The 60,948-nt window shown below is 40.2% G+C and overlaps 2 protein-coding genes across 2 annotated transcripts; both read left to right on the forward strand.

Annotated features, from left to right (window-relative positions):
- The first annotated feature begins 26,283 nt into the window (after window positions 1-26,283).
- On the forward strand, window positions 26,284-40,537 carry LOC128792872 (phospholipid scramblase family member 5-like). The gene is made up of 8 exons (XM_053951732.1): window positions 26,284-26,365; window positions 28,932-29,083; window positions 33,089-33,131; window positions 34,017-34,237; window positions 35,180-35,341; window positions 35,987-36,148; window positions 37,013-37,095; window positions 38,798-40,537. Exons 1-7 carry the CDS (start codon window positions 26,353-26,355, stop codon window positions 37,049-37,051), a joined length of 792 nt encoding a protein of 263 aa, XP_053807707.1. The 5' UTR covers window positions 26,284-26,352; the 3' UTR covers window positions 37,052-37,095; window positions 38,798-40,537.
- A 9,551-nt stretch (window positions 40,538-50,088) lies between these two features.
- PLSCR1 (phospholipid scramblase 1) lies at window positions 50,089-60,544 on the forward strand. The gene is given in 11 exon segments (XM_053951669.1): window positions 50,089-50,153; window positions 51,441-51,570; window positions 52,214-52,242; window positions 52,998-53,066; window positions 53,759-53,916; window positions 54,952-54,994; window positions 55,916-56,136; window positions 56,935-57,096; window positions 58,127-58,288; window positions 59,484-59,509; window positions 59,511-60,544. Coding segments are annotated over 9 exon segments (882 nt in total). The 5' UTR covers window positions 50,089-50,153; window positions 51,441-51,570; window positions 52,214-52,229; the 3' UTR covers window positions 59,539-60,544.
- Window positions 60,545-60,948: the final 404 nt, after the last annotated feature.

The raw sequence follows: 60,948 nt of genomic DNA on the forward strand, positions 1-60,948 counted from the left end.
AATAAAGATGTGATAATTAGAGGGAGAAAAAGCAGAGCTTTCATTAGGCCACAGATTGCTGGAGATGCATGGGCAAAGTGTCAGACTGAGCTCACTGGGATGACCGTGTCTTGTGAGAGAGCCTGTACCCAGGGCATGGGGACAGTGGCATTTGGGGACAGACAGCCTGTACCCAGGGCATGGGGACAGTGGCATTTGGGGACAGCCTGTGTCCAGGGCATGGGGACAGTGGCATTTGTTTGTGTAACAGGGACATCGTACAGGAAGGAGGAGGAGATGGCCAAGAGTAGAAATGCCCTATTGTCTGGCTTGGTTCATTACATTCTTCTTCTAGTCATCCTCTCTAAGGGTTTAATCTGCTCAAGAATTTTAAAAATAAATAAATGAGCAGTTCTGTCTTTCTAAATATGGGAGTGAATGTGGGAGTGTGGGGAATAATGAAACCACACTGTGTATATATTTTCTAGTTCCTGTGAATTTTGATAATTTCCAGATGGTCACTTCTAAGTGTATTCATCAAATGTGAAGAATGGTTTTATAGTCTGCAGCATATAGTCTAGGACACCCCTAAAACATCTAGAAAATTTGAATCTTTAGGTCTTGTTTTTCTCCCTAACCAGCCACTGATGCCACAAGGAGTAATAATAAAAAAGTTCATATGATAGTGTGCTTTTCATTTTTGTGGATCCTGGAAATATATGCTAAGCCATGTACACCATCTGCTCCACTAAGGTCAAAGTCCCAGCTGTACAAGCTTTAGGAGTAAATGCTGAAGAGCTGATATTTTATATGGGATGAAGTTGGTGTTTTAAATAGCTTCAAGCAAGCCTTTCACAAAGTTCAGCAGTGCAACTGGCACTTGCAAGCATACACCTTCTTTTGAGTTTTTAGCTGAAAAAAATAACAGAGTTCTTTACTGGGTGTCTTAAACAAGGTACAAAACTTTGTGTCTCAGCTGGGATCAGTGAGTGGGGAAGGGAATCATTAGACACAGCAGAAGAAGTGGAGGAAATCAGCAGCAGCATCCTTACCCTAGGATGGTCAAATATCCTAGGATATCCTAGTAGGATAGTCCTGGTTGCTAAGCTGCTTGTGTTATCTTGACTATTTTGAACCTTTAAAGAGAAATATAACAGAGGAAGAGGATTGCAGAGCTTCACACCAGAGTTTGGCCTGCACTTCTACTTAGTTGTTTGCCTTCCTAGAAAATCCCATTCCCTTGTTACACTTGCTTTTACATCCTTATTGATCTAAAATATTTTTTATTTGCTGGGTGAAGTAGTTTTAAATTAAAAAAAAAAATCCAGCCCTGTGCATTCTAGCCATACAATCAATTTATTTAAAATAAAAAAACATATCTGTGGAATATGACTGAGTTGAACCTACAACCACGAGGGATAATCTACTACCTTTGCTGCCTCTCATTTTATTCTTCTCAAATGTTAGTTCTCAAATGCCAGAATTTGAAAGAAAGCTAGAAATTATCATCCGTTTTTTTCATCTCCTTAAGCAGATACTTCTAGATATCATCAAATATTTCAGAGGTTCCATCCATCAGCCTATGCTTAAAGGCAGTGATGAAAATAGGATGAAAATACAAATGTAATATTTAGAAATACTGCTGAAGAAGACAAGAAAAAAGGAGTCCTCCCAAACCACATTTCTTCTGCTCTGCTGTTTAGCAGTTACACCAGTATCACATACCAGGATGTCTCAATCATCAAATCATTGTTATTGGTTATTACCAAATAAAGAATTTTAGACCCATGGCTCAATTAACTTCTTTAAATGCCATCTTATGCACCTCTGATGGAGTGCTATTTGCTTGATACTTGCAAGATCACACAAACCTTTCTGGGAGCTGAGGGTGCCCATGGAAGTGTTGTTTTGTTAGTGCCAGTAGTTTGGAATAAGCCACTTAAGGAGTCCTCTGTGTGTTCTTCTGCAAATCAAATTATCTGCTTGCTAACTGGAAGAGCAATAAGATGTAAAAGACTATTTGTGTGAAGAAAGGAAAGCAAAGAGCAGGGAAGTAGTAACAACTCCAGTTACTTCACTTATATCCCTGGAAGAAAGGGGTGTTTGCCCACAGCACTGACCCAAGTGCAGTGGTAGAGGTCTGTCTTGCTCCTTTCCTTTTTGCTGCAAGTCTCTGCAATAGTGCTCCAAAGCAGCCTTGCTATCAGTTATTCAAGGGCCACTGAGAAGGTCTGCTATAAGGCCTCTCAATTACTGGGAGTTGGTTTTATTTTTCCCTCTGAAAAAGTTGTGTCTTTCTCTGCTTTGGAACCAACACTAGTTGGTTACTGAAGTTGGGTGGGTGAATTAAGGCAGTAGCCACTGAGGATTTTCTGTGGAGTCTGCAGTGCTCTTTCTGGATAGGTTTTTAGTGACTTTGTGATCCCAATTTATCAAAGTGTTTAGATTAGGAAACTACTGTTGTAACCCTTAGTGCTTTTTTGCCAATAGAAGTTTTTAATTTGTGGCATTTTGGCCAAATTTATCTAGAAACTAGACTACATGTCACATGAGTTTTAACTATACATGTGATATCATGAGGAGGCTGCCGCTTTATTGTCTCACTCAGATCAATCTTCATGTGGACAGAATAAATTGCTTTGCTCAATATGAGGAGGACCTCATATTGAGCAATATCCTTCCTGTTAGAATTAAGGGTGATCATGACAAACCTTTTTAGTTTCTGTTTCATGTGAAGGCCGTTCTATTTCAGAATTTTTAAATCCTTTTTAAAATTTCATGCCATAGAGGTAACTTTTTCAAATATCAAGCATTTGTAGGAACGTGGTACAGTTGTGCCAATACTTTTTGGAAAATCTTTGTACCTCTAGGATGGAATTTAATGAGACTTGACAGTGCTCTCCTAAAAGGTCACAACCCAGGTGGTTGTGTCATCCTGCTCAGGAGGAGAACTCAGCATCTTAAATTCTTCTCTTCCTATTCAGGTTGGGCATTAGATTGAGAGGTTTTAATGGCTCCTGTTGTACCCTCTGAGCTGTCAGAAATGGCTGTAACCACACAGGACACTGTACTCCTTGGCCTGATCCAGATTAGGAATAGCTCTGGGCTGCCACAGCCATGGATACAACCAAAGGAGGGGAGGGCTTCCTCCTTCAGCTCATTTGGAAAAGCGTTTGGTCCTTTCCTCCTCACAAGACACAAAGATTATTTCCTACCTGTTCTCGTTTCTTTCACATGGTTATTTTTTAATAGGAGATAATGTATTCACAGAGGAATTTCTACAAAATACTTCTGCCTGTGCTTCTCTCTGTGTGGAATTATGGAGTGAACACCTTGTTTAACTTGTCACTGGAAAATGCCTCAAGGTAGTGTTGTAGGAGCACTTCCATGAAGTGTTGTGGGTGTTATCCTACATTTCCTGGGCACACCTGCACTCCACTAGAATTTATCCCAAGCCATGAATTTGCACCTCTGCACCTCAGTACATATTGTTATCATGGGAGTTCTGTCTGGGCTGTGGATTAATCTTCCTGTGAATTCAGAGAGGCCACACAGAGGCCAGACTGGGCACTGGGCTGGGGGCTCCCTGCCCTCCCTGGGTGGTGCTGGGGGTGAGCACAGCTGAGCAGGGGATAATGCAGCCACTGCCCAGTCTGGAGTGTCTGTCTGGGATGTTTTCAGCAGGTTACCCAAGTTTTTTGGTTTTTCAGAGTAATCTCCCCTTGCCATTACCCCTAATAATGGGTAAGTGGTTCATTTTTGTGGTTGTAATTAACATTGTTTGCCATTCTGTAGAGTTCTCTAGATGTTTTAGAAGTAGGAATAATCTTTCCATTACAAATCATGACTGCAGGTGCTGTGAAGTAGTGGCTCTTTCAGATTATAAGATATCTATTTTGTATGAGAAATGTGTATCTTTGGCAGACTGCTAAATATTACTGCTTAAGTCCATTACAAGGAAGCACAATTTTCTGTAACTTAATTTCCTAAGCCTAATGAACCCAGTAAATTTCCTCTGATGTCTTCCCAAGTTAATATATTAAATCTAATTTATTTGGCAAAAAATTGGACAAATTTCCTCTTAATTCAATTAACCTAGAAGAAAAAAATGTATTGTTATGGAAATCTGGGACTAATAATTCACAGATGCGAAAGTCTTTGGTTTGGTTCCATTCATTTAGTAGCTTACAATTGCTATTTTTGTTTCCTATAATTTAACTCAAAAAAGTCCATTGTACGATGTATGTATTTGAAAAAACTTGATAAATGATAACAAACTAATTTTTTGTCAGTTAATGTTGCAGAAGATTTTTCTGTCCTAAGTGATTATTTGCATACTTATTGAGTGTTATATTTACCAGTTGATTTCCTTGATATGTTACTGATATCTTGTGGGCACTGCTAATGAGTGGATGATACATTTTCATCAGCAACAGCGTATCCCTGGCGATTTTGCTAGAACTCAAAGTGGTACAAAAAGAGTTCTCATTGTTCATGTGTTAATGCTGCAAAAACCAAAGCTCTAAGTCCCCAGAGAAGCCAAAGCAAAGCTGTGGCTGGGAGTGGGTTCAGCAGCACCACACAAACATAAGCTCCCCTATGCTGCTACTTTGATTTTATGTGGACAGGATATGGATAAGAGGGATATAGTTGCATATACTCTGGGAAGATAATTCATACTTTTCATGCCAACAGCTATAGTCCTGCTTTCCTGCCACTTCCTTAATATATGTGAGAGGTCTAATGTAAACAATGGAGCCAAACCTCTGACAAATAAATTACAAGGGCCACTAATGAGTGCAAATCCATGTATGACCTTTAGAGCATTCGTGCAGCTGTCTCCACGCTCTGATGTGGCTTGTGCTGGAAGAAACCTACGGATACCAGGAATTCAAAATGCCTGTGTACCTCAGCATAATAGAGTTGGTTTCTTTCTGTTTGTGTGCCTCGATCAATTTCAGAATTGCTCAGGACAGGATTTGGCTTCAAATCTGTAGGGCAAAGATCTTTAACATTCCTGCATTTAAAGTGACTATTAGTGATATCCAAGATTATTTTACAAATGGTCCAGTTTTCCTGCTATAAATTTTTATCCAGACATTTACATCTTTTCCAGCACAACAGCAATCTTATGAAAAATAGTCAAGAAGCTGTAATACTAAGGTCAACATTTTTAGTATTAAAATCAGTTTACAGTATGTTTGCTTGAAGTGCACATAAATTCAAAGAGGTAAGAAGTATAAACAGAATAGCTGGTTTCTTGGATGCACTCCAATATAATTATAGCTATTCACCCTTGTGACTATTTGTGTGTGTAGCTTAAAGCTATTTGCCTGCCCTAAGGTACGGTAGCAGTATTTTTATACATCTTTGTATCTGATTGAAATGCAAAACTCAGTAAACCTGGAAAGGATGCTAACAAGCTTAAAGAAATGTATGAGTAAAATTAACCAGCAGATTCAATGTGCCTTTTGACATTAGTTAGCAGCACCACCCCATTCTTAGCACAGGTACTTCCCATTCTCTTCAGTTTTGAAACTGAGATATCCCTTAAGGATTTGCCACCAAAATAGTGTATTTCTAATAGGCAATTATGAAAAAAAAATCATCATCAATCACATTTATTGCAAACATCTCATAAAACAGTAAAACATTTATGTGGCTATGGAAGGCAAGTATGCTACCATGTAATATATTAAGATTTGCATATAAAGAACAGCAGGCAGCAAACAAGTCTCTTTCCCTTTCTTATGCCATTTATACAAATGCCTTTGATGCAATGTATCTATTTAATTTCCATCAAAATGTTATTGCTGCAACACCTGAGTGATACTGGCTGTCGTTAGGTCTCAGAAGCACTCCCTGGGATGGGAGTGGGTGATGCTGCTTCCTCCAGGTAGGGTCCATCAGCCGTGTCACACCTTGTCACAACCTATCTGTCACCCAGGAGGCAGGGTTTGCCTCAAGCTGATGTGCACCTGTCACTGACACACACACACACATTTTTAATTTCCCTCCTCCCCAATATCAGTTTTTCACCAAGATCAGTTATGTCAGTATTTAGCTTTCAGACAGATTGCAAGGGTATTGGGACTCCATGTTGTTTCAGTGTGAATAGGAATGAAAAGCAGTTGCTTGGAAAAGAGCACAGCTCTTTTTGTGAGGGACATGGCAACTGCCTGTCGATACCAACATCTGCTAATCTCCATAATCATCTGTACCTTGTTCTTGGCAAACACTCAGAAATAATTTTCTTGAAACTTTTTTTAATAGCTCAGAGTGCATCTACCGTGAGGCTGTAGGATATGAAATGACTAATAAAATGTAGGGTTATTTCCATGTCAGAGGTGGTAACAACTGTCTTTATCTGGGTTTTTCCATGAGCCTCGAGGTAAAATGAAGCAGGCAGCATTGCAGAGAAGAGAGAAATGAATGACAACACATTGTATAAATCTGTGGGATTTTTTGACACTTGACTTTGTACTATCATTTTAAAAAAATCTGCCTTCTATTTACTTGTCAGAACTGGATTTAATTCTTATATGCTGCAAGGAATTCACCATGTTAAGATATTGATATAACAAATTGCCAAATGTTTTAGAGATTGATTCTTGCTGACCAAAATGGGCTTTCAGATTGGAAGTCTTTTTTTCCAGAAAACACCTGCTGAGATAGAAGTCTGACAGCTGCACAAAAGAAATATTCAGTTTGTTTAGTCTGCTTCTATCTAGCAATTGGCAGATGCTATCAAAAAATGTGTTTTAAAAATGAAAATTACCTAAGGATTTGGCAAAGGACCTTGGTTAAAAGGGACTGAGTGGCCACTGTCAGGTGAGTATTACCAGACTGATTGGTTGTTACTTCTGTCAGTCTTTCTTCAAAATTATGACGGGCCACACAGCAGGGAGCAAACGATCATTAATACTTCATCCCCTGGGACACAATAAACTGCCATTCACTTGCATACAAATAAAATACATAAAGCTTGTCAGACAAGGTGACAGAAAAAGGTGCCTTTTCAAAATTATTTTCTACTACAGTGGGATGTGATCAGCTAAGACACATTTCTGTATTTTGTGGTGTATGATCTTGACAGCAGCACCTTTGAATTCATTCCGGTTTAAAAATATATTTCAGTGGTTTTTCCTGATGCTTATTTTATTTCATTAGAAGAACATAAGATTTTGAGCAGTCCTTAGCTCTGCAGTGGAAACTTAAGAAGAGGTTTTGCAGGAAAATACTCCTCTGGAGCCAGTGCTGTTTCTGGCATCTAAGCCCGCAGCAGAACAATCCAGGCTCTCCATGTGTGCTGCTGTGTGCTGGTGCAGGTGAACACCAAGTCCTGGAGAAAGAGATGGCCCCTGCTCAAAGACTCCCAGGCTAAAATACAAGCTGTTCTGAACTTGAATAAGCCATTTTCACAATATTTTTGCAAGCAAAAAATCTAAAAAAAAAAAAAAAAAGCAAACAAACTGTTATGCTGTATTATACTTTTGGTAAGGTCAGAAAGAGGCTGGAATGTGAGGTATTTGCTTAGCCACTGCTTCCAGTAATGCTGTTCTGTTCTGGGAAGCGCACTGAGAAAGATAATTACTGATTTATGAGGAGACTTAACATATTCTGCCTATAGGGGTGTTTTGTTTTGGGTTGGTTTATTTGTTTTTTGACACATCTACCAATGAATTATTAGGTGGTTACTGCACTAAAAGTTTTGTGTAGGCAAGGCACATAGGGTTGCCTAACTAGTCTGTGTGGAGCTTCATAATCTCACTGTATTGACAATGAATTTCTTTGGCTTTTACTGGAAAAACAAATTTTCTGTCATGCTCTTTATGCTTCAACCCCTTTTACTCCTTTAATATTTCCCATGGAAATATATGAGATGTGCTGCATACCACTTTGTGCAAGCTTTTGTTTGGAATATTTCCATTTCAGTGAAACTACACTTTTTTTAGAAAGCAGAAGATATGTTATCAAATATTTTGTCTGCCATGTGAAACCACAGCAGTTTCTACCATAGTAACAGAGCTCATTTAAAGAACTTTAATGCCATACTTCATTGCTTATTTCATTTTCAGGGCAGGTGAAGAAACTTTCCCTTTTCCTATGCCAAAATTGATTCTGAATTACTGTTTTCACAGTTTGGTTGTGCTTGTTTTTTTCCTTCTCCTGGTCTTGATGGCAGGGAGAGAGCTGACTAATGAATGCTGTCTCATGACTGAGATAAAGAAATACTGGAAGTTTCACATGAAAGCTTGGTAGATCTGCCTGTGTTCTTTCCTTGGGTTTCTGTCCCCTCTATGTTCCAGTGTCACTGTTGGTATTGTAATGTCACCTCCTTTGAAGATCTGTCAATGACAATGCTATTTAGTACCTGAGAATCAATTGATTGAAAAGTTTTGGAGAGGGATTTGTCAATATTGTGTAAGAAGTAGTTAAATGTTGGTGAATCCACAGCACCACTATCCATGTATACAACTGGGCAAAGAGGAAAGTAAAAATGCTAGCAGGAAATACTTCTTACATCACTCCTGCCACAGCTCTCATTTCTCTTCTTCCTTTGTACACTGAATTACCCTGATTCTAAACAACCACTACACAATTTGAGAATGGAGCAACAAAATTAGATAGCACCCTGGAAAAAAATATGAGGAGGAGACTGAAGCAATGTTATTTTCCCCTTTTATTCATTTGCAGTAAAGCAATTGTGGGTTATGTTTTTTGATCATTGAAGACATTGAAAAACACCTGCTGATTTCCAGCCTAAACAGAAGAGTAAATAGTATCTTTAATAAATAAATTTTCTTTTGGCAGGAGTTTAATGTAAAGATGGACTTTTTAATAGATTTTCAAAATAGACCTTTTATATTAAATTCTATATTAAGGAAATATTCCACAGAGCAAACCTGGAGACTGAGAGCAGACTGGTTAAGGTAATGACTGTCTTGAATTCAGTGTAAAATGTCATTAAGTATCATGGTTCACATTGCTTGGGGATTGTGAAGTTCGGTAATGAAATCAGGATGGGATTTTTTTTGGCATAGTAATTTCACTTCACCTGCCTTAAGTCCTCCTATTCCTTCTGCTTTGTGCATGCAGAAGCATGAAAGCTAGGACTGATTAGGTAGCATTGGCATTGCAAAATCCCCAGAAAAATACTACTGTTAATGAGAATTGTATGTATAACCCCCTGCTTACTGCAGTGACAATTCACTCCTATGATTCTGTCAAACATTGCAAAAACCAAATAAACCTGGTAGCCCAATAATAAATAACTGCTTAAGATGCTTTTTTTTTGCTATAAAATGCAATAGCTAAATCCTCAGCTAGATTGAATTCGCCTCTCTCCATTAAGTTCAGTGCTGCTAAACTGATTTACAGTGGTTGAGGAATTTGGTAGTTGTGAGCCAAGCTGCAAAGTGTGCAGAAGTTTTGTCAAATCTGTTTGGGACATGGATGGAAATGAATATGGGGTTTCAAATGTTAAAAAGCAGCACTAGCTAGAAAAACTCACAACAACTCAAATCCCTGCTTGAAAATCCTAAACTACCACTGCATATGTTGCAGTAATTTGCTCAGCCACGCAGTATGCTGTACTCACTGAATGAAGAAAACTTCTCGTGAGAATGTTTGAAATGTCACTGAGGTTCAGTCTGGATCAGGGTGCAGGTGGCTCTACAAAGGCTTTGCTGAGGGGATGTGTTTATACAGTTGCTGCTGACGGATGGTATTGATTGGCCAGGCGACTCATAAAACAAGCGACTTCACTTTCATCTTTGTGCTTTCTGTTCCTTCAGCAGATAGAAAAGTGGTTTTAATTATTCACATCATCCATTTTAATATTTTGTTTTTACTCTTATCTACCCACTCTCTTACAACCAAGTAATATTCTCATCTTCTCATTGTAGAAAACTTGCAAAGGGGGCAAGAGTGGGTAGATAAGAAATTTTTGAGACTTAAACATTGGTATTGCCTCAGTGGTAAGATTAGCAGAAGTCAAAATATGCTGAAATCTCTGTCCAAGATATGCTGAAATCTCCTATGCTGAAATCTCAGCAGCTGAGATTTGGGTATTGGCACAGTGTCTCTGGTGTTCATTCACATAGATATGTGAATCTTAAGGTACAGCACTCACCCCCTGCATCAGTCCTTGCACCCCTGGAATGGGTACCAGGAATGTTCCTCCTGCATGGGCACAGATATGTGCTCTCAACACTGTGGTGTTACAGGCTGCACTGCTTTCCACCAGAGAATATATTTTCCTCCCACGACAAATTTTTCAGCTTTCATATAGCTTGGGAGTTGTGATAAGAGCTTGAGGTCTTTTAATGCTTCTGGGTTTTGCAGTTTGTTCATCCTTGCAACAGAGAGATGTGATCAGTACTGTAATGGGAATTTTGATGATCTTAATTGCAATTGTCCATTTTTAATGTATTAATGACTAATGAGGAGAAAGTGATATCACATGGCTATGTGCGAATCAGAAGACAATGCCTGAGTTGACTAAACTAGAAGGAAAATTCTTGGTTTTTGGGAACAAACTATTCTTTGGCTGATTTGCAGTTGCCAGCTTTAGTTAACGTGGGCTATTTTCTAGATGCATGCTGTCATCAGGACCTGTATGTTCTACTCATCATCTTCCCAGACAGACTAAGAAGTATTACATGGGCTACCTGCTAATTCTGTCACACCATGGGCTTGAGTCAGGCTTTCTGATGAAAGAGACCTTGAAATTTGAGGTTTTTATACTTTGTGCATGCTTCCCTGGAACTGCTCTTTTGAAAAAATTGCCCTTGGAGCTTTGAGTTTCTCCACAGTTGTATTTTTTAAATGCTCACTTTTTTACAAGCATATGTAAAAATTATGAAAGCTGCAAAGTCTTTGTTGTTTTTTGGCTTCAGAAAACAGCAAAGAAAAATGCCTGAAGTAAAGAAATAAGTTGTGCAAGAGCAAAGAGTTTCTAGGTAGACTGTTTGACAACTCCAAGGAAAAGCAGCAGGTAGAGAAAGACCATTGCTCCTGTCCCTGGAATGGCCTTACACCAAGCTCTAAAACATTAACAGTCTCAGCTACAGTAAATAAAAATACACAGGTGTGTTCTCATTCAGAAGTTGCTTCCTATATATGGCACAACAGTAAAATGAGATGGGAGAATTCCTAAGTCAACTCATGGAAGTGATTGTTCAGACAAAGCTGTAGGGAGCGTGACTTTTCTGCGGTTTTTCCTTTTTTCTTTTTGAGATGCTCCATTTTCCTTCAAGCTAATTTTAACTCTAAACCAGCTGTGATTATTTTCTTTTTAAATCAAGTTGAGCTTTAAGGAGAAGGGGGGGCAGGGAAACAAGAACCAAAAGCTGCAAGGTAGGAGCCCTCCCTCCTGTGCATGGAGTCTGCTGGAAAGCACAATTGCAGAGTCCTATTGAATGTTAGGAAAATCTGCCTCACTCTCTCTCCCATGACAAATATACAAGTAAAAGGATTAGAACCCCCAAAACCAAACAAACCTTCCCACCCTGCAAACTGCCCCCCCCCCAAAAAAAAGAACAGCTTTGCAAAACTTTATTGTATGCCTCCTTCATATTTAGCAGCCAACCCTGCATGTACAGTACTGATTTAGGGTACTGTTTATTCTTTTTATGCTTCTTTGGTTCCCTGTCACCTCAGACTGTCTGTCAGAAGTAATTGTGAGTGGGAGAAAAAAAGTTGAGCTGCTAACAGTGGATACATATTCCCCACCCCCAGTAAAATAACCCAGGAACCCATGTAAATGAGGCACAGGGTTTGTAATGAGTTGGGCTGATGGTGACAATGTGTTCAAGTGTATCTCCCAGACTTCATTAACTTAATGTAATGTACAGTGGCAAGAATGATACCTATGATCATTCCAATTAAAATTAAAGTTTTGTGCTTTTCTATGATGCAAGTTAGTGCTGTGAAAACATGAAACACACATCATAAATGCCACCCAGCTGCAAAAGTGACAGAGTCTGCCAGCTTTTCCTAGTGGCAGCCAGAATAATAGGAATGGCTTCAACTGGCTTTTGTTATTGCTGGAAGCTCTGGCAGCTCACCAAGCATGCTAAGACCAAGGCAGTCAGACTGTGATAGCCTTGCTCAACAAGTGATTAAAATACACTAGGGAAAATGTGGTAAAATATACTCTTAAATGGAAATGAAAAGAAAGTAAATATCACCGTAAGTATATGGTATGTGGATACCACTAAGAGAAGGCTGTAACAAGTGAGGATAGCACACCATCCTGCTCAAAAGAAGTATAGGATTAAAGCTTTGTTCTGTTTGAGCTCACTGCTTATTAATAAAGAGTGGATGGTAACTGAGGAGATGAAGAGACTGTATTGTGAGATACCACAGAGCACGGCATGTGTGATGTTCCTTCTGAAGCCATAATAACCATTTGATTTCTGACCCTGAGGTGAATTTTGTGTACTCATATGCATGAAGGAGGTGAAAGGATATGCACTGAGATGTGCCCTTCTTTCCAAACTGTGTTTTTAGAAGTGATATAATTGAGGCATAAATAAAATAACAAAGAAGGCTTTTGTAGACATGTATTATTATTTCAAACTACCAACAGTTGTCTTTGCACTTGCTGGTATTTTAGAGTCCTGAATTTTAAATGGCACAGCTCTCTTTTACCATCTCACGTAAAAAACACTTAATAGGGAATACATCATAAGGGAAAATTCCAGAAACCAGGTCTGTATAGCCAACAGTCCTATGAACTTTGAGTTCCTTGCTCATCTCCTCTTTGTCCCATGATGTCTCTGAAAATAAAGAATACAGCCCTAAAACTGGCACTAGGTGAGTCCATATCCTTTCCCCAAAATTAAAACTGGTGCCTAGGGCATGGTAGTTGCTTGAAGTGTCTGCCATGATATGTGATGCCAAGAGCCCCTGCTGCCCCTGCTGCTTTCCATTCAGAGGAATGGGAAACCTAAGGATAAATCTCCACCTGCAGCTGCCATAGGCTCTCTGTAATTAGGCAAGTGTTCTACAAATATTGTAAAATCAGATGGCCCCATCTCCCTTTCTGTCTCTGGACAGTGCTTCTGTAGGTGTCAGGAGCACTGAGCAACCTTGTTCAGTGAACCCTTGTTCAAGCACTGTGTGCAGCACAAGCAGCACTTTCCCAGTGCTCCTGGAGCTGGCACTCTTCCTGCACTAGAGCCTGTCTTCAGCTGTCTGTTCAGTGCTGCATTGTGAGCTACCCAAACCCATGGTGATTGCTGTCAGTACACACCCACACCTTCCTTCTATGAGAGATTTCAGGCACTGTTTGCTGTTAGACAGATGCAGCTGGCTTTGTTCTCTTCAGCAGAAGTTTTTTTGGCAGCATTTAGTGGCTGAGATGTGATGTGAGACCAAGAAGTATCAGTGCATCCTTTCTGCATCTGAGGATCTCTGCTGAAAGGAATGGGAGAGAAACTGGATGGCATGATGGAGTGCCAACTCTTTCAAAATTAAGCACAGAGTGCAGTTCTGGAAAACTACCTTAGAATCAAATTGTTAGTTTGTTCCTAGAAGTGGTTCAGAAAAATGCATTTCACCACAAAATGTTCCTGCCTTTCTCATTATAATATCCTTCTTCTCTGGATCACAATCTATAATAATCAGTGAATTTATGAATACTAAAAACTTGAATTTTTCTGAAGATTCTTAATAATAGTGGCTGATATTTCATTTTTTTTTCTTGCAAAACCCAAGTCTCAGTGCCATTTTACAATCTAATATTTTAGGTTTTGTCCATTACTCCTGACTTTTGTTTTGGCAAGCCTTTATTTGAACAAAGAACTGGGCAGATCTCTTGATACAAGAGGGTATCAAATCTCACCCTGAGAGGTTGGTATTTATTCTGAAGTGGTCTAAATATTGTTTGCTAAAACAATCTACAAATTCTGCCGCTTTTTTTTCTATATTTCTTAATAAAGGGACAAGATGAGGATCTGTTCTTCAATTAACCTTTTCCTGTCAGACTAAAGTTTAAAATAAATTTAGATTCAACACAAAGCCTGCTAATTAATACCTGCCTTTTTAACCTAAATTTGGGCTAAATCCCAGTGATTTCTATGCTTTAAAGGCTTCCCTCTTGCTGCCTGAAGGATAATTTCTGTAAGCAAAAATTATGAGCCAGTTTTGAATTTACCTTTATTTCTGCTGTTTACAGGATCCTCAAACCTACTTACTGCAGCAAGCATGCAAAGGTTATAAATTGTGCTTTGGGAGCACCTGTAGCCATGAGAACTTTACCCTCCCTCTGTGGACACCTGGCACTGGCTGTGCGAGCTGAACTGGGGCACAGGCTGGGAAAGGTTTGTGGCAGGCACTGTTTAGAGACCTGTTTGTGCAACCTGTAGTTGCATTTCCTCTCAGGTAAACAATGGGGGAATACTTTAATGCTGCGCAGAGCCCAGGAGTGTTAAATCACCTTTTTCATCTCTTTTAGGAAGTTAGTCCCTTACTTTCTTTGTACATTCACCCAGTAACAGATTTATGACACTTTACAGATTAACCTGCACATTTCAGAGCATGTAAATGGATCTAAATGAAGTCACAGATAAAAACATACATATCCCCATGCTTTGAATGTCCTAAAAAGGACTTATGAAACAGCAGACTATGTAGAACATATTTTTCTGCATTTATTTCTTACATTGGTGTAAAGACAGGGATTTTGAGAGCGGGATGAATATGACAATAGCAGAACATAATTTTAAATTGATAAATGAGAAGAACCAACCATGGTAACATAATGCCCCCTATGGTTTGTAAGGCAGTATGTACAACAGCTTTAAGGACAATGCTTTCCTACATACCTTCTCTTAGTAGAATCAGATTTATATGTTATGCTCCTGAGCTAGAGAGGAAAAAATACCTGGTTGGATTTTATTAATAAATAGGTCAGATACCTTTGATTTAGATGCTTTAAATCTCCTCCTCCGTTTTGGAGATTGAAAGCACTTGGGATCAGGAGTGTTTTTGAGCGATGTAGAAGCAGCTGAGCTCCTGCCCTCGCCCAGCAGCCAGCTCAGGGTGGGGAATCGCCCCGGGGAGAGGCGGGCCCGGAGGGGAGCGCTCTGTAATGGAGGGAGCGGCCGCTGGATGGCAACATCCTCCCGCACATGGACCGGGACAGTGCCGGCACCGGGGACAGTGCCGGGCACCGGGGACACGCACGGCCCGCCCCGGCACGGCTCCGGGACTTGTGCGCTAAGGCTCTCCTCCGCCGTGTGCGGGGGATGCGGACGGAATGTCCGCTGGGGAATTCCCTTGCTGCAGGGTTTCCTTTGGCCTCCTGGCCGTCCTTCAGGAAGCCCTTTGCAGCAGCGCCGGGCACAACAGGTTTGCAGAGTGGGGATCACCCAGCAGTCAGTTATGCAGGAGATAATGTCTAAGTAGTGACAGGACACTTTGGTGATCAATTAGTGCTCGTTTTTTACCCTGCTACCCTATGTCCCATTTAAAGGCAAACCTTTCCTCTTGTGCCATCGGTGCCTTGATGGTCTCATGGTGCCAGTGAGGGCAGGAGCAGCGCCCCAGACCAGGAGCCGAGCAGACCTGCCCGTGGGGTGAGCGCAGTGCCCGGCCGGGCTGCCCTGTCCTGGAGGGTGGTGAAGTGATCCAAGACCAAAAACTGGATTAAATGAATTATGCCCACCTTTGAGCTGTGGATTGGGAAAAAACCCAAGGCTGGTTCTCTTTCAGTTCCCACAGATCTCACAAATTCACTTTTAAGCCTTCCCAGTGCAAAAAGAAACGGCTGATCCTTGTATGGTGGAGAACTCGGGGCAGACCCACAGGTGCCTATCAGTGCACGTGTAAAGTGAGGAAAAATTCCTGAGCGTTGTTGCAGGTCTCCAAGGAGTCCTGGAGCAAATGTGTTCTAGTGAAGCATTTGAGCAAGTTGGCTTTGTGTCATGTGATGGAGGAGACGTCTCCCAGGCCCAGTGTTTGAAAATTGTGTCTTGGATAATTTTGTGTTTTAAGACTTAATAACCTTGATTACACATTTATATTTCAGCAGTTACTGAAAAAGTCATGGTTATCATATATTTATGTCTTTGCAACCAGGAGGCTGGGAGACACAAAGTGGGAGTCACTCACTGGCAATAACTGTTGCACGTTGTCAGAACATAATGAAAATTGCTTTGATCTTCTGCTTTTAAGATGGACACCTGCTAGTAAACTGTAGGCAGACTGATTAAACAGTAAGTACAATTAGAACTCTGAAAAACCCCAGACATTTCGTTTTGCTGTCAGTTTATGATAATATGATGATGATGATAATAATAATATATAATTATATAATATAGTAATTATTAGGATAACAATCCTCTTGCTACCTTCCAGGTGCTGCCAAGTCCATACCTGGAGCAGGGAATGCCTCTTCCTCACTCCTTCTGCATTTATATGTTGGACTGGGACTGAAAATACATTTCACAGCTAAAACTGGCATGGCTAAGGTTGTACAAATGCTTATTTGTTATTTCAGCTACTGGTCCATGGGCATATATACAGTTAAAGTTTAAAATCCATGAAAAGACATATTCACAGGGTTTGTGAAAAATCAGACAGTTTTCCTTCCCTTAATGACAGGGATCTCAAATGAGTTGTGTTGTCAATGGGAGAGCAAGAGGTTATATAGTTTTCCATAATCTATAAAGCTTCTTCAGAATCATGTCATTAGCTTTCCTGTGGTAGAGCACAGCAGAGCTAATAATGCAATTATGGTTCATGTAGTTAAACTATGCTACTGATATTTTTTTTTCCCAGGAGGCCTTCATTTCTGGCAATTCTAATCATCTTCATTGTACAGCTGTATGGATTCCATGTTTCACTCTGAGGGAAATAAAATCGCAAATAAATACCATCCTTCCTAATGTCTCTGTAAATGCCAGATTTACTAACCATTAACCAAATGTTGGGGTCCATAAAATGTAATGTATAGTTCTGTATATATATATATATATAGTTCTGTATATATATATATATATAGTTCTGTATATATATATATATATATATATATATATATATATATATATATGCCACATTCATATACTAGTCACCAGAACAAACTACTGTGCTGGAATAAACAAGAGTAGAATTTCTTCCAGTATTTCATTATTCTCATTTCTTGCTGCTATATTTAATACATTTTCTGGTTCTGACATGCTAAGTCTCTCCTTGGCTTTCTACTGTATTCAAACTGTAAGTATCAGAGTAAAATAGATAATTACTACATAAAAATGGTGTGTGTGTGTTTAGCAGGAGGGGGATTCTTCTTTTAATTTCCCATTCTTTTGAACAAATCTGAAACTTGGAGTTCTGTATCTGGTTCTGTATTTCCTGATACTCAGGAAGTATGAGAGCTGGCAAGCACAGGCTAATGAAGATGTTATTTAGTCTATTATTAAGCATTAATTTAGTACTCCTATTGATGAAAAAATTACTTTAAAAAAATCTATCTGTGCCAGTCCCCACTACAGCAAAAATATCAATCCTGAGGTATTGAAACCCAAATTAAAAAACATAAAATATGAAATAAAGATATTCCCTGCTTCTGTGGTCTCAGTCTTCCATGATTCAGATCCTTCTGAGAGGATAAAATTTTAGAGCAATGAATCTCTGAAAGCACTGCCCTGTTTTCTTGTGTAGAGGGGAAAGTTTCTCTAAACTTCTGTATTTTTCTGAGTAGACTACCAAACACATTACAAAGCCTTTCAAAAAAAATGCATAAGAAAGTGATGATAAGGCATGTTAATAATTCTGCTGACAATCATCCTTCTTTAACATGCCTGGGACATAAACAGTAGGAAATAAACACAGGCAATAATTGCTATTAGGTGCTTGAAGAAAAAACAAAGATATGAGTGGGACATGCTAATTAGGCTTCCTCGATGGACCACATGGAGATGAAAAGGAGATGAAAATAAAAATAAAGCAAACAAAGCTGAAGTATTTAGACAGCCTTGCAAGGAGTTGTTGTCTATGACAATGAACTGTCCACGGTTGTAAAGTCCTTAGAGACAATATCTGAGACAGGATCTGTCATTTTCCTGCCTACATCAGAGGCAGGGTAGCACCAGGGTGTCACTTTGTGATCTCGTGGGATATACAACAGAACTGATCAATCCTAAGGGAGCTGAGATGGGGAGACAGCGGGACCAATTTCCTACCAGAGCATCTTGTTATGGGAGTAGAGCAGCTCCTGCCATTCCCCTCCCTGTAAGTGCTGAGGAGAAGAACTGTGCAGCCATGGCAGATGTGTTAGAGAAGTTCACATGGCTTTTCCATTACAGCACATACTTTTAAGTTGTTCACCCATTTCTACAAATTCTATTCTTACTAATTGCCTTTCTGTTACACAGTAACTGTCTTGGCTTCTGTACTTCTGTAAAACATTGAAAATATTCAACCTGGGAGTTTGAAAGCAAAACGCTGTCAAGACATACTAATTATAAAAATTGTGCACACACAACCTCCTAGTGTTCACTTTTGCTCTCATTTGTTTTACAGATGGTGCTAGGTCAAAGAAGCAGCCTGTCTTTGCAGGACAAGCAGATTTGAAGTTCTGAGCATCTACATTTTCATGTATGCACAAGTTTTCTCCTTAGCTTTTTTTGCTTACCTAATCACGTTGGTGATTTGCTAACATTTTCCTCTTCTCTTTTACTTCGTATAACAGGCAATCTGCAAAGTGATTTGCAGGAATCAGAAGTACAAATTTGTTGCTTTCGGGATCAAGAACAAATGGAAAAAATTGTTGTGATTTTGGTTGGTTTTTTATTATTTTGCCAGTAATTGACTTGTGATACAGGAAGAGAGGAATATAAAACAAACCTGGGAAAAAAGAATCAGGTTTCCAGATCTGCTTTAAGCAGACTAATGCATGAACATATCTATAAAAATGAGTGATTGGACCAGTAGTAAAGTGGCTACTTGGTGCCCACTGAATGGTCCAGGCAAACTGAGGCACAAAACACTTACTTGTGTGGCTTGGTGTCCCAGATAAGTTCCTAGGATTCTATTTGACCCAGTTGGGATGCTAACAGATAACTGTTACTGTATGATGTTTCTGGAAAATCCACAGTAGATAAGGATTGTAATGAGTTCTGTATGTTTCCCCTATTGGTTATCAATAGGAAATAATATGAAAAATGAAATTACCTGGAATCCTGCAAGGATTACTTAGTGGGCCACTACCACCCCTTCAGTAGGTAGAATGTCTTAAATGCAGTAAATGCAAAACCAAAATATTTTCAAATTAAAAAAAAAACACTAATAATTGTGCTGTACTATTGGGTAGAATTTCAACACATTGATACTAAATGTAGAAAACAAATTGGATTGAGATTCTTAATTCCTTTTGTTATTTTTAGGGGATGAAAAGCTTTACCAGAACGAAGCTCATCTAAAACTTATTATTCTTTCAGTATGCTAATTAATAGAGCAGGATCATGAATTTGTTAATTAAAATAAGATACCTCAGGGAAACTGAAATTAATTTTGCTGTCCTAATAGAGTTACCATTATGTCATTAAATCTTATGGATGTCTTATCTACTTCTCTTTTTTTCCTTCCCTCAAAAAGTAAAAAATTAGTTTTATTTAGTTTGAATTTAGAATCAGAATATTGAATGATGGTTTTCTGAAAATACGGAGAAGATCAATGAATAATCTTGTAATAGCTTGGATTTCTAAAAATCTTAGAATGTGGCCTGCATGTGAGTGTCAGGAGTGATCCCCTCATGCTCTAAATGAGCACAGAACTGTTCACCTTTGGATCACCGGGTCTGAGCTGCTCTGTGTAAGCTGTGAACAGTCACTCCAGCAGCCTGCTAGAGTCACATTGGCTTATATTTTCCAGAGATGGAACTAGAAAACTGAACCATTGGGCATTGTAATGTAATTGTAATGACTGCTAAAAATCTGTATTGCACCTTAAATGGAATGTCTTTGATGGAGGGAAGGTGGGATCTGACAGCAGATCCTGTGGTGGGCAGGGTGTGTCCATGCTGGTGATTTAGTTCACAGAGAGTGTTTTAGGGGAGTCTCCTGGTCATCCTCACTTGCTGTGCTCGAGGGTAGTTTTGGTTCAGTCCTGGGGTGTGCAGATTGATTCCTGCTGCTGGGACCAAATTGTGCTCCAGGAGCACACCAAAAGCTGCCAGTGGAGTTTGACTGCAGAGCCACCCGAGAGCCAAAGCCCAGAGCTCCTGAGCACGGGGGGTCCTGGGTGTCTCCTCTTTGTGCAGGTTTGCTGCTGCTGTGCTGTGCTCTTGGGTGGAGCTTGGGCTGGCCAGACCTCACCTGGACCTGCCTTGGCAGGAGCTCAGGCTGCTGACCTGACAGTGGGTGCCAACCTCCATTTCAAAGCTTTTTACTTTTTTTACAGAAGGAAAAGCACCTGACATATCCTCAGTGGTTTCTGATACTCTGGCTTTTCAGTACTCTTGCTTCCAATTTAGATGTTTCAGAGAAGAGAAAGGGAAAAGGATGGGTAAGTGTGAGAGAAGCATTAGTTTTTCTTCTACAGCAGAGCACAATTCTTCTAATCTTGCTTGATGAATTTTCAAGGCCAGCAAAAAATTCTCCATCATCACCAAGACTGTTAATTGCAATTTGTATCCAAGACTTCTGTCATTCAATGTACCAGAAGACAGAAATAATGTTACTAACATACCAGTGTATATTGAGCACTTTATCCCATTTTATCATAGGCTTAAATGTGTAAAATTTAATTAGAGACAAGCACTAAATCTAATTGTTAGGGACTGCTGAGCAATTGCACTTTGGTTAGTCCTGTGAAAGCTTCTGACTCCCCAGGAAGAATGTCTACTGTTTGCTTTCAGCCTGTGAAGTGTTCAGAGGCACTGGCTGCATGTAAGGACAGGCAAGATTCTGTCACTCTCAGTTTGTGTTTAATCAGCAGACAGAATTTGAGATGTTTTGCGAATTTCAGCTGAATGTGGCAGCTGATTTCAGGCAAAAGTAAAAATAATAGCAGATGAAATCAATTTCAGCTTCTCAAAATAGATTAATGATAATTCACTAAAGTAAGCAGAAAAGTATCCTGAAATATCTTTGTTTCCAATGTACAGTCAAATCAAGTAAACTGTGGACCTCTAGTGTGCTCTTGGCACAGAGAAAGTTATTCTTTCTCACACTCAAACCCAATTAATATTAAAGGATATTTATCTGGAGCAGAATAGATCTTCAGGATAGATTCACTTTCAGGACAGATGTAAAAGATTCCCTCAGAGTGTCCATTATTTAAAACAAAATCACTTAGAAGTGAGAGACTAGTTTGGAAATTTCTTCATGACCAGTGGTGAATTTTGGTACGGGTTTTGGTGCAAGACATATTCAGGTCTTTTATGCTGCTCCTTCCTGGCCTTATTTTTTGCTTAAATCATGTTCTGCTTACATAAGTCTTGATGGCCACACTTCCTCTGCTTTTTATTCTAAAACCTGCTTAATGTGATTAAAATTGAAACACTTGGTCTGGGGATGAATTCAGTTTTTTGGACTAATTGCTTTGTGCAGCTGTTTCAGAACTGGTAGGAAACCAGGACATGCATGAGCTTAGTGACAGTGCCCAGAGCCCCTTGAAGGCTGTATTTTCACAAGAACAAGATTTTAGAGATTATTAAAAAAACTTTAAAACTCAGTGCAACAGAAAATATTTCCAAAAAAAAAAAAAAGAACCAAAAAAAACAAAACCAAACCTGACAAAACCAAAAACCAAACACACCTGTTCCCCTAACACCCCTCAAAGAGACAAACCCCATGCCAAAGCCTTCTCCTGTGTCAAGATTTGGTATGGAAGCTGCTTTATGAATTTCCGGTGGATTGTTGTATTTTGCTGACATCTATATTTCGTTTCTGATCCATATCAATACTTCCTGGGGTAGCATTAAAACCTCTGATACATATTCAGTACCATGTGCCATCTCTAACCACAAAAGCTCGAAAGGTTTCTTCCCTTACACAACTTTGAGATTGCTATTTTGATCCCATTTCTTCCAGCGGAGTTGAATGCAAAATAAAGATCAGGTTGCTGGAAAGCTGCTATTTTAACGATTGCGTTTTGCTGTTAATTGGTGCACGACAGGCACCTTGTGTAGCAGCTCCCTGGCAGTGCTGCCTCAGGAGGCGGCTCCGCAGCGGCACCGGGACCTGCCTGCGGAATTCCAGCGTGATTGCAGACGGCCGTGCAGGGGAGGAGCTCCTGGAGGCACCCGCTGAAGCAAGACGCCTCACAAACAAAAGTTCAAGGTGAGAACCCTACTAGGTGCTGGCTAATTTAAGAAATTGTTTGGGTTTTATTTTTCCTCTCCAGTGCAGAAAGCAATACTGGGTGAAATAATGTAACTTGGGGCTTGTAATTGCGCAGGGTCACAGTCCAATAGTTATGATCACTCTCAGCATTTCTCCCTGTGCTAAAGGGAAGAAAGAAGGCTATAATATTTCCTATTTTAAAAAATGGCAATAACAATGAATTTTAATGCTGGTCACAATTGATATTTCGAGGAGGGGAAATCTAGAATGCAAACAGTGATTGGTGATGGCCCCTCGCAGCATCAGGGAAGCTCAGCTCTGCCTGCTGATGCTCAGGTGCATTTCTTGATGCCTGTGTGCTGCTCTTAGCCTGCTGCTGCATGGCACAGGGCGAACCTGGCTGCCAGGGGCTCGGGAAGGGCAGCTGGGGAGGGGCTGAGCTCTCTTGCCTGAGCTTATGGAGATTGTGGGGACAAGGGGAGAGGCAGTTTTTCTTACCTGGAGGAGTCCGTAGTGGTACAGTGGGGAAAGGGGAGTGCCATCTTCTCCTGCTGGGTACAAGGACAAATACCTCACACCAGGTTCACAGAGCAGTTTTCTGAACAGCAGGGAGCAGGATGAGAAATCAAACAGCTTTTCCTAATACTTTGAAATTTGTTACTGTCTCCTGTTTTTCTTTTGTGAAGGTGTTTTTTGTGAAACCATTGCCATAGTTCTCCTGTGGTGCCTGTAGAAAATGTAAAAGTGATTAGGTTCCAGAGAAATGGCACCTATGCTAAGCCATGTGACATTTTTGCTCTCTTGATCCATCTGGATGACTATTGCTGCATGCTTTCTGGAGGAAAATCTGTGTTCTGTTTCTGTGCTGAGGACAAGGATGTCTTAGTCCATGGATACGTTTCCTACACACTGCAGTAATTTATGCAATAACCATTAACTGCAGTGGTGCTTGTACCTCAGCTCTGCAGGGATGGATCTCTGGGCCTTTGTGGATGTGGTAGTTATAGAAAAGATGCAATTTTTCTTTAAGAAAAAAAGGAAGGTCTTAGATACTCCTTCAGCCAAACACTGCTTGCCCTGATCTGGATAGGCTCATTGATTTTGATGGATCCATGCTAACTTGTGCCTTCTAAGGATTTGCCCATCAATTTTTACCAGCTTTACAGCATGGGATGGAGCAAGAATATTTTAGAGGTAGCAGGAACATATATATGTAGACTCAATTTCTTCTTTTTTTTTTTTTTTTAATTTTTTTCTAATAGCTGTGAATATGTTTCAGATGCCGAGCATATTCATGCAGAGGGAGGCAGTGTACTCTGTTTTAGGGCTGAGACTCTGACTGGTAGAGTCAATGTAGGCAGTGATACCACTCTCCTGGGCCTTCTTCAAGGGGCAGAGGCAGCCAGTTCGGTGTCTTGGTGAAATTCTCCTTTGAGTGCTGCTGCTCTGGTTCCTGAAGGCCCTAAAATATGGTTAGAAGTAGCAGTACACAATTCCTTACATGTTTGTCCTCATTTCTTGAGTGTTTCTCCTGTGCGTATCTAAAGGACACCAAAAAATGGCTGTCTTTGTGCCTGAATAAATATGATTAAGTCTTATGTGCCTGATGTCTTAGTGAGAATGCTTTTAAGCATGGCAGCAACCTATTTGGACCAATATATGAGTATTTATTAAAAAAAAAACCAAAACAACACACCAGAAATTCAGATTAAAGAAATTATAAAATATGTGGTTTTACTTGTAAGGACTTATACCAGTGCAAGACTATTGTTTGCAAATCCTTCAGAAATCTACTGATATAATCTACTAAAATTATTGCTTTGGAATAAAACAATAGGAATGAGGTAAAAGGGGACATTGTAAAAGATGTAAAAATTTGTGGAAAAAAAACCCCACAAAATGTACTTAAAGCCAAGTTGTATTTCTTTTTGTTACCTATTTACTGCAATTTTGCAAATAATATCAGAAAAATTAGTTCTTTGAGGCAGAACTATTTCAGAGAAATGTTTATTTCATGAGTGGCAGGAAAATGAAACCTGTCTCCTGCAGGGAGGGGAGCCTGTCCGTGCTGCCAGGGCAGCTCTTGGGCAGAGCCTGTGCAGGGCAGCAGCAGCAGCTACCAGAGCAGCACAGGCTGTGCCTGAGTCCTCCTCTGGGTCAGCAAATGAATCACTTGGACTTCTCAAAAAACGCTTTTTAAATGTTTGAAAAGTCTTCTTTCAGCATATTTTTTTAGTGTGTTCTGTCTGTTTGAGGCACTTTTCTTAATGTATTGTGATTGTTTTATGCATTGACAGAATTACTGGGGCTTTTTTTCCCTGTAATTTTCTGAGATGTGAAATAAGTCTTTATTAATTTTTTGAGATAAATGAGTGCCATCTCATTTGAATTCTCATCTATAATTTTAAAAGATAGGTTTACTATATTTATCCAGAGCTTTTCCTGTAATTTTTGTTTTTTTAGGCTTTGTGTCTGCTCTCTGGATTAGAGCCTCTGCTCCAAAGAAGCCCATCCTTGACAGGGAGAAAGGAAGCAAAAACTTTTGGTCATTCTTAATTTTTATTTCCAGTTATGTCAGTTATTCCTCCTAATCCAGAAGGATTTGTTTAGTACATATTTTTCAGTCACCAAAATTTTTGTCTCAGTCACTTCTCTGGTTGTTTCCAGGGTGAGCACATCAGGGTCTGTCTCCTGGGCTGGGTCTGGTTCCTGTGCTTGCCACTGCACCCAGGGGGTTCTCAAGTAGGCAGTGATAAACTCCTGGGAAATTTCATGTAGTCAAATCCATAAGTAGATCTGAGGCTCTTGCATTTGCTACTATACTCTATAAAAATCAGCTTCTGTATAATTTAGGTATTTTTGGGATGAGTTTTCTGTATTCTTCCTTCAGAGAATCCTCATCAGCATCTTCCTGAGCTGTAAACTCTGGAATTTAATCTGCTGAACCATACTTCAGACAGATTCAAACCAGTGCAACTTGCTGTAGCAAAGAGGACAGAAAATGGTCCCCAGCACCTCCTTCTGCTCTGCTGGGCTCTGTGCATAGGCTCTGCCTGCAGATCACATCTGCCTGATGATTTCCACAGCAGCTTGGGCACTCAAGGCAGGAATATGAGCTGGTAAGTGAAGGTTACTCTCCCTTCTTCTCCTCATCTTTTCCTCCCAGTGCAATGGGGGTGATTATATATGTCACAATTTTGGACAGTGCTTGTCTAGGGCAAGGCACTGCCAGACTCTTTTAGTTCTTCAAATCCAGTTCAAGCGCCTCACTGGGATCAGCAGAACCCTGCATGGTGTGAGTGGTGGGGGCCATGGTGGTGGGGAATGAATGTACAGGATGACTTTATGGGACTGGGTGTAGGCGTGACATCCCTTGGAGGACATCCTCTGGCTAATGTTACATGGGTGGAATACAGTGAGAAATCCAAGACAGCTTTTCCTGCTTTGTGCATGGAAAATGTTGACTGGGGTCAGCTGTAGGGAAATCATAGAATCATAGAATGACCTGGGCTGGAAGGGACCTTTAAGATGACCTAGTTCCAAACCCCCTGACTTGGACAGGCACAGCTTTCCCTAGACCAGGGGCCTCAGAGCTCCATCCAGCCTGGTTTTAAACACTTTTAGGGATGGGCTATCCACAACTTCATTAGCTCCTCTGTCTTTACTGGATAGCCTGAAGAAGTGGAAACACAAACACTGAACCAAATCCAGAATCTTTGTATTCTCAGAATAAACACAGACGTTATAAAGCAGGATTTGAGGTCTAGCGTGTTCATTTGGGCAGCGGGTACACTGCAGCTCTGTCTCTGCGCGCTGGCTGAACTCTTTTCCCTCTTTCCCCTGCATGGATGGCTGCTGGGTCCGGCAGCCGCTCCCCCCGCGGCCCGGCTCGGGCAGCGCGGCGCTCCGCGCCGGGCGGACAGCGCCGCTCCTCCCGCGCTCTGCCAGCTGATAGCGAGGAGACAGACACCTTCTGAAGTTTTGTGCATGCTGTGCGCCTTTTTTTATTTGCTGCAACAAGAAAAGCCTTTTCTTTTAACCCGGCTTCCTTTGAAGAAGTAGCTCAGGAAGCTTCATGGCCTCTCAAGGTAAGCGCATCTGTAGTCTGTAGTTTTAGATTGTGTTTACAGAAAACTACAGTCTTGTGCTTTTCCAGCAATCAGCAGTCTGATGGAATGAGTGTTTCAGGATAAAACCACATCAGTCAAAGCACAGTTGTTCTGTCTTCCTTTAATTTTTCAGCATCCAGCATCCAAGAGGCTCCTAAGGAGACTAAAATCTATAGTAGGATGTTATTTGAATAAAATACATTATAAAATGTTAGCCTCTGCTAACATCAGAAAATTTAGTGTTGGTATCTTGGTGTTTAAACATGTCGGTACAGAATGCCTGAGAAGGGTGCGGACTGAGCCAAGGGTGCCACTATTTTTGCACACTTCTTACCTATTTCACTTTGAAAATACTACATCAGCAAATGCTTTTCATGTTCAAAACTGGCCAGAGACCTGATAACCCCATATGAAGTATAATAATAACTGAATTTAATCAGATTACTCCTACCTGGGTGTGTCTGTCACGCACTGACTATAGCAGTAGCCATTGAGTACTCAGGGCAATGGGCAAACATGCAGCATTTGATCTAAGCAGCCTTCACAATTCATTTTCTCCAGGTTTTCAAATGCCTAAACTAAGCAGAAGGATACAAATCTCTTTTTCTCCTGAGTGCAACTCCATGGAGGTCATTCTGTTGCCCTGTGCTGAGGCACGTGTTGGCCCAGGGAGTTTCAGCAACGTCTGTCTAGGTTTGCCAAAGTTTTTATCCCTCTTTCTTGCCCTTAAAACACTCAAGACATTCTGCATCAGAGCACTAAAAAGTACACAGGAGAAAGCAGGTTTTACAGCATTATTGTACTCTTGCAATACAGGGTTTTTTGTTTCGAATTTTGTTTAGCTTTAGTCATATAAGAGAAATGTGGTTTTGCATATTTTTGATGTTTATCAGTTAGGAGAAATGGTTGAATAGTAATGGTGTGGAATATGTTTTTTAGTATGAAGAAACTTGACAAATCACCTCTTTCAGGAACATGCAACTCTACAAATTATGTTTGTACAGAATACTCACTGTATCATATGGTAACTTTTAAGGTTCTCCATGCTGCTAATGAAATGGGAATCATACACAGAAATAGACAAAGTGTCAAACTAGCTCAAATTGTCATTAATATTTAATGTATTTACTGTTTATTTTTTGTATAGCTTAAAATTTGACAGGTAGAACTGCAATTTGTTGTCTTTTTTTCCTCTTTATTATTCAAGAATAACACTAACACTGGGCTACTTCATGGCATTTCATGTAACAACAAGAGTTACGGCAGTAACAGAACCCTGTGAGGTAAAATGATGCAGAAGAGCACATAAAATATTTATTACCCAGTTATACATTTTTAAAAGCCAGCAACAAATTCAAAGGGGTTAGTTCTTCCTGTGGTCTCAGACTTTGAAAGAAAGCAGTGGCTGCAAAGACAAATTAAGATCAAAATATGATTGAATGATGAATCTTTCACAGTGAGTTCAAATAAAATGAAAGGATCTCATTTAAACCCACAACAGCAAAAAAGAGATTCAGACTTAAGAGCCAAAATTCCTTCTGGACCTCAAACCCCATTGTGTCTAAGTATTGTCACACATGAGATAAAAATTATCAGTTTGGGGACTGCTTCCCTGCCAAATCACAGGGGCTCAGGTCAATACAAGGATTTGCCATTTAGATGGGGAGAGCTTCAGTTTGCTCCTCCTGGTTCCTGCAGAACCCATATTGCTGAAGGCCAAGGAACAATGTACCTGGAAAAACTAGCAGGAGTTTTTTGGCAATCCAGTGGTTAAGGTGGGAGATGGTGCCTGTGCCTGTGGAGCAGTGTGGATTTACAGGTGCCTGTGGCAGTAAATGCTCTCGTTACCTTCACAGCACTGGCCAAGGTCACCATCACTGTGCCCTGAAGGACTTCTTTGTAATAGCAAACCAGAAAACACAGCATAATGATATCTGATCCATTCATTAAGATAATAATGAATAACACACTATAAGAAGCTGTGTAGACTTTGATATCAGGGTTGTAATGTCCAGCTTGGGGAATCTGAGATCCCTGGAAAGGTTATCTCTAATTAAGAGAAATTATGGGTGCCCCCAGGATGCTGGAAAGCATTTTGCTGGGAGCCAGCCCTCAGCAGCTCAGGGCACACTGGCACACAGGGCAGCTCACAGGGAGCAGAGCTGGGCAACCTGTGCTGAGGGGCTTCTGGCCACCCTGTGTGAGTCCAGGCCAGCTCCAGCCTTGCAACACAGGCTCTGTGCTCACCAGCTGTCAGAGCAGATCAGTTGCCCTCCAAGACCACATTTCCTGATTTAACTTCATCTGCAGTGATTCCTCTTTGCAGTGATTCCCTTTTGCATATCCTAATGCAGCTTTATAATCAGTGCTCAATGTGTGGGACATCAGGAGATTCCTTTTGGGTCCTCACTCCTGCCCTGAAGTACTGATACAGTCACATGCAGAATGATGTTATTGTTCCAGCTTTGATTCAAGAAGCTAGCTGCTCCTTGGTCCTGATGTTTCTTTTTTTTTTTTTTTTTTTTTTTTTTTTTTTTCCCTGCAGAATCTCAGGGACAAACCAAACTAATCTTTAAGGATTACCTCCCTGGCTCTTCTGACATTCCTCAACAGAATACGCCTGTTGAACCAACAAGTCTCTGGAAGCAAACATCACACACTCATAACTTGCCACCTGGTCTGGAGTACCTGAACCAGGTCCTTAATCTTTCTGAATGTTAGAATTGTTATGTTTTCCTTTAATGTTGCTTTGATACCCTGGAGGATGAGGTTGTTTGGGTTTTTCCTCTTGGGGGAAGGGTAAGTTGAAATGGAGAGGCTTTTTTTGTTGTTTGATATTACCATGACATAAGGAACACAGGAAAAAGAAGCTTTTTCTTCATTGCTGCCATTCATTTTATAGAAATTAGATGAGTGTAAGTCTGAGTGGCTACAAACTTGCATTAACTCTGTGTGAGGAAGAAAGTGCTAATGCCTGAGAGAGGAAAATGCTTGAAAATGGAGGCAAAGAAGTAGGTCATAGGTGGGGAAGAAAAATGAATGCTTGAGTCTTCTCCATCCTACTGCTAAACATCATTACTTGCTCTGTGAAATCTCTCAGCTCCTGAAGCTCAGAGCACTGATGGTCTGCAGATCTGCTCCAGAAGTTTCATCTTCTCCTGAACATTTTTACCAGGAGGGTCACTCCCTGCTGCTGCTTTGACACTGACTGAGGTTTGCATTTTACACGTGGCTGGATTGTGCCACTCTTCCATGCTGAGTAAGGTGTCACATGCCCTGCCTGGTATGGGCAGGGACAGGATCAGGCCCCCAGCATAGTCAGATCATTATTCTGATGCATCTTTGCTGTTTGCATTTTGGTGATGCTGGGAAATGTTTACTGCACTCAAGATGTATATTTTAGGCACACATTTCTGCTAGTTTTGTATAGAAGCGTAAATGGAATGTATTTTATATTTGGAGCTGAGTTACCTAGATAGCTAATGAAATGGGGAGACTCTTCAGAAGCAGTCTTTCATTTCAAGATGCCTGAGCACAAAATGATATGTGTTGTCAATTACACAAGCATTTGCTTACAGACCGTGGAAGCTATGTTTTTTAGTCTAAAAGTGATTGTGATAGTCAGCACTTGGCAGGTTACATATTCAGGCTCCTGTATGAACACAAATTACACCTCAGATTTACCCAGACAATGTAGGCAAGCAAATACTATCACTCCATTTTATAGAAGCTTTGCATCTGACATTAAGACAAAAGAGCAGGTCACTCTCAGAGCTACAACTGGAACTGAAGAGCTCATTCATGTTTATTCTTGGCCTGTGCTGCAGCCCTTGCTAACAATTCTCAGTTTTCTCTGCAGTCTGAAAAGTGGGAAGGATGTGTGCAGTGCTGATGGTTGGTATGTTCCCACAGCTCGAGTTTCTGTGCGGTGCAGAACATTCTAGTGCGTGTGCTGAAGCCATACTGGCCGTGTGGCTCATTCAGGGTAGCTGGGAGCATAAAGGAGGTCCCACATGCCTGCAGAATGCATGTGGGATTCACAGCTGCTAGGGTAATGCCTTGGGATTTATCCTCATGGACTAAGAGATTTTCCCATAATTAAATGCTTGAATGAAGATGTTTCTAGCAGAACTTGGAAATTATTTATGCCACTGGGAAGATTTCTTAAAGACTGTGTTTCATTCTGGTGCTGTGTGTGCACTGGGGAAAGGTAGGTCCAAGCTGAAACAGGCACAGAGAGGTGCTACTGGAAGTGCACAGAGAATAGAGAACCTCCTTTAAAACAAGACTCCATCTGTTTTATCTGTAGAATAAAAACAACACTATCAGAGAGGGAACCATACTGAGTGCCTAGGAGAGTAAACAAACTGTGGGAAAGAGAAATATTTAATTTATAGAATTACATTACTGGAAGAAAGATTATATGTGGTTGTGAATAAATACAGAATAACAAATAGAAATTACGTTCTCCAGCAGGACTGGGCAAGATAACTGGCTAGATTTGAGAAAGCTGAATGTTTTTCTCAATAAGACCATGACATGTTTGACTCTGATACAAGAATCCAAATTTAGTCAGTCTCAGAGAGATCCCTACAGTCTTATTCTAAATAGCAACCCAAGGATTGGATGAGAGGAAAGGAAAATGTGTGTCCTGTAGGTAAAGGCCAGCCAGCAACATTTCACTCTGCAGATCCACACCCTGCAGTGAGTTCAGGTGAAAGAATGGTTCTGATCAGCTGTCTGAGGTGCGCCAGAGAAGGGCAGAAAACTGCTGCTGCCTCAGCAAACACATCAGCTTTCTATGGCTATCACTTTTTTATAAATTCCTACAGAAAAAAAGTTACCTAAACCTCATTACTGTCTTCCAGATTACAGCCATAGCTCCAAGAGTAGTTCAGTGTCCATAACAATAATCAAATGAACCTTTTCCCACAGCAGAAATAGACAGGTAAAATCTTGGAGAAGAATTTTCTGAGTACTTCAACTGCATGTTGTGCCACCACTCAGGTTTAACTACTTTTGTAAAAAGCTTCTTTGTTTAGACTTGGTTAGACTGATCAGATGTAAATTTGATGCCCACAGAACTGAATACTAAGAATTAGCTGTGTATAAGGAATTTTAACATATCTGAACTCAAGGGGACCAGGCCTTTGTTAAGCCAAAGGGCTTTGGGTGCTTTCAAATGCAAGTGCAGGATTCTCTCAATCCAGAAGTATCCCAATAAAAATAATCACAATAATTGTCCTGCAGAAACCAGTGAAAGGCAAAGCAAGTGGTACTGCTGTGTTGTCTCAACATTGTTTATACATTGTGCACAGTAAACTAATAAACCAAAATTACTCAAAGCTTTTAACAATTCAGGATCATTAATTTTCTTTTCCCTGTGAAAGTTACATGGGAAAAAGAAATCCATATCAAAATAAATACTAAAATATTAAAATAGCTCTACCATCTTTAACTTTTTTATTCTCTTTCCATCAGCAGAGCCCTTCCCATGAGCTCCAAGAGCTCTCTCATGAGACCCAAACAACAAGCAGCAAAGATTCTTGGGAGAATATTTTTACGTCTAAATATTTTTTATTATTTCAATTACTGGCAAGCACATTTCCGAGATTAATGAAAGGGATAAAAAAGTTCCTCTTTTTACCAGCTTGTCTTTGCAGCCTGAACTAGCTGCAGGAGCTGACTAGAAGTGACAAATGTCTGCAACAGTTTGAATATGTACCAGGCATGATTTATCAATTTTAACATATCCAGGCTCTGGAGAGCTGTGACATGGTGGTCTCGGATGGTCGCTGTGTGCTTTGTGCCTGCAGCTGTGAGTAATGGCAAAACCCCGTGCCAAGCGTTTGCTCATCAGGAATTTACAGAAAAATTACAGAAAAGAGATTGGTAAAGCCTAAAACTGTCACATAAAACTGAAAGGTAGACTGAAATTGAGTCTTGTTGGTTTTATAATGCTAACAAGTGTTCTCCAAGAAAGAATAATTTAGAGGGACGATAAGCACATCAAAGCTAGGTATTGTGGCAAGCAGTTTTTCTCCTGCATAACCAGCTTGTGGGGAAAGACATTTTCAGCCAGCTGAGTGTTTCATTGTTGTTTTGCTCATTCTGGTACCCTGGCATGACCATTTGCCAGATTCAGAGTGCAGGGCTCGTGTTCCTAAGATCAGACCATTAAAGCTGGTGTGTGCCATCGTTGGCATCTCCTGACTGCCTTGCTGGGCTGCTCCAGCAAGGTCCTTTGGGATGTGGCCACTGCACATTTTGAGCTTGAGCCCAGGCTCATTCACTCCTGCACTGCCGCAGTGCCCAGCACCAAACTTGGATTTGGGGTAAGGAGCTTCCCTTCTGACAAAGAGAGCAACAGGAGCAAGAGCGGATTCTGCTTTCTGTTGCTGTTGTCTTCCTTATTCCCCCAGGAAAGATTATTTTTCTCCAAGCATGTGGGTTTTCTCCAAGTGTGTGGAATTACATGGCCAAGCACCTAATGTCACATTCCTCAGCCATAATTTCAGAGAGAAATTATAGAGATGGGTATAATTTGTGATATAATGAGATATCCTTCAGGTACCCAACCTGTGCACCTCTGTAAGGAAAGAAATCTTAATTACAGAGAGATGAGCAATAAAAATAGACACGTGACCACTGACAGCCCCAGACCTATCCAAGACCCACCATCTTCTTTATCTTTTTAAGCAGCTGGACCAGATAATTATTCATCAGCAAGTGGAGCTTCTGGAAGGTATGGTGCAATCCTTGTCACCCTTTAACAGTGCTGATACATGGGTGTCTCCAAAAGGCATCCAAGTCTCGTCCCCAGCTCACCGAAGTCACTGTGAACCCTCCTGCTGCCCTTGTGTCAGGCTGTTATGCTGTGTTAGGGTGGGGAAGGCTCACTTTATTGTTTGCCTGTTCTGCAGCAAACCACTGAGGGGTGACTTGTCTCTACAACAGTCCTAAATTCTCTCCCTAAATTCTTTTAGTGTTATTAAAGTTTAACCATCTTTCCATGGAAAAATTTATCTAACAATCATTAACATACTATGAGAAACAAAGCAAATAGAGAAACAAAGGTCAGAAAACATAAGAAGCAAAAGATTTTCTAATTATAAAGTTTCTCAGAATTTCAAAGTAATGAACAAGTATTAAATACTGTAAAATTTTACTACCAATAAAATACTATAGAATGTATTTGTCCCATTGAAAATGGTTTTGACCTGATTCTCAAATAACCTGCTGGGTGAAAGCTTTATCACTGAGGTGGGGTAGTCTCAGGATGTTACTTTTCACAGATGATAAAGCCAGAAAAAGCCCAAACCAAAAACTCAGGATCTAAATTCTCTGTTGTGATGCATACTTTAACGTACAACAAATCAAAGTCTGAATTAATTCCTTCAACATACAGACCTGGCACTATTATTTCCTTACACTTGTATATTTTCTTTGTGTTGCAACTTCAAAACAGTTTTTTAAACAATCTTTGTATAGACTTCTAGAATAAATGCTCATATATATATATATATATATATATATATATATATATATACACACATATACATACATGCACTAACTTTATGCTAAAGTAACAACAAAGATTGTATTAAGTTGGCTTGTTTTGCTTTATTAGCCATACTTGGCACAGAGACCTCCAGCAAATACGAGATAAAAAACCCCTTGGGACAAAGAGTTTACTTTGCGGTGGAAGAGAACGGCTGCTTTGACCGCAAGCTGTGCTCGCCCATCAGGGCGTTCACCATCAGGATTGCGGATAACGCGGGCCGCGAGGTGATCCGAGTCATCAGACCCCTGAGGTGCAACAGCTGCTGCTTCCCCTGCTTCCTGCAGCAGGTGAGGGACCCCCAAACCCCTTTGTCCCAGCATCTCGCTGTGCAGCTCCTCCAGGGTGGCAGGGAGGAATTCAGGAATTCACAGCCCCCCCAGCCCAGGAACTGCAGGCAGCCCTTTGGGTAGATACAACTGTTGATAAACGAGTTCTGTTCCCGGTGTGCTTCCTCCTTTCCATGGCACCTGGCTTTGCTGACATCCCACACGAAGCTTTGGTGGCTGCTGATGTCTCTCCAATCAGGTGACACTCCAAAACACTACTTGCACTGATACAGGCAGAGATCACCCACTGAACTCCAGGAGGGTGAGGGATGGAAACTCTGTGAAGGCCACTGGGGTCTGCGGGTGGGACTTGGAAGCAGATCCCTGAGGAGGCTGAGCCTTCACTCCATGGATCTGCCTCTTCAGGGCCATGTATCTCTGGGAAACGGCAGAACATGGAAGGAAGCTGCTTGGAGTGAAAAACGTGGATCCCGTAGAGCATCAGATCTTTCCTCCTTATTTTTTGACTTTCCTTTATTCAGACTTCTTTCTTGTGTTATGAAAACATTTTACAGGTTAGCTGATCCACTTACCTTCTTAGCACTTATGCTTGTGAGGATTTTTAAAGAAAAGGTTCTTTGTTAGTACAGCTACTTAAAATAAGCTTGTAGGATACTCCCTGAATACAACTAATTTTTTCTCCAGTTCATAGCTTTTATAAAGCCTTTTATTGTTTGTAAGATGTTGGTTTCTGGTGCAGCTTTTGAGTTTCATATTGTCCACTATATTTAACAACACCATTAGATAGTTCTACAATATCCAGTTCCATGTTTGGTAAAATGATATGTTACTATATTCAGTGGATAAATATCTTGTCATTATATAAACAATACACTCTCATGGAAAAATATATTAATATAAAATCAACTAAAATATTTTTTGTTGTTTTCTTTTGTTTGCTAGCTAGAAGTTCAGTCTCCACCAGGTACAGTAGCTGGGTACGTTGTACAGAACTGGGACCCTTTTCTGCCAAAGTTTACTATACAGAATGAAAGTAAAGAAGATGTGCTAAAAATAATTGGCCCATATGCAACCTGTGGCTGTTTTGAAGATGTTGACTTTGAGGTATGTTTTGTACAAGTGTTAACGATTTAAAAGTTTTACTACTTTGAATAAATTTCTGAGGTGAGAGGGAGAATGGGAGGTACTTGAAGAAACCCTAAAGAGAGTTTTCTGATGTGAAAAAAGTGCTTTGACTTAGTCAAGAATCATAAAGGAATTTTTGGGCTTATCAACTTATCAACTCATTAGCCAAATTAGAAGACTCCAGTGGGTATTGTCTGAAAATTCAATATGCTGTAAGAAACATGCAGCTAGATGGCTGCATAGTTGAGAACATGCCTGTCCCCTGAGGGGACAGTGGTGCACAGCAGTGGGGCTAGGAGAATATAAAAAACATGAGAGAGGAAAAAAAACCACAACTTTGTGAAAGAAAGGCAAAACTGGAATAAACTTTCAAGATTGCTTTCTCCCACTTTTTGTCCGCTCTAAAGATGCTGATGTTTCCAAACTTGAGACCCTTTCTTGCATGTCACTTGTAAAGGGAAGCTTGACACTAATAGAACATTGCAGCAATAAGAATAAAAGGAGAACCTGACAACTATAGCATACTCAGCATGTCAGGACACAGTCATTAATTCTGTGGAGATGTCATCAGTGTGCAGTTGATTTGTTTACATTTATGTCTGTTCCTGTTTTTCCTTTGTGCAGGTAAAAGCTCTCAATGAGATGACAACGATCGGCAAAATTTCCAAGTATTGGTCTGGATTTGTCAACAATGTCTTCACCAACACTGCCAACTTTGGGATCCAGGTCCCTATAGATCTCGACGTGAGGATCAAGGCAGTCATGATTGGTGCTTGTTTCCTCATTGTAAGTGTGCAAGGTGGAAAGGCAGGCCGGGGCCAAAGGGGCCCTTGCTGTCAGCTGAGAGCTGCAAAAGTGCAAACCTAATACCTAAAAGACAAATTAACTAATACATTTTAATTTTTATATCTGTTTTTTTAAAAAAAAAAAAGTTCCTAAATTTTTATTTGTTAAACTGGTTAAATAGCATTCCACATGCAGTTCAATATTTTGTATGGCAGAATCAAATCTTAACATACATGTCAAACCTGCCAAACTCCTCCAAACCCCTTATTGTGTTTGAACAAGTGTATGGACCAAAAAAAAAAAAAAAGTTATGTTGTTTCTAATGGTAACTTCAAACCAATTCAACAATTCTGTTGAGTGTTGTATGTAAGACCTTCAGGTCATATGAAAATTCCTACAAAAATTCTCTCGTGAATATAACTATAAGAACTATATGAGAAGGAGAATACTCAGTAGTAGGAGTAAAGAGAAGTGAAGATGTATGTTTTCTAGAATTAGAAATTGGTATTTGCTCTGTAGCTGTTTTGCCAACATAACTGTGTTAAAATGAAATGGTTTCAAAATCATCTGTGATACATCAGAGACTATAAACCAAAATTATAATACTATTTAAATTTTTCACTGAAAAGTGTTTGCTTTAAAATTCCAAGAACAATTCAGAAATTTTGCTTTTAGTAGGATAGAAATGACAGTTAAGATTTTTGGATTGTCCCCTCCAAAACTCCTGTTTCTCAGTGGCAGTGATAAAAACTAATTGGCTAATATAAATACTTTATGTAACAAAAGCCTACAAGCAAGACTTTTGATTGTAATTTTTGCATTTTTGTGCCTTCCATATCTAATTCACAGTTTGTTTATTTGTAGGACTTAATGTTCTTTGAAAATTCTTTGGATGGATTATAACAAGATGACAGAAACAATGAAATATGCAGAATGTGTTTCAGTAGGTAAAAAATGAAAATAAATTGATCTTGCTTTGAAGGTTTATACATTTCTAATTCTTTTTCATTTTCTTCCAGAAATCGCTTGAGCTTTGGACATGATTTTGAACTGCAAAAATCCTTGTTCCTTATAGGAAAAGACAGGGAGCTAATGATTATGTTTATTAAAATATGTCTTATGTAAATAATAATTTCCCACTTATATTTTATATGTGCTGTAGCTAAACACATACTTTTCACACAGAGCACTGTTGCTTTGGAACAGTGCTATTCTCTTCTTTCTCTTTTGATGTTCCTGCATGGGAAATCATGAAAGATTAGATGAAGGCTTACAGCATCACTGATGAAAGTCTATGTTTAGAGAAGCCTTTGATGTTTTGCAAGTGCTGGTACCAGTTACTAACCACATGAGGGTGTGTTCTGCGGGTTTTGCTTTTTTATAATTTTAGAAGTAATTTTCTGATTTGTTATTTAATTAATAGTAGCAAACCGATTTGAAAGTAACAAATATAAAGATGTATCCGATGGGAAGTGTTATCTGAAGAAGATGTTATCTGTTTCAGTGAGTTGGAAGAATGGAAGTTATGTTTGCTAGTAAATTAATTTTGTGACAAAGATTGTTTTAATGAGTGGCAGCCAGAAATTAGGCTTCCAGCCCTAGACTTGGGAATGTAAATTCTATTCTAAAAATCTGGTCTTCCACTATTTGCAGTGAAGGCAGGCCATAGATAAAGTTTGAGCAGTGGTCCTCTGCTCAAGAGGCCCACAAATCACTTCCCTTTGTACTAGCCACTGTTAAGGATCCTTGCTGCCATCTACTCAAGGCTTTCCTGAAAAGGTTCATTCCTCTTTGTAATATCTGGTGGCTGATAATTTTTCATTCAGACTTGCCTGAGGCCATCCTAGAACAGAATTATTCTTTTCCTTTGGCAAGCTCACGTATTTTCCATTATGACTGTGCAGAAGGAGCTTTTTGCAGTTCAGCAGTTTCACATGGTTGTTCATTCCTGCAGCCACACCTCATCATACTGCTCCCAAACATTTCCACCAACTTTTGCTAATACAAACTTCCTTTGTAGAAATGACATATATGCAAGACATAAACAGATTTTTTTGCTGTTGTTGCAAATTATTTGCTGTATGAACTTGCTTATGCCTCTGAAAAACTCCCTTCAAGAAGCAAACCAGTACCATAAAATACTGGTGGCAAACCCAATTGCTCTCATAGTCACCAGTCAAGTTTCTAAGGGGAACATTTTACAAATCACTAGAAATGCTGGATTTTTTTTTTTTTTTTTTTTTTTTTTTTTTTTTTTTTTTTTTTTTTTTAGTGTCAACCAGTAATTCAATTCTTGAAAACAACCAACACATCAACGGAAAGAGAGGAGATAATGAATAATTCATAAAAATGAAAAAGAGCTAAATTTATCAGGTGATTACTTCTCAACAAATATTTAGACTAATTTTAAATTAATGTTCATGGATATGAATTCAAACACAGTGAAGTCAGGAAGTTGCAACTAATGTTCCCATAGTGAAATTAACTCAGGAATGCTTATAGATTTAAACAGTATGTTTTAGATTATATACCACACTTAGGTATTTATACAGATTTACATATGTCTTGAAAATAATTGTGGTTAACAAGCTCTGACAATCATCATTATCTGTTAACCATTTCACTTCTGGCTCTTGCTGTGACTCGTAGCAGTGCAATCAGGCTGCACGAGTTGGGAGATCACAGGGAACCACTGCTGCCACCTTTCCCAGGAGGAAGCGTCCTGTGAGCTTCGTGGGCAAGAAGCTCCCTCGTGTGGAAATTCCGGAATTTGCAGAGGAATACAGAATTTGCAGAGGAGCACAGAATTTTCAGAGGAACACAGGATGCTTTTTGCTGTTCTCGCTAATCTCACACTGGTGTCGTTCTGTCAAATGCAGCTCCCGCATGCCTGACTGTAGACTGAGAAAAAGAACCAGATTATTTTTTTCTGTTTAAATCCCTTTGCCATCTTAGACAGAAGTCACTGCTCTTGTAGCCCATAATCTTGGCTCTCGTGCGCTGTTACTGAGCTGTGTGTGTCTGAACACTCGACTGTATTCAGTGCCTTAAGATCAGCAGGATCCCCACCTATATTCCACTTTTCCCCTGCAATTTCCAGTCTTCTTGTGGCCCTCAGCATTTCTCTAAGCAAATGTGTCCAACCTCATTGAAGTCAATACAAAATAAGGTTTTATTTACCCGCAGGGCTGAGTTTGGCTGTGAGTGTCCATGTATATAACTTGTAGGTAAGCAATATGTGCATATAATTTGCAGTTAATTTCAACCAGATGATAACACTGGATTTCTTGCACTTAGTGACTTTGTTGCTGTTTTTTGTGTTAATTCAAAGGTTTTTTGCTGTTAATATGTATGTATATGAGTATGTTTGAATGCCTCTGTTTACACTCAGAGGCAGCTTCTGGGACATACAAGAGCAGGCTCATCCCCTGGATAAAACAAGCAGTGGGGCTGGGATAGCTCTTGGTGCTTACAGCTCCCTCAGCAGCCTGCTTGACCTCTGTGCCACCCTTCCACCAGCATCCTGGTGGAAATTCAGTGCCAATGCCAGTGCTTTTGCAGCTGGGAGGTCACTCAGCTAAACCACAGCTGCCACACAGGGCAGATATCCATCCTCAGCAGAGTTTATGGATTCTGAATGTTATTGCTAAAGAGCTGATGTGCTCTAAGATCTTAATAACCTGCAACTCTAACTATTACTCTTTCTTATTAAAGGCAATGCGTTTCATGTTATGAAAGCTACATATGCTCACTTTTCACAGTTCCTCCATGGGCTAGGAGTGGCTCCCAAAGGAGAATTCAAAATCTCTCAAAGGGTCACAAGGTTTTTCTAAAGCAAATTCATGTCCTGGATATCATCTAGAAAGAAACATGCTTGCTCTAAAGAAACAGACATTTTTGTTAATCCAGCCAAGCAAATATTTCTGATCAGTAGCCAAACTGTAAATCTGTGTAGCTCACACTCCTCGTGTTCAGTAGATGGCAGCAACAGTTCATTATGACAGTATTTAGCTTTTCACACATCATAAGCTGTACCCAGGATGCTGATGGAAGTTCAACATACCTTTAACCTCTAATTAAATTCTACTCTTAACTGAAGGATTTTATTTTCTCTGTCTGATATTAAACCTTTGCCACACAATACTGGATTATCTGTATTGCCTGCAATTTACAGCTGAACTATGGATTATTTTATGAGATCTGGTCAGGGCATGGGCAGAATACAGTGTACCACAAAGTGAGCTCCTCTGGTCAGTACCCAACCTATTTTTTTGCACCTGGAGCATCTCTCCAGCTTCTGCAGGTGGACAGAGGACACTCCCCACCTTCTGCAGAAACAGAAGGTGCCATGTGTAAAGGAGAATGCTGTGTGGTGCTGTACCTAGAAAGGCAGAAGGTTTCTATGGTAAAAGGTCATGTCATGATGGTCTGTCACTGTGTGCTGGGGCAGAGAGGGGAAATCCCCTGTAGTGCCACAAACCCAGGTGGCACCAGCACATGGGGAGGAGCTGGTTTGCCTCTGGGAAGATCAGACACTTCCTGTAAGAAAGTGAAGACACAGAGTTGCTGTAAGTTCTGAGATTCTTTGGTTGCCTGATCATTTGGTGGATGCAGAAGTACTTCTCTTCATAGACTTTGCTGTCTGCATTAAAAAAAAATATTTTTGTGTCAATTTGGTTATTTGTTGGATTAGATAAACCTGGAAATTATCCAAAATGCACCTTTTCTAATAGGGTTGTCTAAGTGAAGCTGTTTGGGAAAAAAAAAACCACCAAAAGAAATGTCCTTCTTCTGACCCTCAGTTGTATTGGTTTCTTTTTTAGAATGGTATGTTCTATGTTAGAATCAAAAATCCTAGTTTAATTCAACTCAAGGTGAGTATTGAAGGAAAAATTACCTGCAAGTCATTTCATCAGGACTCATTAACTTAATGTGCTTTTCCACTTTAAGATACTCACTTGAAGGACTTGTTTTTCTCTGTTCCAGTCATATTAGGTAAGTGCTCTATTTACACTTCTGATGTTTTGTATTAGAAAAACCCATACTCAGCAACAACCAAACCATGAAACATCCTGCAAACTTTTGTTACAGACATTGCTCTGTGAGAAATACCTGTTTCTATCTAGAAATGACCATGGGCATTTTCTCTTTCTGCTCCCTCCCTTGTCCCCCCAGATCATAGAATCACAGAATGGTTTGGATTGGAAGAAACCTTAAAGACCACTTAGTTCCACCTTCCTACCATGGGAAACCTCCCCTTCACTACACCACGTTGCCCAAGGCCCTAAAGGAAATATCACAATGCATGTGTTAAGGTCCAGTATTGCTTCAAAAGTCTTAGTCATCTATGAATTGCTTGGAGAATCTTGGGTGAATTTTGGACAAGGTAATGATTGTATTAGTTTTCTATCTGTGTGTCTTTTCTGGACCCTTGAAAAACTATATTTAGCCATCAGGAATCATTTTAAGCAGCTGTCACAATAATGCCCATTTATAGCAGCAAGAACTGAGAAAAGAAATGCAGCCTGGGATCAGAACAAGGGTTACTACTAGAAATACCTTGTATATTTCACACTTGCCTAGAATTCAAGAGAAAGTTTTGAGCAATTTTTTTTTTTAATATTTCTTCTGCGCTCCCTAAAGAACCCGAAGTGTCAAAATACTGTTTTATTTAAAAAAGAAAAAATCCTATTTACTTTGCAAATCTGGGGGAGATATTTTGGCTATTATGTATAGGATAGTGTGCTGAGTGTATAGGATAGGAGTAAGAAAAGGTTTTAAAAAATAATTTGTTAATAATTAATAATCCAGAGGACTTTCTGTTATAAGTTGGGAGAGTTGGGGTTATTCAATCTGCAGAAGAGAAGGGCCCAGTGAGACCTTATAGCACCTTTTAGTACCTAAAGTTGATACATGAAAGTTGAAGAGGGACTTTTGACAAGACAAGTGACAAGACAAGGAGGGATGGTTTTAAATGGAAAAAGAGTAGGTTTACATTAGATACAAGGAAGAAATTCTTTATTGTGAGGGTGGTAAAGCCCTGTCACAAGTGGCCCAGAGAAGCTGTGGCTGCCCCATCTGTGGAAGTGTCTAAGGCCAAGCTGAATGGCTCTGAGCAGCCTGGGATAGTGGAAGGTGTCCCTGCCCATGGCGGGGGATTGGAACAAGATGAGTCCATTCCAAACCAAATAATTGTAGAATTGTTTATTTAATTTTCTCTTCTATCTCTACTTCCACATAGTTGTCGATTAAGGCTCAGTGTATTTCATCCTCTTTGACATCCCTTGCAAAGTCAGTGCAGTCCCACAGTTTGATCACTTCCCTTTCCTAATTGAGCCTAATAGAAGATCAAAGAGATTTCTTTCCTTTTGCAGATCTGCAAGATGGGTCATTAAATGTCTTTTGTCTACTGTGGATGCTCATACAGTATGCATCATTGTGATACCAAACCAGTACTTGCACTGTTACAAACACAAGGTGTCTGGTGGTTCTGTCCTTGCTGCTGAGGAAGAAGGTTGCATTTTCTGTGCTTTGCTCAATAATGGCAAACAGTGAGGGAAGAGATGACATGGATGTTTCAGGGCAATAAAATAAAGACAAGAGACGCTAAATCTAGGCAGGGCTGTAGAGAGAAGCCCTTGTGCAAACAGGCAGGTGTGTCTTTGGTAAGTACTTTGTTCAATAAGGGCCCAGAAACAGCAATTGATATGCCAAGATCATCTGTGCCAGCAGGTGAGGCACCTATAAAGCACGTGCATGTGATCCACAAAAACTTCTGTAAGGTGACACTGTTTGCTTTTAGCTGCAGTGATTGGAACCGGTGGGACTAGGTGTTCTGTTCAAGATCTGTGTTTTATCAACAAATGTACTCACCCCCTCCAAGTTTATGCTTTGGACTTCCATACAACCTGCTGTTGTCATGAAGAGGTGTGGTTTTATGGCTGGGGCATAAAAAAGATATATGCATGACCCACTCATTTGGAACAGCCCCATAAAATGGTTTATCTCAACTCTTGTGGTCTTTCGCAGTTCTCTCCTGCCAGTACTGTGTTTGAGAGGTTTTAGCTCAGCTATCACCACCCTGGTAAGACCCTTGGCCCTGTCAGATGGGAAGGGTAAATGATTTTGGAGCTTGGGAAGAGGAGAAGTCTGATGGAAACAGGGTAACATGAGCTAAGGAAAGAGTATGGGAACAAAAATTAGCAGGAGGGGAGGAGGACACAAGGACAATAAGATATTTCTAAGAGTAAATTAATGTTTTCAATCAGAAATGAAGTCTAATATGGTCTTTATAAATACATTTTCAGTGGAAAAGAATTATGGATCTTTGCTAAAAATAAGCTTGGTGAAGTCATAATTCTTTACTGCATTGCTGATATGTTCAAGCTAAAATCTTCTTTTACCTTGTACTTCAGGAATATAACTGATAAGAGCTGATTAAGAGAGAAAAAGTGTTTAAGAAAATCTGCAGAGATGCAAAATGCCGCATGCAGCATTGATGTGCTCAGCACCATATGTATTTATTACTACAAATATGTGTTAACTTTCTTGGTGAACTTTTTAATCTAAAACCATTATAATAAACTGAAATAGAAGCCATTCCTGAAGCAGATATATCATTGCAGAGGTATTAAAAAAAATATAAAAAATCTCAGAGTCTTCTCTTTTCCCATGATGTCCCAGAAAGTAAAATTTTTAAATACCTTTGTTCAGTGTCTAATTTATAAAGCAAAAATGTCATCTTAACTGCAGTCATGGTTGATGTAGTAGAGTTTAGAGTTCCAGCACCTCAGTGAAGCATTAAAACCACAGGGTTTTGATGAAAGCCTGATAAAACAAAAGTTAGGGTTTGGATCAGATCATAAGGCCTTCTCTCAGATGAGTCCAGTGCGACTGTAGACAGCTCCAACAGGAAGTATTTTATATTATTTGTTCAGAGACAATAACTAGAAATGGTGTAAAACATTTGTTGTAAAGCCATAGAGAATGCTGATTAATGCTAATATAGATCTAATTGGGCAGAAATCAATGCTCTGAAATTCTGGGAAAGATCACTGAAAGAGAACCGTATAGAATAATTGCAAATACCAGTGTGAAAAAGACTTTTACTTCAATTTTGAAAACCTGCTTCAGGAGCATATTGTTTCCAGAAATTCACAGAGCTTGCCTGCATAGACTCGATAGGCCACCTTATCCCATCCAGCTGGCAGGAGCTGCAAGTGCAGGGTGTTGGACCTCTCAGAATCAGGGACTGGTCCTGGTCCTGCAGCAGTGCAGGAGCATCTGAGCAGGGCTGGCTGGTGCTGTGTCCTCTGGCAGCACACAGCACACCTGTCACAGCTGGAAGGGGGGTGCCAGCCTGGCCAGGAGTTCCCTCCCATCAGCACAGGCAGCGTGGATGCATCCTGCTGCTGCCTTGGCAGCAGAGACATGGCTAAAGGGAGAGGAGAAGAGAGGAGAGGGCATCTGTAACAACCTGATCAGTAACAACCAGAAGCTCAATTACACTAAAAAATTGAATCAGAGATTGGATGGCAAATACAATTTATAATACCGCATGATACAGCAAACAAGGAGAAAAACCTTTTGGGCTGGGAGTAACAAATCTGGCAAACTTGATTTAGAAAATAATAGGACTAAATGTGAACCTCCTGAAAGCTGTGCTCAGGATTTCTGGAAAATGGCTCTGGCCTGAGCGTGGGGCCCACTGCTTTGATGAGCAATTTCTTCATGTGTGATTATTCCACATACCAGGTAATCAGTGTGAGGAAAGAGTTTATAGTATCTGACATGGGTGACTAAGTCTTAATAGTGAACAGGATTTGTATCTGATGTAAATATTATCCATTTTCCTTTTCTTATGTTTTCTCCTCTCTAGCTTCCAAACCTCCCGAAATCCCCCAGCTCTCTGTGTAAGAAGCAGTGCCTGGTGTTGGGCTTCCTCAATTTTCATTCTTTATTGAGCTGTAAATTCACCTCATAAACTCTTGCAAATCTAGTGGTCCTACATTTACAACTTTTTAATTATCTTCTTAATTAACAGAAGCCTCAAGGTCCCAGTACATTTTTGTCAGATGAGTCTGTTATGAAACACATTAACTTGGACTTCACTGGTTTTAATAACATCCTCCCCTCAGCCTGGTTCTGTGTATCAGCATTGCTCTATTTGTCTTCATGTTGGTAAAAGTGCCAGTGTATATCATAGCACAACAAACCCACATTCTCCTTTATCAGCAGCTCCTGAACAAGCCAAGGGTGCCTAATCAAGAGCATAAGGGTAAAGGGCATTATTTTTTTCATAATGCTGAATTCAAGTGCAGTACTAGTGTCCAAAAGATTAAGACACTATAAATGAAAGCAGACGTGGGCCTGGGTGCTGCATTACATTCTTTGCAGAGAGGTGTGACTGGTGAGCAAGGGCTCCAGAGGATGGGCAAAGGGAGCAGAGGGACTCCTGCCCTCGAGCCAGAGGTACCCTGTGCACCATGGCAAAGGGCTGCTCCTTACAGGATTCCTTGTTTTATGTTGATTTTCAAACGGGAGTGTCCTGACATAACTGCTTTATATGATTCCAGTTCCACAGTGGTGCAGCAGTGCTGGGTCTAGAGCAGTTTGGCCAGTGAATCCCACCCACACATGGTGTGTGCTTGTGAGAAAAGGCATTGGAGGGAGGCAGGGAGGGAGAGTTCAAGGACCACTAACACATCACTGCTGCTGTATGATTCAACATACAACAACAGTGCTTAAATGAAAGAACTTGGTTTACCTTCTCCCCCCCAAAACACAAAGATAACTGAGCAGCCTGGGAGTTCAGAGTGCCAGCTTTGATATACAGAGCTGGATGTCTGCCCAGGATGGGATTGTCCTGACTTGATTTTTTGGTGTATTTAGTTAATTAGGCTGGTATTACTTTTACTTTTTAGGAACAAAACCATGCCTAGGAAAATGTTCCCTGTAAGTACCTATTTGCAGTAGCAGTATCCCTTTAGCAGAAAACAGGATTTACACAAGCTGCATTTTAAACTGTTGGTACCACAGTTAATCCTAAATGCTGTAAACTGTAATGGCCTATTTCTTTATGTCGAGTTGCTCTTTTCCTCCCAATATCCCATTTCCCGACTGCAAAGCAGCTTATGTTGCTTCATCTACAGCACTGACATCCAAAACCTTGCATGGCTGGCAGCAGTGAAACTTTATTTAGCTCCCTTCTCAGTCTGAGAAAGAAATTGCTGTGGCACAAAAACATTGAGTAGCAAAACCAAATGTGTGGTACTGCTTCCATTGTTGTTCAGTTGTTGTTTTCTCCTTGTGTTCGAGTATCTTGAGGAAGGACTGATGGTGATGGCTGACAGCTCTCTGCGGGAATTGCTTTTCCTTTGTGAGTGATTATTACGATTGTTAGTGACAGCACAGGGGGACATGTTGCTCCTCAGGATACATAAAAATATAAGGGATGCTACTTTATGTGGTTTGGAACTCATAACTGTCCACTGATGTTATCTGGATGCTGAATTTACTAAGACATTACAACCCTAAACCCATTTTCACCCAGTTTCCCTCTCAAAGGAAAACCTAACCCTCATTTGTTAGACTGCAGGCTTGATGACTGACTTGACATTGTTAAATTAAATCAAATAAGTGAACAGGCCTGTTTACAATTTCACATTTACAAATCTTTAATACAGAGATGATGTGTTAGCTGCTTCTTCTGGCTTAATGAATGCATATTTTATTAAAGGCCAAACTACCAAGACAAAAGGAGAGCTACACTGAGATTCAGGGGATGTCAGATGCCTATCAAATGTTACCAGGATGGAATCCATTTCCCCAGTTCCACATCAAAGAAATAGTAATAGTAATACTAATACCAAGAATAGCAATTTATGTACTTTTTTAAATGCTTGGATTTAAACTGCCTTTTACTGCATATACATCATATCTGTCACACTGGTGGTGTGCCCATGCTAGACTCATCATGCTGTATTAAAATGTAGATTTCACCTATTGGAATTATTTGCCTACCTGCTTTCAAAACCACTACTAGTTTGGATGTAACATGTACTATAAATGGAAAAAAGGAAAATAACTTACTGATTCTGGAGAAGATTCCTTAAATATGAATAGTTAGGCTTTTAAATCTGAACTTTCCAAGCAAGTTCTAAATATTGTGAAAATTGTATCAGGTCATTATCATTTTGTCATCAAAAGTCAGGAATAAAACTAACACTGTAATTTCAGTATTAGAAAGTGGAATCATTTTTATTTTCAGCACAGGGCATGAGGGGGATCTCTCTTCCTAACCCCTGCACTGTAGCAGGGGAGAACAAATGAGTTTAAATCTATGTAACTGATTTGGACTTTTTACATCTCCCCAAACTCATACAGACATGCTAAATGTTCCTGCCAATTCTTCTGCATATTTAAGTCACCTTCCAGCAGCATTGCTGAGGCCCTCAGTTTCTAAGGCTAAGATAACCATTTGTACACATGAATAAAGGCTTAAGCACTGTAAGAAATTATCGCTGTTTGTTACAATTAAAGGTTTTCCCAAAATGTGCACAAATGAGGGATGGCAAACAGCAGAAAAAAAATTGTATGCCATGGCTGGTGCTCCAACCAGTGCAGCTCAGGAGCTTTTCCTGGCCTGCCACTGAGAGGAACCTTCTTTTTCTTTGTTCCCTCTTTCTTTCTCTATTACTTCTTTTTATTTTGTTCTTTCTTTTAATTTCTTTCCTGTTTGTGCCCCCTCAAGTTTGTGCCTCAAACCTCACATCCTATGTCCTTTCCATAAAGACAACAACTACTCTCAGCTTATCTTTCTCTTCATCTCCCACGTCTGTTGCTGTTCCAGGTTTGCTTTCCAGATTATAAACACTGGAGAAGGGACTCTTCTGTGGGATTGTGTCCACAGGCACAGAAGGCAAACCCCCTGGTAACCACTTTTATTTCCTTTAGCAGTGCAAACAATGCCATGCCTGAGGTTAAATGAGGTTAAACAGAGTTTGAGCTGCACAAAGGCTGTTTGCTCTCATGTACAAGTTCCCTGAGTGAACTTCCTCCCGTGTCTCCTCACACAGAAAAGAAGAGAGAAGAGAGAAAAGAAGCTGGTTAGGGGATGTTAGCAAGAAAGATGAGAGCTGCTTTCATCAACCCAGTTCCAGGTTACTGTAGACCTCTTCCTGAGAAGCAGGTGGAGGAACTGGTCCCACTTCTGGTGTTGGGCACCCCAGGATCAGATGAGGAGCCAACATCAGGAGCATCAGAACTTAAAGCAGTAGAAAGCAATGTTCTGAATATCCAGGCCATAAGCAACACAGAAATCCTAGAAATCGGGATCAAGAATCGACAAATAATGTTTCTTTTTAGGTAAACATGCTTAAACCTAAAAGACTAAATTACTAGGAGCATGGTCATTTTCTTATTTCTCTTGAAACAATTGTTTTTCCTTAATGTCTTAGGCATTCCCCTGCTGATTAAATCTGCTCACTGGACAAAATAAAAAGGTACTGACTGTTTCAACCCCCTGATCTAACAGAAAAGCACTGACTGTCAGTTACAGCAATGATCCTAGCTAGATAAGAAAAGACATTATTTGATATAGGAAAGAATGATAAATTACTTTGTATTTTGTGAATCATGGCATCTTTTTTTCTGCCACTGTAGGTGAAGAGATTTTTTCCCTACTTATAGACATGTGAAAGGAAGAGATATGCTGCTGTCTTTGTTCTTTCTGATAGGACAATGATAGTCTCATCTACGAAATAGTGCTCATCTCTATGTCAAAAAGTCATGTTTGCTCGGCAATACAATTTGAATTTCAGTGTATAAGTCTGAACCAAGCTAAATATAACTATGCTATATTCCTGTAAAAAAGAAGGGTAGTATCAAAAGCTACCATGTATTTCTAATTTCCCAACCATGCCAAAATAATTCTATACCTATTTCTTAAGAGATGTTTAAAACCTATTTCTTGGTGTCTGCTATTAATCCTCTTAGTGGACTCAGTGCAGATGTGTGGGAAAATGCTAGTCAGCTTTAGATTAGAATCTTCTATACCTGAGGAAAAAAGCAAAATAAAATCCCGTAATCCCTGTCAAATCTGGTGTTTAGGTGAAATCCAGTGCAGGGCTAGAACAATAGTTTGGGGTGTTTTTTTTTGTTTTTTTTTTGTTTTTTTTTTTTTTTTTTTTTTTTTGAAATGGAGGCCTTATTTTGGGAGGTAGAATATAAAGACTACAGAGGATGTAGAAGGTGACCTGCAGTCTTGGGTTTTATGCATGCACCAGTTGCTGTGATCAGATTTATGTGGTTTACATGAAATACAGTTTTCTTTGAAGAAACTTTCCTTCAGCATACATAGACACCGGCAGCTCCAATCTGATGTACTTGAATGTACAAAAGAGGATGCAGAAGATCTGTTCATCAGAGCTGGTAATCACGGCGTGAGCCAACTTTCTCCTTTGTTTCCCAAACAATTCAGCATTGTACATTCTTCTGCCTGTAACTATGAAGTCCTGTAACTATGAACTATAGTCCTGTAACTATTTTATTTGTTCTCTTTCCAGGGTGGACATAGAACTTGGTGTTATCACCTGTATGCAACCTGTTGTTCTCTGACTAAAAGGCAGAAATTAAGTTAATTAATTAATTTAAAAAGGACTGAATCGGCACTGTTGCTATAGAAATGGAAAAAGTAAATGTCACGAATAGCGAAGCTGTTCAAATACCGGAGTTTCTCATCAGGGCTGGCAGCAATTTCCTGCCCCGAGCCCAGCCCTGCCCTGCCCTCGCTTCCCCCCTCGCAGCGGTGGGAGTTCCCCAGCGGCGCAGGACGGACACAGGGACGGCGGGACACGGGGACGGCGGGACACGGGGACGGCGGGACTCAGGGACGGCGGGACACGGGGACGGCGGGACACGGGGACGGCGGGACACAGGGACGGCGGGACTCAGGCGCAGCGGAGCGTCCTTACCGAGCGGGGTTCCTTGCAGGCGCTCCTGTCAGGTATCCCGGGGTTTTCCTCACAGGGATGCGCAGTGATCCGCAGGGCTGGGGCAGGGGCCTGACGAGGAGAAGCCCCGCGTTCGTCCGGCTGGGCAGTTCGGGTTAAGTTGGAATTTATCCCTTTAGAGGAGGATCTCGCTTGCAAGGACTGCGCTAAGGTCCCGGCAGCCGCGGTCCCTGCCCGGCGATGCGCGCTCGTCTCGGCGGCGCTGAGCCCCGGGCCGTGACCTGCCTGGCGCTCCCAGCTCTCAGGAGAAAAGTCACTGTAAGAGGAGAGAGTACCCAACTGCATCAGAGCCAAAAAAAAGAGTAACTCCTTCTCTGAATAATATTTTGTTGACATTGGACAAAACCAACTCATTTAATTAGATCGCCGAGATGATTTTAAAGCATACTGTCTCTCCAGCGGTCAGGGTTCAAATCCCGGGGCTGAACAGTCTAATATAATGCAACAACTACAACAAAAAAAGCCTCAAGGGACATGTAGCTGTGTTATGTAGTTCTGAAAATGAGAAAGTGACCGAAAAGAAACATGGGCATTCATAAAAAAGGATCCAGGGATGAAATGAGGGCTGAGGTTTGTAAAATCTTTATTGCTTCCTACTACAGAGCATATAAACCTTTTCTAAATCCTAGATTGTACAGTGGCTTGTGTGTGTGGTTGTAGGGACAATGAAAGATTCTGGACAACTACAAAGCCTTTCTTTTAAAAAAAGTCATGTGATTCTGTCTCTATTCTCACTTTACCAAAGGATTTAGTTGTAATTCTCATTGTAATTCTTAGTTGTAATTCTCAGTATTTCACTGAAGTTCATGTAGTTGGAATATCTCACAGCATAAACTGTTCTTTTGCTATTTTTTTTCTATAATCTGTGATATTCCTACAGTGATACAGTGACTACCTTCCAATCTGCCCTATGACCAGAACCCAATTAAAGTATGTGTAAGAGGACGGTGGTTTTGTTACTAAAGAAGAGTAAGTGAAGTAGAAGAAAAAGTGTATTAAAAAGGAATGTTTTAAGAGCAACTGAATCTGCATTAGACATCACCTTGTGAGATCTGCATTAAAAGTGGAATGAAAAACAGGAAGGAATTGCTTTCAGTTTCACTTCCCAGCTTTGAACAACCATCTTCATTGAAATGAAGTAGTTAGAAGAATCATAACAGACAAATTCTATTCATGGTTTCACTTGTACTGGATTATTTTTAGAGACCTAGACTGATTTATTTATTTTAAAACTTTCAATCCTATTAAAAGTGAGTGCCTTGTATAATTCTTTTTTACAGTTTTATGTTTGGACCTCCTGACTGTTTTGGATCTGTCTGTAATAGCAGTTGCTGCTGTTCAGTTGCTGCTGTTTTGCTTCACTCATTACCCCAGAGAAAGAGATAACTCTCAAGGTTTAAGCCAGCATCAGTAAGTCAGTAAGTGGGTTTTTTTTTGTGTGTGGTTTTGTTTTGTTTAGTTTTGTTTTGGGTTAGGTGTTTGGTGTTTTTTTTTTTTTTTCCCTGTGGGCTGTGGGTTTTTTTTTTTTTTTTTTAATTCCTTTTGGCAACCACACTTTATTATCCTGTGAAGGCAAATACTGGATATGTGTTATTTAGTAGTACCACTAGAGAAATGGAATAGCTTAAAGAACTGAGTAGGTAGTAGCATGGCTGCTGCAGGGTTTACCTGAGCAGGTTTTGTGGTCAACATCAATACACTGAGCCAGGTGCCTTAAATTACTGCAGTAAATTGTTAATATGAATTACAGAATATTTCTGAACGGCTGCACAGTGGAGTCTTGCGCATCCCAATGCTTTTCTGAGTTGAGGATAATTTCAGGATACTCAAAGCATGACTGTAGGCATAGAAAACTCAGACTTGAGTAGTAGCTGAGACATAGCTTAGAAGGAAGCTGAAATATTGAAGTTTATTTTTTGCTTGTATTTGTAATTTTGCTTTCCCATACAGTTTAGAGAGGCAAATATATTTTATCAATAATAGAGAACTCTGAATAGCTCTTGTGTGAAATTATATATTTAAAAAATCATGAGACAAAAATGTTCTTTTGCAGAGCTACAAGCAGATCTATGACAATGCAAGGTGAGTAAAATATAACCAACTTTTGCTAACATCAAAGACAGCACATTCAAGCAATATTTGCTTAGCTATTAGCTTACCTTCTAATTATATAAAATATGTATGAATGTTTTAACCTGAAATTATTTACATTTTAAAATGGAATATTTTGCAAAATGTAGAGCTTACATTTCAGATCTTGATTTCTGAAGTTAAGTAAAAACAATAAATAATTTAGTCATCTTGAAATTCAAGTTATTTCTGCTTACAAACTAAAACTGGTAAATGTTTTTAAATCCATAAAACTCTCCATCTGCTGGTGAGGCATTAGTGTAGTCTGAACTTGAAGAAGTTGGGAGAAAAGGTTTTTCCCAGAGGGGAATGGCTCACTGCCATTCTACTGGAGGGTTGCCTGTCAGTTCCTGGTAATGCTTTGAATTCAAGCCTCTTTCTAAATATCAATGAACAAAGGCATCTTTGCTCCAGGCAGAGTGAACTGACCCTGCTTGAGCAGGGCTTGGACTAGATGATCTCAGGAGGTCCCTTCCAAGCTGAACGATTCTGTGACATCTTCATGACATCCTGTGCAGAACTCCATTAAATTTTGCTGATGCATGCATTGTTCATAAATACAATCTTGATGTATATTTTTGCTACACAAGAAACAGCTGCCTAGATTTTCTTCTATGTTTACTCTGCAAAAGGAGTCAGTGCTGGGGATCTTTCACCCAGGGTAGAAGGAAATGATCCATACTCAGAGCATATTTTCATTCTTCCAGGACCTCAACCTGCCACAGCACCTGGAATGCCCTATGGCTCCCCTCAGCAGATCCCTGGGACTTACCAAGGTGGGTGGCTTGGTTACAGATCTGTGAGACCATTAGGAAATAAGCATGGGGAATATGGGGTTGTAAAAGGGTGATCATCTCCAATTTACTTTCCTGCTATTAATTCTACAAAGTTTCTTTTAATTTCTGTTTTGCTGAAAAGACATTTCTTTCCTTTGTGGCTCACGTGCTCTGGTCCGTGTGTTGTAATGTAATGTGAAATTTGGTGCTGAGCTGAAGGTCTACAAGTCATCTGGTTTGAAAACTGTAGATGAGCTTTGCTAAATGGACATTTCCTTTCACAAAAGTAGAAGATATAGTTCCAGGAAAACTTTGTCTTAAAATTCCTCATTTGCTCAACTGACAGCATATAAAGGCCAATGCTTTTCATGTAATTTAAAGTATTCTTTCTTCTCTACTTAGAAATAACCTTAATTTATTTATTTCTCTTTTTTGAATTGACTGTCTCTGTGTTAATTAAATTTCTTCTGTATTCAAGAATGATGCATTTTTAAAATGTGTTTGGTTTGGTTTTGTGTGAGGCATCAGAACCTCCCACAGCAGTGTAACTCTCTTCATGAGTGTCACATAACTAAAATAAATAAGGTATTCCAAACAGTGAATAAATTACTCCTTTAAAGATGGACAGGGTAATTATTTTCCAACATTTAACTTTCATAACCATATCTCTCCTACCATGCCAAATGTCACAGGTGCAGGGAACTATGGATTCCAGGCACAGCCCATGGGGTTCCCAGGTGGATTTGTCCCTCCACCTGTGCAGAACCAGCCCGCCACGGATGGGACAATCTGGATGCCTATCCCTCCTTCTATTCCCAACTGCCCTCCTGGACTGGAGTACCTCACACAGGTACCTGCACCTTTCCTCCTTCCCCAGAGATGAGGCATTCTGCTCTGGGAAGCAGCCTGCATCCATGAAATAGCTAAATAAAGCACCTGGCTGTGTTGCAGCTGCATGGATTGCTGCTTGTGGGCTGCTAAGTGAAGCCTTTTGTAATGTCTGAATGCAGAGCCACCTGTTAGAGATGTAGCACTTGTTCCTGGAGTACCTTCCTTCCAAGTAGGGTGCTAAAGGATGAGGGACAGTGGGCTGGCAATACATCCTTCCCTTTTCTGAAGTTACTCTTTGGGAGATGTAATGTCCTTTGTCCTTTGGAAAGGTGTATACAATAAATACCTATAATATGGGCAACTCTAGCACATTAGAAGCACTTAATTTTCTATATGACGCTTTCTTCACACCTCTTAATAGTGTTGGTAGAGCTGCCAGTCAGATTTCACAGCATAGAGAATGCTAATAGCAAAATAAGAATTGTTTCCACATTACTGAATATGTCTTTGTACTGTAAAATACAGTTAATCTCAGCACTGAAAAGATTAATATTGATGCATTGTTTCCAGTTCTGCAAAGTGCTTAAAAAAAAGGCAAAAAAAAAAACCAAAAAAAAAAAACCACTGGTGAGGAGAGGCTGATTGTCCCCTGAATTTTCCTTAAAACTGAGCAGTAGCTGAGCTTCTACTCTAAAATACTCCCATTTCTTGCTTTTGTCTGTATGGAGTCTCTGGGACATGATGTCAGAGCCCTCTCAGGCTCTGAGTCCTGAAAGGATCACAGGTGTGTTAGCCCTGTGTGCTTGTCACCAGACCAGTTTGGGTTCAGCTCCCCCCCATCAGCTCCACTCTTCTGCTGAACTGGCAGAGGACAGGCCAAGGAGGGGAGTGAGCTATTCCCATGGTTTAACTGGGAGATAATCTGCCTCTACAAAGTGTATTGATCAACACACTTTTATTCTAAAATGAAACAGCAGCAGTTCTTAAAATTACAGTTTTTCTTAGTTGCAACTTGTTAATTGTTTATTCTGTTTAATTTTTCAACCATGAGCAGATTGACCAGATATTAATTCATCAACAACTTGAACTTCTTGAGAGTAAGTACAAAGAATTTAAATCTAATAATTCCAAGAACAGTGAAGTTTAGGCTTTCTTGACACTCTTGCTAGAGTCAATATATAGCTAGTTATAGATGAAGTCACACATTTCCAATGTTACTTGTTAACAATGATTTCTACTCTTCTCTCTTCCTTACTTATAGATCTTGATTTCTGTCTTGTCGTATCCCACCTAATTCCATGGACTGGCATGTGGCTTTGATCCCTTTTACAGGCAGTCTTGCTGTTTTAGCAAACTGAATGGCTTTCCTTCTGCTCCCCTGATCCTGTGCTTTAAGAATATCCAAGTTGTATCATCAATGTCTTTCAAGTAGAAGGAATAAAGTGGACCATACATCCCAGCTGACCCCTAACACTGCTGCTGCATTTTTCTTTCTGGTACTTTCTAAAACTTTTAAGAGTGCTCTCATTTGTTATAGAAATTAATTAAAATTTCTCTCCTGGCTCTTGTTGCTTTTGATGTGTGATTCTGTAAATCTTGACTGAGAGGGTTTTTGTGGCTTTCTTATTGTATTTATGCTCTTTTCTGGCTTCACCCCCAAATTCACAGCTCTCTTTAACTCTTAGCCATTCAGATCTCCCCTGAGAGCCTTCCCTGCTGTTATTGGTAATGGTGATGCTTATTCAGGCAGCAGGTGCCTGTGGCCAGGGGGGACACTGGGGACAGATGGGAATCTCAGTTTCTTTCCACATCTCCTTGCTCATGGTGGCTTCTTCCCTTGAACTTCTCTGTCAGGCTTCGCTGCTTGAGGGTCCTTTCCTATCATTTCCCTTTGCCAGGAGGTGCCTCTGACAGACTTTGAGTGAGGCTTTGCCTTCCCAAAGAGCAGCTGCAGAGTGAGCGGGGAGTGTCTGACTGGACTCTCCTAGGAATTAAGCAGGTTTTTTCCCATTTTCCAGTTGTGACTGGCTTTGAAGAAAACAACAAATACGAACTGAAGAACGCACTGGGACAAAGGGTGTACTTTGCAGCAGAGGACACTGACTGCCTGACCAGGAACTGCTGTGGGCCATCACGGCCCTTCACCATCAAGATTATTGACAACCTGGGCCGTGAGGTGATAGCGCTGCACAGACCTCTCCGATGTGGCTCCTGCTGCTGCCCCTGCTGTTTGCAGGAGGTGAGTTCTGCCTCTTCCTTCTCCTGGCACAGGCACCTCCTGTGCAGCTTTCAGGTGGCGCTGTCTTGAATCAGGAGGTGAGGTGCAATGAGTCAGTAAGGTGTGGGAAGAGAGATCTGTGGGATTTGTGCATGGAATTCTTGGTCTGGGAGGAAGCAAGTGTGCTGCAGCACTTAGGCTCACTGGGCAGTTCTGATTGCGGTAATGAAGAACCTGATTGAGCAGCATGTCGGGGAACTTGTGGCTGGTGCTGAAATCTGCACTGGGGATGGACTTAGAATGGAAGAGTAAGGCAACAGCTTTCATAAAATAACAGCTAAAGTTTTCATTTTACAGCTCTGAAAGCTATAGTGGCATTCAACATAGGAGATCATGAGGTTTTTAAAATTTTAACATAATTCTGGAATGATGCAACTTCTGAAACTCTAAATCTAAGCCTACTCAGAGCTCCTGCTGAGGCATTTGTAGTAGCTGTACCCTATAATGCCTTCACCGAATGCCATTGGGATATTCGCTGCCTTTCTTGCACTGGACTTTGATCTTTATATTGTAGATGCATAGTTTGTGTGCTCCAGAGACTGAGGAGTCTCTTACTGTTTTCTTGAAGGCAAAAACAGAATAAACCTCTTACTCTGCAGTCTGAGTGGTCTTCTGAAAACACTCACAGCAAAATGCTTTGTAAGGCCAGATTGTTGTGGGAAAATAGGTTGTTTTTCATTTGTTTGCTGGTGTGGGTTTTGTCTCGCTAGCATATGAAAGCATGATCATTCACTTGGATGTTTTCTCTTCCCTGTGAAGCTGGAAGTCCAGGCGCCTCCAGGAACAACAGTTGGTTATGTTGTCCAGAACTGGCATGTCTGCCTGCCAAAGTTTACCATTCAAGATGAGAAAAGAAAGGATATTCTAAAAATTACTGGCCCATGTGTTGTGTGCCGGTGTTGTGAGGACATTCATTTTGAGGTATGCAATGTAAAAATTGTTTGCATGTATCTGTTTTCAGATAGTAGTTTGGTATCAGTTTGTTGCTTGACTTACTACCTATCAACTGAACTGTAGTATATATTAAGTAATTTCTACATCATCCTTTAATGCTGGTATAATCAAATTACTTCTCTAGATACCTAAATTACTCTAGATAAACCAGACAAACTTCCAGAAACGACATGTTAAAGCCACTCATCAGTGATCACTGAAAATTCCCTGTGGCTGCACACAATCACTTAATTGATATATTTAGCAACAAAATCTTTTTGAATCTGTTATGTCAGGCTCTAAGAAAAATATAGTCAGTTGTATCAGGTGCTTATTAAAATTATTTCCTTCAACCACTTATTTAATAATCTAGTAATCATTCAATGAACTAGTAAGTTAAGATAATTTAGACATGAAATATAGAGTTGAATGGCTGAAGAGTTTTAACTTTCCTTTTAAAATAATGTTGATTAATGCAACATTGGTTTTGTGGACATTAAGTAAAAGATATGCAAGGCTACAATTTAATGTTTGAAATTATATTGCAAATAGTTACTACAGCAAATTTATATAATTTTATTTTGGAAACTAATCTTTCACATGACCCAGAAGACTGGCTCTAACTTTAGAAAACGTAATGCTGCCAGAGGGCTAATCTCTGCCTTTGAACAGAAGAATGTAATTTGTTTAATTTTCACTTGAGCGGTTCCTGATGCATGGCAGGAGAAATTAATTCACTGTCTTGGCTAAAAGACACCACTTCAGGAGAATGTGTATCCCAGCACCATCAAGGAATTGAACTTCCCAGTCAGATTCAGAATTGAGTTCATGCCTCTAATGCTTTAGACCAACTTTCTGATAGTCTGATTGCCTTTTGGTACAAACCCTTGCACTCAATAACTGTACTAATTAAAATAACAGTCTGAAGCTTTTCAATGGATCTATTCCAAAATGGATTTGGGAATATTATGAATGACAGGTTTGATGATGCTTTTTAAAATTTTATATTAAACTATAGGTGAAGTCTCTGGATGAGACTTGTCCTGTTGGGAAGATTTCTAAGCAGTGGACTGGTCTTGTGCGGGAATTGTTTACGGATACAGATAACTTTGGAATCTCATTCCCAATGGACCTTGATGTGAAAATGAAAGCTGTCATGATTGGTGCTTGCTTCCTTATCGTAAGTTATTCACTAATACATGACCATAAACTAATTTTTTCATCTCCATGTTTAAATTGTGACGGTAAAGGAGTCAATTTTGAGCTCCTTCAACTGGGCTACAGCTTGTCAACTTTTGTGTGTAAAACTGACCACAAAAGGCAACACAGAATTGGACAATCAGCTTATTATAGAGTACATGCAGAGCTAATTGTATTTAAGAAGAGTTTCATATTTGGTGAGACTGAAAAAAGGAAAAGGGAAGACTTCTTACAGACTTGTTAGCAGAGGAAAGCAAGTTTATGGGTGGTGAAACCAGAAAAATACAGATTAGCAATAGCCAAGAGACCCATCCAAAGCCTGAGCAGCCTGCTGGGCTGCTGGACAGCTGAATGCTGCAGCCACTGCCTCTCAACTCTCTTTGGAAGCACGTGAAGCACTGAATTGAGCAGGATTAATGTTCTCAGAGCAGTAATTTCCAAATGGAGGGACTACTGTGGAGAATAAGCTCGTTGAACTTGTCAGAGCACTTCTCAGGTGCACTGCCAATAGTGCAGTGCAGCTCACTGTCCTCTTTGAAAACAGTGTGGAACACACTCCTGTTCCCACCCAACAGTACAATTCTGCATCAAGGTTCCACTTCAGAACATGCACTGCTTCTGTGCTGGCTGGGCTGCTGAGGGGCAGGAGAGGGGCATGTGAAGTACCTTGAGTTTGGAAAGGTCTCTCCAACCTCTGACAGCCCTGTGCATGAACAGGGTTTTGTTTAGCTGTGTGTGTTCTGTGCCACCAAGTGCATCAAGGGCAGCATTAACAAGTGGGAACAACCTGGGCTTTCAGGCACAGAAATGGGGCTCCCACCAGTAAACTAAAGATAGCCATTATTGTGAAGGACTCCAGTCTGAGGTAAAATGAGAGGGAATAAATCAGGTTGAACAAATTCAGGGCAGAAATCTCAAGTAAAGGAAGCATAGCTTTGGCTAGTGATAAATTAAAAGTCCCCATGTTGGTCTTTCACCATCTTTCTGTGTCTGTGGATGTCCCGTTCTGAGACACCCAGGTGGTGAGGGCATGGCAAATGTGCCTCCATCTTCTTCTCACCCTTTCAGGTTTCTTAGAGGAAGGTGTACATCAGGTGCAATGCAGCCAGGGGATTTCAGAACTAAGAAACACATTTAAGAACTATAATTATTTGTTTTCTTTGCTTTGTCCTTAGGACTTCATGTTTTTTGAGCATACTAATTAAGCATCAGCGAGCAGGAGTTTGGTAATGAAATCTAGATATTCTCTATGGAAGAAGAACATGGATCTCCCAACTTTCCAATGAATTGCAGACCTCCAGTAAGAATATGAGAAATGTAAATGTTATAGTTACATTTCTGTAAGCTAAAAGCTTTATGGTCTTTTCTATTATTTGTTTAATCTGGTGAAATAATTTGTAGTATTCAAATAAGTACTATTTATCTGTTCAATAATATAATTTCAATCAATAATATCATTTTGAGAAATTTATAGCAACCTTTTTTTTTCCAAGAACTCTGTAATTTTGAAGTAACTAGTTATAGTAGTTATAAATAACTACAATAATAATACTTTAAAAAAGAGGACTACTTCTATATTCAATATTAATAATAACCTAAGCCTAATAAGGAGACACTGATGTTTTACTGGGTATTCTTCTTTGTTAGTTTTGCCTTATTGTTCACATTCTGTTGTTTCCATCTTCTTATCAAATACATCAAATACATACATTCAGAGCAAACTAATGCATTTGAACAGAACAATCTGAAATGAGTGTAAAATGTTGTTACTCTGGTGTGCTGGGTCTGTGTGAGCTGCAGTTCATTTCCTCCAGCAGCCCTCACAGAGCTGTGCTTTGCACTGGGAGCAGAAGGTGCTGCTAACCCAGCTGTGTTTTGGTGCAGCTGAGCAGTGCTGGCCCAGCAGCAGCGCTGTCTCTCCAGCATCCCACCTGCTTGATTTGGCTGAGGGGGCAAGGTCCTGGCAGGGGACACAACCAGGCCAGCTGACCCAAAGGGACATTCCATACCATGTGACATCAGCTCGGATATCTAGATAAGCAAAGGAGGAGGAAGGTGTTGCATTCAGTTTTACAGTGTTTACCTTCCCAAACAATCACTTCCATGCTGAAGCCCGGCTTCCCAAGAAGTGTCTGGGCATTGCCTGCTGATGGGAAGTGCAGAATAAAATTTCTCTTTTTTTTTTTACTTTGTGCACACACAAAGTTTTGCTTTTTGTTTTAGTAAACTGCTTTTTCTTAACCTACAAGTTGTCTTGTGTCTTATTGTATTTCCCCTGTCCCTCTAGGAAGGGGAGGCACAGAGTGGTTTGGTGGGCACCTGGCACCCAGCTAAGGTCAACCCACCACATCTAGTGATGAATATGTTTTCAAATATGACTCCTCCTGAACATGACCTAATTTTCTTATTTGGGCTGTTCTGAAACTTAAGGCTTGTATGTTTGTCAACAGAAGTGTAGAGGTGATAGGAAATAAAATTGCCTGTGCCTGCTTCTGTTTAATAATCCTGTAGCACTTGCTTTGTGCATGAGTGTGACCTGAGGCAAGGAAAAAACTCTTAGTTACTTCTCAGTTTCTCCAGTCCTCTTTGCTCCTCATTCAGTCCATGGTTCTCACAGATTGTGAGTCTGTCTGTTGTTTG

This window comes from Vidua chalybeata, chromosome 10 (assembly GCF_026979565.1).
Source record: "Vidua chalybeata isolate OUT-0048 chromosome 10, bVidCha1 merged haplotype, whole genome shotgun sequence".
Lineage (NCBI taxonomy): Eukaryota > Metazoa > Chordata > Aves > Passeriformes > Viduidae > Vidua > Vidua chalybeata.

Bases quoted from the DNA above. Each gene is read 5' to 3' on its own strand.
- LOC128792872 (XM_053951732.1), top strand. The intron at 34,238-35,179 runs GTGAGGGACCCC...TTTGTTTGCTAG, and splicing joins TCCCCTGCTTCCTGCAGCAG to CTAGAAGTTCAGTCTCCACC. The intron at 36,149-37,012 runs GTAAGTGTGCAA...GTTTATTTGTAG, and splicing joins TTGGTGCTTGTTTCCTCATT to GACTTAATGTTCTTTGAAAA.